This window comes from Mytilus trossulus, chromosome 5 (assembly GCF_036588685.1).
Source record: "Mytilus trossulus isolate FHL-02 chromosome 5, PNRI_Mtr1.1.1.hap1, whole genome shotgun sequence".
Classification (NCBI taxonomy): Eukaryota; Metazoa; Mollusca; class Bivalvia; order Mytilida; family Mytilidae; genus Mytilus; species Mytilus trossulus.
In genome coordinates, this window is record NC_086377.1 from 53,592,181 (window position 1) to 53,664,269 (window position 72,089).

At 33.5% G+C, this 72,089-nt stretch overlaps 2 protein-coding genes and 1 long non-coding RNA gene across 3 annotated transcripts; all 3 read left to right on the forward strand.

Annotated features, from left to right (window-relative positions):
* Window positions 1-14,611: 14,611 nt before the first annotated feature.
* LOC134718074 (uncharacterized) lies at window positions 14,612-15,517 on the forward strand. Its single transcript, XM_063580566.1, has one exon. It carries the CDS (start codon window positions 14,612-14,614, stop codon window positions 15,515-15,517), a length of 906 nt encoding a protein of 301 aa, XP_063436636.1.
* An 11,434-nt stretch (window positions 15,518-26,951) lies between these two features.
* Window positions 26,952-28,606, forward strand: LOC134719722 (uncharacterized). Its single transcript, XR_010107680.1, has 3 exons — window positions 26,952-27,017; window positions 27,690-27,765; window positions 28,545-28,606. It is a non-coding gene; the product is annotated as an uncharacterized LOC134719722 (long non-coding RNA).
* Window positions 28,607-28,618: 12 nt separating this feature from the next.
* LOC134718075 (uncharacterized) lies at window positions 28,619-34,010 on the forward strand (the record flags this gene model as incomplete). The annotated part of the gene is made up of 5 exons (XM_063580567.1): window positions 28,619-28,890; window positions 29,457-29,651; window positions 30,675-30,809; window positions 31,496-31,580; window positions 32,961-34,010. Coding segments are annotated over 5 exons (1,737 nt in total), but the record flags the coding sequence as incomplete, so codon positions are not given.
* Between the last annotated feature and the right edge of the window lie 38,079 nt (window positions 34,011-72,089).

Genomic DNA, 72,089 nt, shown 5'->3' on the forward strand with positions numbered 1-72,089 from the left:
AATTTGCTTTATTCAAGAATATTATTATATTGAAGGATTTTTTGTCTTTATATTTTAAACATATATTTTAAATGGTAAATATATTCGAATTAGCTCTCGGCGCGATATAGCCTTTTTGTGCTAATGCGGCGTAAAGCAATCAATCAATCAATCTGGGCCATTTATTCACACAGTTCAACTTAATTTGACATTTTATTTAATTCTAGGTAGTTATCTTTTAAAGGTATGTTTTTTGTTATACCAGATAAATGCAAGTACATATAAGTTCTAAACATTCTTTCGTTTTTATATAAATACATATATATCATCTTTACAAAAGTTCATAGAAGCTGGGAACCTTTTTTTTCTAACCCAAAACTTGGATTTTGATGTTAAGTTTATATTTGAAATTAAAAAAAAGTACAGATTATTTTATTTTTTTGTTATTCAAGTGTTGATAGCCAAGAAAACACGTTTTTGCTGAATGAGATCTAGAAGTAGAATTATAAATTGAAAAATCTTAACATTGATGTAGGCAAGTCTTGATATTTAACTTAGTTTTATATTTTCTATAAATGCAAATTGACGTATTCAGATCAAGAATTTTTAATATTTTAAAGTAAATAATGTCTTTATTCAAGTTGTTAATCAATTGAAATAGAGAATTTCTTTCCCCACCCTGGCAATATGTTTGTTGTTTGTCACAAATTTCAGACATCCTGGTATTGTAGTTCCTAAAAAAATGAAACAAACATATTCATGGGACGGATGGACAGACAGAGGTAAAAGAGTATATCCCCTCACTTTTTCAAAGCAAGGGTATAAATAAATCACGACTTTAAACATTGTAATAATGTTCAACTACATATAAATACGTATTTTTACATAATAAATAAAGTTGTTCTACCTGATTTCTCTACAATTGAAATTACAAATGCTTTCAACATCCTTCTTGTCAAAGGAACACCCCTTTCTGCCATATAAAAGAGGGACGAAAGATACCAAAGGGACAGTCACATAATTTATTGAATATGTCTCTTCCTCATTTGTTAGTATCTTTGATGGTCCATTCAAATGATTGTCCTTGGAACCCCATATGCCACGCTCTTCAGGACTCCCAAAACCTCACGATGGGCTCAGGTGTGAATTCTATCCAGTCTGTCACCCCGAATGTGCAGGACCGCAGGCTGGTCAAAACGACAAGACTGGAGTGCCCATCGCAAGGTAGAGATTTGACGGGCGTACAATTTATCATCAGCGTTGCTCATTTACGGGTTAACGCCGTACAGACGGCTACCATTGAGGTGGGCCACTCGTACAATTTCCTTGGTGAAATTGCCCTCACTGTTCCCACAATCTTTGCCACCTCATACAGGTTGGCCATGCCGTGCATTTGGCGGGGGAAAGTAAGGGGCATCACTCTCCAAGAGGATCCTTAAGGGAGGCACCGACCTTAAGTCATCCTTCTGCTCGGAGTTGAAGGACCTGACACACATCCCAAACCCGAAGTACGCATTGCAGTACGAGTCCTGCCACTCCCGCATCTGTGCCATCCCCCCTGGAAGCAATGGAGATGGATCAACTGTAGGGGATTCACTGCCACGCTCTTCAGGACTCCCAAAACCTCACGATAGGCTCGGGTGTGAACCATATCCAGGTGAGGCCGATGCCATGGCCTTCTTTTTGGCAGCTCTACTCCTTTTATTTGGCTTGGACTTCTCTCTCTTCTTCTTGCTCTTCAGCTCACCCTCAGTTGCGCCCTCAGACCCCCCATTCTGACCCCCACCTACCTCTAACGAAGCCCCCGGGCTCCCCTTTACCTCAAGGTTTAGCTGCCTCAACTCCTCCTCTGGCACACAAACCACCACTTCCTCCACCACTTCCGTGACGGAGGACTGCATTGGAGAGGTTGGCTGGCTTTCAACTCCTGGGGTCTTGTCCTGCTTGTTCTGTTTATTGTTCATCTGAAATAAATTAACCTTTGAGTGCAGGGAGATCCTAGACACGTGCACTCCTGTTGAGACCGAACATCCCGGACACTGATAGGCGTCCATTCTGTCAGCCTCCCCAGGAGTGATGTTCACCCATCGTCCATGGAACCATTTCCTGCACTCGTCATACCTGATCATGAGACCCCCTATCATCTGGTCCCCGGCATGAACAATAAATGTTCTTACCCTTTTTTCCCTTTTGGTTCCAACTCCTCTATTTCCTTCCAATTACTACTTATTACTTGGGCTTGCAACAAGCCACATACGGACCCCTCAAAGAGTTGTTGCACGGGTTATTAACGTGCAAAGAGCGTGGCACTCTCTTCACACGAGGCATCGGATTTAACATCCCCTTTCTGACCGGACGTGACTGCGAACTTTATACATCCCGCACAGCCAACGGACGCCCCACTTCGGCAAGCGTTTTACTGCCGGTCGGGACAACTCTTTGAGGGGTCCGTAGGTGGCCTGTTGCAAGACAACATTTCCGTCCCTATCCAATACACCCTCCTTTTCCGGTGGCAGTCCATATTTCCCCGACTATCATCCCAGATGGTCTCTATTGAAACAACCTACCTATTGCGGCAGAGAAAGATAATCTCAAATAAATAGATTTTCAACATTATTTAAACGGGTTATTCCTCCTATTCCCACTTTTTTTATAAATCTGGTAAGAAAAGTTAAAATTTCATGTGGGAATAGGAGGAAAACTTATGCAAACAAAGGGCCTTCTTAAGGACTATACTTAATCAACTTTCAATTGGCCAAGGTTTTTTGGGATAGGAAATAGGTTATTTTTGTATATGTCTGAATTTTGTGTTTTTAATTCAAATAAAAATGAAAGAAATGGAATAAAATTAAGAATGGAAATTCTGAATAAGTAAAAGAGACAAAAACGTGACCATATAGCATTAAACAATCGAAATAAAGAAATGCAGCAAATTATCTAATATTTCTTTTATAACACAAATTCAAAAGTAAAGCCACGTAAGCATTATAATATTAAACAAACAATACAAGTAAACAGCACTACAGCAAATCACACATTGTAGAACACACAGAGAAATCCACAGTTTATTAGCCTATTAAAGTTTATAAATCTATCTCTGAATAAGGTGGGTGGCTGCATCGTCAAACTGTACTGTTGTTACTTCTTGGTGGGGCATTGATGCTGCATAGTGAATCATGGTTGAGACCTAGATTCCTCAGGTTTCAGAAGTTTTATTTGTTTAAATGTTTGGTCGCGGGTGCTGGAATGTTTCGTCGATTTACTTTGCCATTCCTGATGTGTAGTCTCAGTCCTAGTATTGTGTAATGATCCCATCAGTATTTTTTTTTAATAGTCAGCAAAGCGCATGCAGTCTAATTAGTTGTGTAATTTTTTTATTTGTTGTTTTGGCTTTAAATTAGCTTTCAGTAACTGCAAGTACTCCAGATATGTGCTTAGTGTCTTTTGTTTTTGGTATGTACAAGTAGCCGACCATGTCCACTTTGTGTTTATGTTTTACAGGGAGGATTGGAATCCCACTTACACGTTTCACCTTGACACATTCTGTATGTGTGTGCATTTCCCAAGTCAGGAGCATGTAATACAGTGGTTGTCATTTGTTGTTGTGTTACATTAAAACAATATATTTGTCACATTGATTTTGTTGTTCATTTGTGATTTCGGGGCCCTTTGTAGCTGACTATGCAGTATGTTATTTGCTCATCAGTGAAGGCGGTACAGTGACATATAGTAGAATCTAAATTTCTGTTCCTTTTGCTTTTCTCCAGATACTGTGTGTGTACTAGAAACAACAGTGGTTTATGTGATAAATTATTATATGCTGCATTTCTAATTTTAGATAAACAAATTCAATGATTGTTTAATCATATATTACGTATACCTCTGTCTATCTGACTTATTCTTTATTTTAAGGTACGCTTAGAAGAAAAAAACCAGGTTGCAAATAAACAGTGTATCAATTTTTTATTAAAATAATATTCTTCAACATTGGTTGTTCCAGCCATTTTAAAAGGGGGGGTCCAACTATATGCTCTTATTCAAATGCATTAATCGTCCAAAAGAAGGGGGTTTTCAAACCCCGGACCCCCCCTCCAAGCACCCCTTTTCTTCCTGGATCCGCCATTGAACAGTGTATCAACTATATTTTCTTTTAAAAAATACAAGTATATCTTAGGTGAATTTTTAATTAACCTTGATTGTTATAAAACCAATTTATAATTAATAAAACCTATTGAAGGAATAGTGAATTTTAAAACTTAGAATAGGAGGAATACACCATTTAGACAAGTGCCCGTTTTTCTTTGATATGCCGAAAAAATCAATGAACCTATTGACACATGCCAAATAATATAACATTGACTGATTAAACAATCATGATCTTTTTATTTTAAGTATTTTTTTCAACTTGTTTACAAAGCCTTATGGTACTATGTGGTAGGTGGTTTACTTACTGTTGAAGGCCGTAGGTGACTTATGTTTATTTATTTCTGTTTCAATTCGTTTCTTGTGAAGATTTGTCTCATATAATGAGTTTCACCAATGTCTGTCAGTAATTTAGTCGTCACTAAGTTGGTTTCCATTTTCTAATTTTAGTTAGCCTCAACCAAATGTTATGAAACAAATACATAATACTTATTACTACAAGACAGAGATCAATTTGAATTTAATTGGCGTCACTTTAACTGTTCCCAAGTTATGACCGTTTTGCATTACTTTTCTTTGTTTGATACTTTAGTACTTTAGTCGTCACGAAGTTGGTTTCCATTTTCTAATTTTAGTTTGTCTCAACCAAATGTCATGAAACATATACACAATGCGTATTACCGCAAAACAGAGATTATGCGTTTACTTTTCTACATTGGCTAGAGGTATAGGGGAGGGTTGAGATCTAACAAACATGTTTAACCCCGCCGCATTTTTGTGCCTGTCCCTTTGTTAGTCTTGTATTATTTAATTTTAGTTTCTTGTGTATAATTTGGAAATTAGTACTGCGATCATTATCACTGAACTAGTATATATTTGTTAAGGGGCCAGCTGAAGGACGCCTCCGGGTGCGGGAATTTCTCGCTACATTGAAGACATGTTGTTGACCTTCTAATGTTGTTTCTTTCTATGATCGGGTTGGTGTCTCTGTGACGCATTCCCCATTTCCATTCTCAATTTTATCAAGTTTGAATTCAGTTGGCGTCACTTCAACTGTTCCCGAGTCATGCTCGTTTTACTTTTCTTTGTTTAATACTGTTAAAACCGATAACCAGATCAGTTTCATAGGCGGAGCCTGGGTTGACACCCCGCAACAATTTGTTGATCATTTAGGGAATCACTGAAGTGTGACTGGAGACCCCCCCCCCTTTTACAAAAAGTTCTTGATCTGCCACTGAGTTTAAAACTGTATAGTTTACCTTAAATGACCTGGTTAAGTGAAGAAATATCTAAGTGACCATTTGATATTTAAGGAAAACCTTTCTGAAACTGTCATACATACCATATAATATTATTTTTGACTTTCATGTATTTGTTTTTTTTATCATTTCGATTGAAATAAAAAAAAAAGATGTGGTTTAATCGCCAAATTGAAACAATTCTTCACAAGAGACCAAAATGACACAGAAATTAACAACTATAAATTATCGTACGGCCTTCAACATTGGGCAAAGCCCATGCCGCATAGCCAGCTATGAAAGGTCCCGAAATGACAATGTAAATTAATTCAAACATGAAAAAAAGGTGTATGCAAAATCATAACTAAATATAGATGTATTGCTTTTCTTCCCCTAGGTAATATGCTTAAAGAAAGGTGAACCAATGAGAAATGTACCTCAATTTATAAAGTTAAAAAAACTGAAAAAATCTTAAACTCTCTTATTGCTTATATTTATTGACGGGAGTTCACTTTTAATTTGTATACGTTTTAGGTCACAGATAAATGTGATTTTAATCATTAAAAGGGGGAATATTCCAGTTTTTAAACAATGCTTTGAGCAGTTATGAAACTTTGGTAACGCCAATTTTATATCTATTAACATAACCTCACACAAGATTTTCATGAATTTGTGATATGACATTGAGAAGTTATTTTATTTTATTATTCTTTGAAAAAGCGACGGTTGTAACATGCGCTCATGGTGCAGCTGTTTATTTTTATTTTATGGAATTACACCCTTTCAAAGTCAAGGATCAGTTAAGAGTACATTTGAACTTTGCAGTATATCTGAGGCATTTAATGCACACCTTAGCTGTGCATAATCCTGATATATGAAAGATTCAAACAAAAACTACCCAACATCCACTCCTCCCCCAAAATACAACAGTGTATATACTAAAATTTTAATGAGCAAAGACAGTCATGACAGTACTGAGAGTGAAACAAAGCAAAGCATGCAGTTATATTCCCATTAGAAAAAAAACAATATTCACATAATTTTCTGTAATTTTTTTTACATAAACTATATTATACATCATTTAAATGACTGCTATGTGTGATATTTGTCACCATGGCAACTGTTGTAATAATACCTAACGATTGCAGTTTAGAGCTTATATATGCTTCAATGCATGTCTTTTCATACAGTAAATACAGTAACAGGTGAGCGACACAGGCTCTTAAGAGCCTCTAGTTTTCTTACTTGAGAACTCACGCATGTAAAATATGCAAAGGTATATACTAGTATGCACAATGCGGTTGTTTTGAAGACCTTCATAGTTATCATCAATGAAAAAGGAAGCTCATCAAAGATAACTAAGCTGCATGTATTAGTACACATTTGTACTATTTACAAATTTGTCCTGGTTCAGGAACAAACTTTTCCGTCTTTCATGTACCCTACAAGTTTTCACACGTGTCCAATACGTTTTGGTATACAAGTCGGATGAACCTACAAGTTTACGCTTGTCCAATACGGTTCATGTTGTGAACTCCAAATTGACGGTTGTCCAAGGCAGTATTTCTTTATTACACTTAAGTAATAGTAACTATGATATAAGATACACCAATCTCGAATATCAACGTACCGTATCTTATGTCTCCGTAGATTTTTGATAATCGACCCTGCGGAGACTAATTATATCGGTCATTTAAGATTTGAATAATATTCTTATGAGAGGAATGAATTTTTAGCCTGGTGGGATGAAAAGCAAACAAAAATACATGGACAGCAGCATACATTTATTTATTTTAAAACACGATCCTTCTTTCTATTTTTCCTGTCAAATCACATTTATATTATGACTATAATTGCGTAAACAAACGACATTGCTTGATTAAGCTCACCTGGCCCGAAAGGCCAAATTAGCTTCCTAAAAGTGTCCTATCGACACAGGTTCAGTAGAGCCTGTAGATCATAGTGTGCTAACATTTATATACTGATAATACTTCATACAAAATACCTAATCCCAAAGTTGTTAAGAAATTAAAATTGATGTTGTTCACCATATCAGTACTGGGGTCATTCAAGCAAGTTAAATATGCCTGAAGATGTGTCATCCTTCTTTTATCTAGTTCAGGTTGCAGGTCTTCTTCTCTATTTGTTTGTGAATGCCCGACATCATACAAAAACGATCTGCTCAATTCCTGTCCGAGTCTTCTGGCATTCTGGGGTTGAGAAGTGAGAGTGTCCAATGTTCTATTCAGCTCATTTGAAACTGTGTTCAAATGTCCTAGAAAATCTAAAATATACCAGTAATAAGACAGTCATATACTTTTACTACTTCCGTTCATATAAATAGTTATTACAAATATTTTCAGGCAATTGCCATTTGCAAAGAAATGTACATTTTATCTTTTTCATTTTATCAGAACGGCAATAAAACAACCGTTGTGTTGCCTAATTTTTCTCTGATACGTCAACAGTATTGTGCAAAGAATATTACCAAAAAAATATATTGCAGAATTCGTGAAAATTCACCAAACGAAATTGTCCTGACGATGTGCTACTGATTAGAAAACGGTCCTGGTTTTGTGCTTATATAGTTTATAGTGGCAAATATCCAAGATCATTGATGCTTAATTGTTATTGAATGGTTATCTGATGTCTGTTTTCTTGAAATTGACACTGTTGTGAATCTGTTACTGTAACTGTCTTCTGTTTTTTTTCATTTAAGATGAATTACACGCTGAACATTATCGATTATCAATATTTTAAATTATCTGTATAATCTGGTTAATTGACCTGTTAATAGAGCCCATCTTGTTCCCTTTTAAGATAAAATAATATGTTTACGATTTTCGGGATTATGATCCTTTTGCATGATCACCAAATAACGGTGTAAAATATACAAAAACACAGATATTGTGATATGTTTGTCAATCATTCTGTACAAATTTCCGATAACAAACAAAGATAATAAGAAAGTATGTTTTAACAACCATACGTCTACGACATTCAACAATGAACCAAAAAATCAAATTGTAAAAGATTGGCATCAAAATGGAAAGCATAAATTGAGAATGGAAATGGGGATGTGTCGGAGACAACAACTTGACCAAAGAGCAGACAACAGTCGAAGGCAACCAATGGGTTTTCAACAAACCGAGAAAAAAATACCGCATCCAGAGGCGGACTTCAGCCGGTTCTTTAACAAAATATAATCTATTTCAATGAAAATGGACGACATATTGAACTTCATAACATATAAATGATCAAAAATAATAATAAAAAAAAACACACACAAGACTTACAAAGGCAAGAGACTCCTGACTTTAGCCAGGCGCTAAAATGCGTCGGGGTTAAACATGTTTAGTAAAAATCAGGCACAAACAAAGTTGATCAAGGCAACAAATCTCGATAGTTCAATAATAAATTTTAAAGTCCTCGCCGAGGCTGCTCGGACTTTAAAATTGATAATTCAACTATCTCGATTGGATAAATCCGATAATCCACTGGTATCAATGTGAGAATTTATATGTCTCTGACACATTTGTACGAAACTGTAGACACTTTTCTTTTTATTCAATCAAATATAACTCAAACTGGTTTATGCACGTAAGAATCATGTGTGTGTGTTCCGCAGCTAAAACCAGATTTTATTATGAACAACTTGGCGCTTACTTAAAGTAGCACTACAGTCAGAATTTTCTGACTCTAATCAACAGTATTTAAAGATCAATTTCTCCAAAACTACTCAATGGATTTTTAAAATCTTTAACTCATATTAAAGGTGAAGTATAACTCATTCTTAATTTATATATAAATGTAGCTCATTAATTGCCAAAAAAGTGGTCTTCCTACTTGGATGCAAATGGTAGTTTCATCCTTGTAATCAACCATATACAATCTCCAAAACCGTGTCTCAGATTTTTGATAAATGCCTCCAGTAAGAAGATATATTGATTTAACTGCTGGGTGCCAAACCTCATTCCACCTTTCATCTTTGGAAACCCATAAATTCTTTTAGAAACAAATTATCCAAAAACTGGGACACGGTATTGTAAAAAAATACACCTTTCAATTATATATATCAAAGTCAAGCCAAAGGGGGTACCCATAAAGTTTCTATTGTCATTTTTTCTTGACAATTTTCATGAAAAGTAGTTTGACGTCACAGATCTGACTAACATTTGTGATAAAGTAATTAAATATAGACAAAGCTCCGCCTCTTTCCAGACAGTCTCAGATAAGAGAAAAACATGATTGACCAGTTGTATTAATCAATGTTTAACATCATTATTCTCTATATATAAAGAATAGTTTTCATTTGAATTTTGAAAATGAAATAAAGTAAAACTGTCTGAAATTAGCTAATACATTAAAAGTGTGCATCAAAAAACATGTTGATAAAAAGATCAACCCACCTTTTTCTTGAAAATACATTTAATTTAATAGGACTGAAAATGTACACATAAACTGAAAATTAGATAAAATTCATAAAACTGTATTTAATAAATGAAGAAGACCAAAGAAAAGAAATTTATACAGGCAGTCAGAGGCTCTCAAAACTACTTCCCCACTCTTTTCCAAAGTACTTTTTTTCCTTTTTGATAGATTTGTTCCCTTTAGTTTTTTTTTCTTTTTCTTTGTTCACTTCCATGTTATATAAATAACTTTTGTTTCAAAACAATGAGATAAGACTACATTATTTATCTTGTGGTCAGTGATTAACAGCTGGACACTGGAATCAAGAGATGATTGACATATTAGCCCCTCCCAAATGCCTATATATTTAGATAATTACCATGTGCTTATATATTTAGATAATTACCATGTGCTTTTATTTACTTATATTCATTATCAATTTACTCCCTGTTGTGATATGATAATGACTTGTGGATTTTTACAAACTGTGCATAATAATACTTACTTCAGAATTATGTGATAAAAAAAATATGACCAAAAAATCATTGTTAGACTGTAGTGCTACCTTAAAGGATGACAGTAATATTGAATTTGTTTAGGGGGAGGAGGGCAAGGAAGAGAAAGACTTGCAGTGAAAGTTTTGAACTGGCTTGTTGGAATAGTTTTGAAATACTTAAATTGTTGATAAATAACCCTTAGGGCCAGGTGAGCTAAAAACGAATTGGCTAAATTTGCATCAGATCTAGATGATTGTCTATGACTAGCATGTCTTGAAAGTCTACTACATGAACTGCACCTTGAGTTGGTGACAGTCCTGGTGACAGTGCTGGTGTTGGTGACACTGCTAGAGTTAGTGAAGGTGGTCCAGTCTGTATAAATATGCAAATGAAATATAAGTTGTTATCTTAAATCTTCTTGTATTAGTAATCAATTAATATATCTAATAGAATCTTACAAAAAAATACTGAACTCCGAGGAAAATTCAAAATACATTGTAATTGAAACACCCCCAAGGGTGACTGGGGTATAGAAATATGGTCACTTGGACTTCTCCCGACCGGGATACCTTTTATGTAATTCTATACATAATATCACTTACAAAAAATCATCCTACAACAGTTCACAAGCTATATATGCCCGCGATTTCGCGGGTGTGTTCTAGTAGTTGTTAGAAAGTAGGAAGTATATGTACAATGTTTACATCTGTACCGTCTTCTACCTAAACAGTTAGTATCAACAACAAATGACTATCCAGCCAAAAATATTTACGTTGAAACGATATTTTCGATACAAAATATACCTGTGGAACGGACCATGGTACATATACTTTTTAAGACAGATTTTTTTATAATTTGCCACAATGAAGATTTTACTATGCTTTTGTCAAAAAATTAATAAAAAGTATGGGTCACCGTGCTTTTTTCAAGCTATGAGTCGTTAAAAATTGCAAAATTTGGTTAGTTTGTTCATGAAAAAACACATTAGTGTGCATAAAAAGAAATCTTTAAGATAGAATTTTGAAATAAATTGTGAGAAGATATGTTTCATAATACGTTTTAAGAAAATAAAAAGAAAATATTGTGTCACCGAACTTGTTTTCTTGCTACAAGTAAAAATAAAAAAAAATCCCCTATTAATCCAGTATAAATTTTGTACTAAAAGAGTTATCTCCCCTTAAATGGCTCATTTAATAAAATGATTTTAGAACCCAAAAAATTGATATTTGTTAAAATATTTTGTTTAATATAATTAATTAACAAGTTTTCTTTAGAAAGAAAAACAGTCTAACCATTGAATTGCAAATCTTCCTCCAAATTTGCAGATTAAGGAAAATAACTAGACCGATTTTGTTCTGTGATTCTCTCTTTCCGGTACTGAATCAACTAGACATACAGAAAATCACCTAGAGACAATCTTCCTAACAGAACCATAACAGGACCATAAACCCAATCAGCTTCTTGAGCGAGTGTCAGTATTTACTCGGGATCACAACAATATCGTACATAGCATCCAAAGTGTTTTGGTAGTAATTCAAAAGGCAACACGCCACAGTAACACAACTAACAAATACTTTTGCAGCACGTCACACAGGAAAATGGAAATAAATTTGTCGTTTACAGTATGTAGAGACTAATAATCACCTTGTAAACTTGTATAAATAGAAGTAATATTTGCGATGAAAAGATGATTCTGACGAACTGATGACTAGCCTGGGATCTTGGCTAATCGTGTCAGTATACCTTACGACGCGCAGTTAGATTGGTCTGGATCCCAGGCTAACTGATGACATCTGCTTACGCATCATGTAAATGTAACGGAATTTGATGAGACTGTTATTAAAGTGAGAGGGTTAGCGCTATAGAACCAGGTTTAATCCACCATTTTCTACATTTGAAAATGCCTGTACCAAGTCAGGAATATGACAGTTCTTGTCCATTCGTTTTTGATGCGTTTTGTTTTTTGATTTTGCCATGTGATTATGGACTTTCCAAATTGATTTTCCTCTGAGTTCAGTATTTTTGTGATTTTACTTTTTACGTGAGCATGCCTTCTGGTTGAAGATGTATTTCCCCAACGGTATCATCATCCGAATAGTCAGCACTTCTGTATTTACTTAAGAGCATTAATATATTCACAATTAGGCAGCAACCATTTGATTTTCTGGGGGGCTATGGTTTCTTTTTGCAAAAAAAAGTTTGTTTCCATTTTTTGGAGAAAAAATAATTTGGTTTTGATTCTGATAACAAAAAAAATGTTTGTTTCACCCTCAGCTGCCACGATATGTAATGCTAAATTTGAAAGAAAAGAATTGCGAAAAAAATTTGTCCAGAAAACAAAAGCATATCCCCAGAAAATTAAATGGTTGCTGCCTTATGTATGAGGAGGGGGCAAGGGGTTTACTGTTATGGGGCATTTTATTTCTTTGTTATCTGTTATTTTTGAAAATATATTTGCTGTTAAGCTGTTATTGCCCTATTTTTTGTTAGCTTTTATTGGGCTTTTAGTTTTTTTTGTTATTGTGATAATGTATTTGATGTTACCTGTTATTAAAAATTGACAGAAATTGAAGATCATCGAATATTCGGATCTACCACTACTTATATATTGGTCCCGTTTTCGGAGAAGGATTCCATTAACATATACCCATCACAGAAGTGAGATCCAGCACAATAGCAAACATCGATCGATACGTCATAGCTAGGTAATGATTATTCATATTTTAGTCACGTGACCCAGCCTCATACGAACAATCTATGGCGTCTACACAATTCTATCAAAAAAATTACTTTGAATTCTGACGATGTACCGGGAGCTAAAATTGATTTCGATGATCTTGACAACTATGTGAATGTTCAGCTCAAACGCTGGCTTGAATGCAGAGTGTTAAAAACCGGTGGAAACAAATCTGACCTCGTTCAAAGGTGAGTAAACATCGAACAACGCCCATTTCCTTTGTGTCGTCCAACTAAACGTGACATTATTGTACAGGTAAATTGTCACTTGTAATTCTATTGGGGTCTAATCGTAAAAGGCGTAACGGGATATTTAAATCGTATGACCTGACATTATTATATTTAAATCATTATTTATATAATATATGCGCCACTTTTAAGGACGATAAACCTGTGATTTTTATCAACCTCGTTTTCTTTTTACTTTCTGTTTGTTTTTCTGCTCTTCACTTGCCGTAAATATATAAATATATTAGAATTTATTTTAAAATATACACGTATGTGCATTTAAAACTAATCAATAATAATGTTGATATAGGTTTCTGTGTTAAAATACTGTTAGTAAATACGTTAGTAAATACGGCGGCGTCCTGTTTAAGCATGGCATGGTTTAAGTAGAGAGTCTGTGATCAAGGTCTGTCATTAACATCTTAATTATGTTAACTTGTATTTTTTTTATTGTCGGCATCTGCTTTTGTAGGATCAATGAACGTAGTATTTTAATGTTAAGAGTATTGACGACTAGTTCATTTTGATAGGTCACGAGTAAAGTTTCACATGTTAAGATAGTCGGTGGAATGAATAAGTTATATAGTGTGTTAGATAAAGAAAGGGAACAGTAGTATACCGCTGTTCAAAACTCGTTTTACTATGGACAAAAAACACAATTGGGGTAACAAACGAAAACTGAGAGAATCGCATTAAATATAAGTGAACAACGACACAACATTAAAATGTAACACACACATAAACGGACTAAGCATTAGACAACTTACAAAATAAGCACAAGATATTGAGTACAAGTGTCATACAGTATTTTTTCGTATGCTGTCACTCAAAATAAAGATAATGCTTCAGGGTTAAAGGATACACTGCAAGCAATAGTTGAACATGCATTTGGAAATCACGTCAAGTGTGGTAACTGGTACAAAGCAGGAAATGTAGATTATACATATAAATCACTTCCATATGGCAAACCTTTCGAAAATGAAACTTATCTGTTATATTTAAATCTGTTGCTAGCCATTCCGAGAAACTTGCCCCTAGAGGCTCCACAAGAGATTTAGAATCTACCAAAAATATATATGCAAGTAAAGCCCACAAGCGCACATGGTACAGTACAAGTGAATCCCTTGAAAATAGGATTGCTGCTGCAGCTGCACAAAAAAATCTAGGGTATAACTATATGGAAGATGTTTTTGTAAAGGCGCATTTATCACCAAGAAAATTTTAGAAGTTAACTGTCAAAAATTATCAAAAGAAAGAAAACGCCAGTTGAAATTTGAAGGAGACCCTGAAATAAAAAAGAGGAAACTTTTGGTGAAAAAAGAGAAAAGATCTAATACGGAATCGTTGGAGAAAAAAGAAGGAGTAACTTATTCATCTAATATGTCATTTGCCTCTGTCACTTGTGATGCAAGTATACCTGTGATTAACTATAGACCAGATTTATCAGAAGGTGCTAGTTGTGAAAATATCATTGTTTTCGACTTGCAGATTTCATTAGGCTTAGATTGTGATATTTTACAAATTGCAGCATCACATTTACATAAAACGTCGCAGTACAGTACTTACATTCAGCCAAGTAAATCAATTTCAACACAGATTTCAGCTGTTACTGGTTTAATAGCAAAGGAGGCGTGCTTTTTTTATAATGGAGATCCTGTTCAAATACTGTCACAAGAAGCTGCATTTCAAAACTTTACCTCTTGGTTAGAACAGCATAAACCATGTGTCTTAGCAGCTTATAATTGTAAAACATTTGATGCTCGCCGATTACTGTACAGTCTGTCAAACTTTACCTGCTTCGAAGAATTTAGACAAAATGTTAGTGGTTTTGTGGATACTTTGCCATTGTTTAAAACGACCTACCCAGATTTTCCTAATCATAAACAAAATACAATTTTAAAAGTTTGCAAAAGTGATTACATTGCGCATAATGCAATTGAGGATGTTGAGGCTCTTAGAGTTTTGTTAGGCAATATTTCTATTGACTGCAAGAAATTTTCATTTACCATTGAGAGTATGAATTTAAAAATTAAGTTTGACAATGTTAATAAAGTAGATCAAGAGACTTTTACAACCTTAATTACTCAAAAAATCATATCACAGAGAACAGCTGATGTTATGGCCAAATCAGGCTTAAAATTAAACCACTTATATTATGCATCTGAAAAGGAAGGAGAAGACGGAATTCGGGAACTACTATTAGAAAAGAGACGAGATGGATCGCCCAGAGTAACAAAGAACAAATCGATAATTACGAAATTAATTGATAATTTCAAAAGACAATAAAACATACATATTTGCATATGTCTTAATTATAGTGTTCTTATATATAATGGTGCTCTACTTGTGCAATGATTAATTCAAGTTGGAATTATTTTTTTTCAAAAAAAAAACCCAATTATCTGAAAAAACGTATAATGCAAAGATAAAACTAGAAACTAACCCTTTTACTAATGTAAGTCTCTTGACATAATAAAGTCTCTTTCTTGATGACATGATAATGCAACAATTTTGTATAAACACCTGCTGTTTTAATGCCCGCCCACGACAGTAATGTTTTTTTTTTATTTCCGTGTTTCCGTTTGTCTGTCCCTACGTGTGTTTGTGTCTGTATAACCACAAGTTTGTCCATCCGTCAGTCCCGAATCAGGTTAATGTTTTTTTTGGGGGTGAAAGTGGTCAGAGGACGTCATTGTCACATCGACAAGAAACTAAGTACATATATTCCTATAAATGAGTGATGAGTGACAGTCCTTTATAGTGTGCATGCCAAGTCAGAGTTTCAAACTTGTGGACAAGCTTGCTATGTTATTCTTGTAAAGAAATTATGTAACTGTATGCATTAGCAACTAGACCCTAATTTTTGCAGATTTAAGATTTCGACATTTTATTGTACAGTGTTCCCCTGAAATATATTTCATTCATTAATTCAGGAATGTCGTTTTCTTTTACATTTTAACGTCACTTATCATTATTCCACTTGATGAATATATCCAGTACATACATGTAAAAAAAACCATCATGTATACGGTAGAAAATAAAGGGATATGGAGAAAATGTTCATGGACTACATAGCACAAAATACATAGAAAACGTACAGATTATTAATGTGCAGGTCTTTTTATTGTTCTTTATCTTCAATGATTACTGTCTTCAACAATGAGCAATCCATTCATACTCTACAATGCATCAAAACAGCCTCTATTGTTGACTTAGGTGGTGCTATTGGTCAAATGTAAACCACAGTTCGCCATCTTGTTCCCCATCCGCCTCGGAGTGCCAAATTGTGTTATGCGTATGTACCACGGTTCTCCTGTCTAGAGCACCATTTTTGTACTCAAGACTCCAGAATTAACCAATCAAAAAACTGAATTTCATGTTTCGGGCATGATTTTTTGTGCTCCAAGCACTGAGCAAAGTTTTATGAGACAGAAGTCAAGTCATAAAACTTTACTCCGTGCTCGAAGCACCGAAATCAAGCTCGAAACATGAAGTCCAGCATCATGATTGGTTGATTTTGGAGTGTGAGTACGAAAAACTGACTCGAAAGTTTTACGACTCAAGGCCAGGTATACACTTATAGGTTAAAAAGATGAAAATAAAGATTATTGGCGCAACTTAGATTTTACATCCATGATAATAACTGCATTCATGGTCATCTCAAGATGTCGGATGAAAAATTAGGTCAGTTTTTGTATTGTCTGTTAAGGTGTCTCTACATCATTTTCTTTACAAAGCATACATTGGTACGATGTAAATTAATAAAAGATTAACACGGAAGTCACAAATCTCTACCGAGGAACGTGTATAGAACGGGAAAATGGATTTGAAAAATTTGCTAAGATGATCGTAAATCATCTTTCAAATATTTTCAAGATGACCGTAACATATAATAAGGATGACCGTGATTGGTAAAATGATGACCGTAATTTCGAAAGGATGACCGTAATTTATAAAGAATGACCGTAACTTTCATAGTATAACCGTCATTTCTAAGAAATATCCGTATTTGTATTACCTTTTGTGTATCAAATAGTTAATCGTGTTGGGGTAAGACGTATTTATAAGACAACATTATCATAAAGGTAGACAAAAATAAGACGTGCTTCAAATACATGGTTCGTCATATGTATCTTCCAACTACAAGCCAAAAGATTTTTTTTATTTCTGAGATTCCTATTAATTTTATATAATAAATACAGCTTTTAAGAAATACCAAAAAGGCAATGGACGTACAGCCATTTATATTATATCGTTTCAACTACCATTGCAAATGTTGTTTTATTTTAATTTCAGATACGTACATGTGTTATCAATTTTCCACTTGCAAGTTCACCTCATATAATGTAAACAGCATTTTAATACACACTATAGACAATTATGTTGGTCCACAAACATTTAGTTTTAGGAAGAAAGTTTTGGATGAAAACACTGGTCATACTGCATATCGGTCCGTACATTTCGGAGTTGAAGTCACAAAACTTAAAATGATGTTAGGAAAAGGTTATAAGCCAAATATAAATTTAGAAAAACATGTTTTTAAAATACTCCGACCAAACTAGTGACACATATCTATTCAGAGAACAGACAAACTGATGCATCTAGGAAAGTATTAAGGATTATGCACCGTTCGTGTTACTTCAATGCTAAACATATGGAAATTTTATAGAAAATCCACAGCCTTTATCCTTGTTCTATCATATTTGACAATTTGATGACCGATAGATATAGGATTATCACTGCATGAAAAATCATCTTTTGATAACTTTTGGGTATAATGAAATACAATCAAAAGATTACCTTCTTCTACAGATAATATTTTGTCGCCTTTTTATTGACAAAATACCACCTTTGACATTTTGGTATGTTGAAATGTATATAAAAGACCATCTTTGACATTTTGTGAACCTTGAAATGTAATCGACAGACAACCTTTGACATTTTGTGCATATCAAAAGGTATAGAACACAGACAACCTTTGACATTTTATGCATATCAAAAGGTATAGAACAGACAACCTTTGACATTTTGTGCATATCAAAAGGTATAGAACACAGACAACCTTTGACATTTTTTTGCATATCAATAGTTATAGAACAGACAACATTTGACATTTTGTGCATATCAAAAGGTATAGAACACAGACAACCTTTGACATTTTATGCATATCAAAAGGTATAGAACAGACAACCTTTGACATTTTGTGCATATCAAAAGGTATAGAACACAGACAACCTTTGACATTTTTTTGCATATCAAAAGTTATAGAACAGACAACCTTTGACATTTTATGCATTATAAAAGGTATAGAACAGACAACCTTTGACATTTTGTGGTATGTCAAAATGTATAGGAAAGACTTTCTGTGACATTTATGCATGTCAAAAGGGATAGGACAGACAACCTTTGACATATTTTGTATGTAAAATGTTTATGACAGACCTGTTGGTGACCTTCTGCTGTTGTTTTTTATTTGGTCGGGTTGTTGTCTCTTTGACACATTCCCCATTTCCATTCTAAATTGTATCTGTGACATTTAATGCACGTCAAAAGGTATAGGTAAACTATATATGACTCCCCCCCCCCCCCCCAAATTAATGACTGAATGTAAAACCTTATGTAAATAGTCGTGTCTATAAACCATTCTCAGCAAACTAACTACTACTATTGTCTACAGGATGTTTCGCTGAAAGAGTACATATCTACTTCACTGACTTGAGGTGGTAGACCTGGGGTAATGCTTTTGTAGGATCAATGAACGTAGTATTTTTTGTTAAGAGTATTGACGACTAGTTCAATTTGATAGGTCATGAGTAAAGTTTCACATGTTAAGATAGTCGGTGGAATGAATAAGTTATATAGTGTGTTAGATAAAGAAAGGGAACAGTAGTAAACCGCAGTTCAAAACTCGTTTTACTATGGACAAAAAACACAATTGGGGTAACAAATGAAAACTGAGAGAATCGCATTAAATATAAGTGAACAACGACACAACATTAAAATGTAACACACACATAAACGGACTAAGCATTAGACAACTTACAAAATAAGCACAAGATATTGAGTACACGTGTCATACAGTATTTTTTCGTATGCTGTCACTCAAAATAAAGATAATGCTTCAGGGTTAAAGGATACACTGCAAGCAATAGTTGAACATGCATTTGGAAATCACGTCAAGTGTGGTAACTGGTGCAAAGCAGGAAATGTAGATTATACATATAAATCACTTCCATATGGCAAACCTTTCGAAAATGAAACTTATCTGTTATATTTAAATCTGTTGCTAGCCATTCCGAGAAACTTGCCCCTAGAGGCTCCACAAGAGATTTAGAATCTACCAATAATATATATGCAAGTAAAGCCCACAAGCGCACATGTTACAGTACAAGTGAATCCCTTGAAAATAGGATTGCTGCTGCAGCTGCACAAAAAAATCTAGGGTATAACTATATGGAAGATGTTTTTGTAAGGGCGCATTTATCACCAAGAAAATTTTAGAAGTTAACTGTCAAAAATTATCAAAAGAAAGAAAACGCCAGTTGAAATTTGAAGGAGACCCTGAAATAAAAAAGAGGAAACTTTTGGTGAAAAAAGAGAAAAGATCTAATACGGAATCGTTGGAGAAAAAAGAAGGAGTAACTTATTCATCTAATATGTCATTTGCCTCTGTCACTTGTGATGCAAGTATACCTGTGATTAACTATAGACCAGATTTATCAGAAGGTGCTAGTTGTGAAAATATCATTGTTTTCGACTTGCAGATTTCATTAGGCTTAGATTGTGATATTTTACAAATTGCAGCATCACATTTACATAAAACGTCGCAGTACAGTACTTACATTCAGCCAAGTAAATCAATTTCAACACAGGTTTCAGCTGTTACTGGTTTAATAGCAAAGGAGGCGTGCTTTTTTATAATGGAGGCCCTGTTCAAATACTGTCACAAGAAGCTGCATTTCAAAACTTTACCTCTTGGTTAGAACAGCATAAACCATGTGTCTTAGCAGCTTATAATTGTAAAACATTTGATGCTCGCCGATTACTGTACAGTCTGTCAAACTTTACCTGCTTCGAAGAATTTAGATAAAATGTTAGTGGTTTTGTGGATACTTTGCCATTGTTTAAAACGACCTACCCAGATTTTCCTAATCATAAACAAAATACAATTTTAAAGAAGTTTGCAAAAGTGATTACATTGCGCATAATGCAATTGAGGATGTTGAGGCTCTTAGAGTTTTGTTAGGCAATATTTCTATTGACTGCAAGAAATTTTCATTTACCATTGAGAGTATGAATTTAAAAATTAAGTTTGACAATGTTAGTAAAGTAGATCAAGAGACTTTTACAACCTTAATTACTCAAACAATCATATCACAGAGAACAGCTGATGTTATGGCCAAATCAGGCTTAAAATTAAACCACTTATATTATGCATCTGAAAAGGAAGGAGAAGACGGAATTCGGGAACTACTATTAGAAAAGAGACGAGATGGATCGCCCAGAGTAACAAAGAACAAATCGATAATTACGAAATTAATTGATAATTTCAAAAGACAATAAAACATACATATTTGCATATGTCTTAATTATAGTGTTCTTATATATAATGGTGCTCTACTTGTGCAATGATTAATTCAAGTTGGAATTATTTTTTTTCAAAAAAAAAACCCAATTATCTGAAAAAAACGTATAATGCAAAGATAAAACTAGAAACTAACCCTTTTACTAATGTAAGTCTCTTGACATAATAAAGTCTCTTTCTTGATGACATGATAATGCAACAATTTTGTATAAACACCTGCTGTTTTAATGCCCGCCCACGACAGTAATGTTTTTTTTTATTTCCGTGTTTCCGTTTGTCTGTCCCTACGTGTGTTTGTGTCTGTATAACCACAAGTTTGTCCATCCGTCAGTCCCGAATCAGGTTAATGTTGGTTTTTTTTTGGGGTGAAAGTGGTCAGAGGACGTCATTGTCACATCGACAAGAAACTAAGTACATATATTCCTATAAATGAGTGATGAGTGACAGTTCTTTATAGTGTGCATGCCAAGTCAGAGTTTCAAACTTGTAGACAAGCTTGCTATGTTATTCTTGTAAAGAAATTATGTAACTGTATGCATTAGCAACTAGACCCTAATTTTTGCAGATTTAAGATTTCGACATTTTATTGTACAGTGTTCCCCTGAAATATATTTCATTCATTAATTCAGGAATGTCGTTTTCTTTTACATTTTAACGTCACTTATCATTATTCCACTTGATGAATATATCCAGTACATACATGTAAAAAAAACCATCATGTATACGGTAGAAAATAAAGGGATATGGAGAAAATGTTCATGGACTACATAGCACAAAATACATAGAAAACGTACAGATTATTAATGTGCAGGTCTTTTTATTGTTCTTTATCTTCAATGATTACTGTCTTCAACAATGAGCAATCCATTCATACTCTACAATGCATCAAAACAGCCTCTATTGTTGACTTAGGTGGTGCTATTGGTCAAATGTAAACCACAGTTCGCCATCTTGTTCCCCATCCGCCTCGGAGTGCCAAATTGTGTTATGCTTATGTACCACGGTTCTCCTGTCTAGAGCACCATTTTTGTACTCAAGACTCCAGAATTAACCAATCAAAAAACTGAATTTCATGTTTCGGGCATGATTTTTTGTGCTCCAAGCACTGAGCAAAGTTTTATGAGACAGAAGTCAAGTCATAAAACTTTACTCCGTGCTCGAAGCACCGAAATCAAGCTCGAAACATGAAGTCCAGCATCATGATTGGTTGATTTTGGAGTGTGAGTACGAAAAACTGACTCGAAATTTTTACGACTCAAGGCCAGGTATACACTTATAGGTTAAAAAGATGAAAATAAAGATTATTGGCGCAACTTAGATTTTACATCCATGATAATAACTGCATTCACGGTCATCTCAAGATGTCGGATGAAAAATTAGGTCAGTTTTTGTATTGTCTGTTAAGGTGTCTCTACATCATTTTCTTTACAAAGCATACATTGGTACGATGTAAATTAATAAAAGATTCACACGGAAGTCACAAATCTCTACCGAGGAACGTGTATAGAACGGGAAAATGGATTTGAAAAATTTGCTAAGATGATCGTAAATCATCTTTAAAATATTTTCAAGATGACCGTAACATATAATAAGGATGACCGTGATTGGAAAAATGATGACCGTAATTTCGAAAGGATGACCGTAATTTATAATGAATGACCGTAACTTTCATAGTATAACCGTCATTTCTAAGAAATATCCGTATTTGTATTACCTTTTGTGTATCAAATAGTTAATCGTGTTGGGGTAAGACGTATTTATAAGACAACATTATCATAAAGGTAGACAAAAATAAGACGTGCTTCAAATACATGGTTCGTCATATGTATCTTCCAACTACAAGCCAAAAGATTTTTTTTTATTTCTGAGATTCCTATTAATTTTATATAATAATTACAGCTTTTAAGAAATACCAAAAAGGCAATGGACGTACAGCCATTTATATTATATCGTTTCAACTACCATTGCAAATGTTGTTTTATTTTAATTTCAGATACGTACATGTGTTATCAATTTTCCACTTGCAAGTTCACCTCATATAATGTAAACAGCATTTTAATACACACTATAGACAATTATGTTGGTCCACAAACATTTAGTTTTAGGAAGAAAGTTTTGGATGAAAACACTGGTCATACTGCATATCGGTCCGTACATTTCGGAGTTGAAGTCACAAAACTTAAAATGATGTTAGGAAAAGGTTATAAGCCAAATATAAATTTAGAAAAACATGTTTTTAAAATACTCCGACCAAACTAGTGACACATATCTATTCAGAGAACAGACAAACTGATGCATCTAGGAAAGTATTAAGGATTATGCACCGTTCGTGTTACTTCAATGCTAAACATATGGAAATTTTATAGAAAATCCACAGCCTTTATCCTTGTTCTATCATATTTGACAATTTGATGACCGATAGATATAGGATTATCACTGCATGAAAAATCATCTTTTGATAACTTTTGAGTATAATGAAATACAATCAAAATATTACCTTCTTCTACAGATAATATTTTGTCGCCTTTTTATTGACAAAATACCACCTTTGACATTTTGGTATGTTGAAATGTATATAAAAGACCATCTTTGACATTTTGTGAACCTTGCAATGTAATCGACAGACAACCTTTGACATTTTGTGCATATCAAAAGGTATAGAACAGACAACCTTTGACATTTTATGCATATCAAAAGGTATAGAACAGACAACCTTTGACATATTTTTGCATATCAAAAGTTATAGAACAGACAATCTTTGACATTTTGTGCATATCAAAAGGTGTAGAACAGACAACCTTTGACATATTTTTGCATATCAAAAGTTATAGAACAGACAACCTTTGACATTTTATGCATTATAAAAGGTATAGAACAGACAACCTTTGACATTTTGTGGTATGTCAAAATGTATAGGAAAGACTTTCTGTGACATTTATGCATGTCAAAAGGGATAGGACAGACAACCTTTGACATTTTTTGTATGTAAAATGTTTATGACAGACCTGTTGGTGACCTTCTGCTGTTGTTTTTTATTTGGTCGGGTTGTTGTCTCTTTGACACATTCCCCATTTCCATTCTTAATTGTATCTGTGACATTTAATGCACGTCAAAAGGTATAGGTAAACTATTTATGACTCCCCCCCCCCCAAATTAATGACTGAATGTAAAACCTTATGTAAATAGTCGTGTCTATAAACCATTCTCAGCAAACTAACTACTACTATTGTCTACAGGATGTTTCGCTGAAAGAGTACATATCTACTTCACTGACTTGAGGTGGTAGACCTGGGGTAAGGGGAATAACTCGTACATATACACTTGGTGTCATTGATGCGTTTTATTACGGCCCTTAATTTCAAGCATCTGTGTAAACAGATCTTTTACCTTGGATACTGTGACAGACGCTGATTAACAACAATGAGAGGTTTGTTCCAATCGAAAATAAAATCTAAACGCTCGAATTTTTTTTAAAATTTAAACAGGTCTATAAACTTACAAAACACTAATGACCACACTTATGTAAAATATAATTACATCGATATCGGGGCTGAAGAGGAAGTGGAGGATGAAATCGAAGGAATGGTGATAGACAATGATTGGCAAGTTGGCAGACGCATCGTAGAATTGGGTGTCCTGGCGGAAAAGTTGTACTGTTGTAGGTGCAATGTTCCTTTGCACCTGCATGATACCATCCACGAAAGAACAACAGGATTTGGCAGTTATCTCCACATTATGTGCACCAACCAAGAATGCCGAACAGTGACAGATGTGCCAACTGGAAAAGTCGGACCAACTGGATCATTCAATATCACTGCCAAGATAGTTATAGGTAGATAATTAAATATATCAATACTTTTTTAATCAAAACTTATTTCTATTTCTGTACAAATAAAGGACATATCCCCAATGCATGTAAACAGCGTACTACGATAAGCACACCTTTTTTCCCGTTTTATCGCTATCTGTTTATTACATTTAATACAACTCTTGTACATTATCGTGTACATTTCCTATTTCACCCCACAAAAGTAGAAAAATGTTGCATACATATCTATTTATGTTAGATTGTATCTGTAGATAATATTTTAGAGAAGATGAGATTGACTTCTATAAATTTTAAATACATAATTGTGTGTATAGTTACTTCCCCTGTTTTTTTCCCATTTGAAATTGTCCTCCAAATTATGTTTCGTTTCAAAAAAGTATTTTACAATAAATTATCTGTAAGAAAAGATATTTTCAAGTATCAAAAAGATAAAATGATTGTTCAAAGTTTATATTTAAATTAATAATTGCAATGAATGTTATTAATGTGCAGTATATTGTTTACATAAATGAAAAAGTTATTAATTTCCTTTGTCAAGTCGGGAAATTTAATGACCGTGTAAGTTGTTAAAAACTTCCATTTGTCATTCTTATTTATGTCTAGCCATTCTAAAATTTAATCCCTAATCTACTGTTTAAATTGTGTAATAGCATAACATAACACTAGTTATATGTAAAATGAAAAAAGATGAAACTACAAGGAATTTTATTTTTTAAGTTGAAAAAGTTAGGTACTACAAGGAATTTTATTTTCAAAGTTTCAAAGCTTACCAAAATTTATGTGCCAGTTCTCATACTACTATTTATAGTAGTCTCAGGCCAGTTTCAATATTTTTTGAAATTGTTACTGCCAGTTTTCTTTTAATACTCTTTAAAACTGTTCCTTTTATTTTGTTCAAGTTTCTAAGTTTTTATTAAATCAGGAAAATCAATACAAGTATAATGATGTCTTCCCCCGCATTACCATGATATTACATCACATAAATAAATATATATTATGTATGACAAAATATCAAATCAAGGTTTAATGTTGCAAACAGTTAGTACATGTAAGGGACCACATCAAAAGTTAAATGTAGGATAAAAAACTTAATTTACATTTTTTTTTCATCCCTAAGTAATTAGTAAGTAATTTTTATTTGTTTGAAATTCAAAATTACCGGATTGACACCAAGCAATACAAAACATACAAACATATATATATATATATATATATCATATCAAATTCATAAACATTGTATACATATAAAATAGAATATGTGGTATTATTGCCCATGAGACAACTATCCACAAAAGACCAAAATGACGACAAACATTAAAAACTATAGGTAACCGTACAGCCTTCAACAATGAGCAGCTTCTGAAATAAAACTATGTCATTTTCTGATAGTTTTGACACCAAAAACTTAATCATGTAAAATTTGGAAACACATTTATATTATACAAATATTTGTATTTATTCTTGCCTTTGATATATATGTTCTCATTTAATTTGTATCAAATTAATTGGTATTATCAATGAAATGCCAAATGAGGATTCAGAAGGGGGGGGAGGCCTTACATGGGAAAAAAATTGGTTGATAATATAGAGAAGCACTAGTACTGAAGTGTGACTGGAGTGGTCCCCTTATGTAATTCAGCCCCCCCCCCCCCCCCCTCCTCTCTTGCATAAAGTTCTGGATCTGCCACTAAATGCTATTGTACTTATTGCTAGTCTTATGAGAATAATTATAAAAAATAGAAAATGTGGTATGATGGCTTAAAGATAACTTTCAATCAAAGACCAAAGGATGTAAAAGTTAGCCACTGTGGGTCACTGAACAGCCTTCAACAATGAACAAAACCCATAACACATAGTCATCTATAATCTAAAATGTCAAGAAATTACTATAATTGTAAAATATATGAATTCAAACTTATGTATGAAGTCCATTGTTACTGAACTAGTATACATGTACATATTTGCTTAGGGGCCATCTGAAGGACGCCTCCAGGTACATTCACAACTTCATTTCTCAATTTTACATTTTGTACAAAACAAAGAGTTATATGTAATCAGGTACATTTTGTACCATTAATTCAAAATGAATCAATTTCCTTCTATTTATGTTATGAAATTACTCATGTCAATAAGCTAAAACCAATTTAAATGTAATTTTTGTTTCACAAAATGTTTTCTTTCATGTAGGAATGATACATGCTGGCCTAGGATATGCACAAATAAGAAACTTTCTGACAGAGTGTAACTTGCCAGTGATGAGTAAATCTTGCTTCCAAAAACATGAGAAGAAAATTGAAAAAATCGTTGTGTCTGCTGCTGAAGAATCATGTAAGAATGCCCAACAACTGGAAAAGGAAATTTCTGCAGATAAGGTAATACTACATATCATATTATAATAAATTTGACTTTACATTTTAATCTACTGCTGGATCTCTTTCAAAGTTGACTTATACATAATATCAAAATAAGAAAAAGTTGTAGCCAATGAGACATCTCTCCACAGAATACCAAATTACACAGGAATTATCAACCATAGGTCACCCTACGGCCTTAAACAATGAGCAAAGCCTACACTGCAAAGTCTGCTATTAAAGACACTGAAATTACAAATGTAATACTATTCAAGATTTATTTATTCAATTATATATATATATACAATACTGAAGAATATTTTTCTAGACATTCAATGCGTTGTTTCTTCAGGGGGAGGGACCTGACAAACTTACATCTTGTACACAAAAAATATAAACTTAAATTTTTTTTCCTTATCTGCATAATATCGTCTATTCTAGAGGATCTGGTACAATTCAGAAAATTTACTGGTTGGTCTTTTTTTTTAGACTTCTATATATAATAAATATATATGTTAAATATAATTTATTTCAAAGGGATTAATAAAATTTGTAAATTTTTGACTGTTTTTTTTTTTTTTTTATAATTCTTTTCTATGAAGCTAAAATGAACAATATAAATTTAAGAAATTTAAACAATTTGTTAACTACCTTATTGCAATGACTAATTTTAAAAAAAATCATGAATTTTAGGAGTTGGAGCTTGAGGTCAGTTTTGATGCAGGTTGGCAGAAACGGGGATCCGGATTTAATTACAATAGCTTAACAGGTAAACTTGACTTTGTCAAAGAGGGATGAAATATACCGGAGAAGGACATTAAAAGCCATAGATCAAAGATAAACTGACTACGCCATGGCAATGATGGCTAAATAAGAAAAACGTTTTCACTTTATTTAACTTTGCATTATTTATATTTGTTGGTAAAATTGTCTAAAAAGATCAAAACCTGTTATCACAATCCGATACAAATACTATAGTATATATATAAATTTCAATTATTAATGGACATTGGGGTATCCAAGGGTTGGAACCAATCCCCCCCTTTTTTTTAAATGGCTGTATCCGCCCCTGATGAGTATACAACAAACTATATGTTCATTCAATATTTCACATTATATGACATACAATATATATATATATATGTTTTATGTATGAGATTCTCACTTATATATCAGTATACTAGTAGTACTACCAGCTGGTCAACCTAAAAATAATGTAATGAATGAACATTTGTAGACCTGCTAGCTTAGATGCATTTAGATTCAAGTTCAAAATATTTAATACAGAATCAGATGTTATATACAAATTTAGACTATTGATTCATGTTGACAAATATTTCTACTGTTATAGAGAATTTCTATACTTCATAGAAGTACTAAGTATATATACATGTATACAGTCTCTATTTTAGATTTATTGAGTTTTATTCTTTCTGGCTGACTGATCCAATCCTACATGATTTTCTATTCATATTTTAAATAAATATTTAGTCTATTTCTAACAAATAAAATTTCTACCAAACTATGTAATTTCAAATTGAATTACAGGACATGCTTCAATGATAGGAAAGCAAACAGGGAAAGTGACCTGTTATGATATCAGAAGTAAAAGTTGTTAATTTTGTGAGCATCATGAGGGAAAGAAAGACACAGTTCCAAGTCATGACTGCTGTAGAAATTGGTACGGGTCTAGCAAGTCTATGGAACCAGATATGGCTGTTTACATGGCACATAAGATGAATGACAATGAATGCCCGATTGATGTAATTCATGCTGACAATGATTCTACTACCATGTTAAAACTGAAACTGGACTTTGAAAACTTGAAGAAAAAGGACGACCAAAATCACACTACAAAGGGAATAACAAAATCACTGATTGAATTGTCTAAAAGGTAATGAAACTTATGTTTTCAGTCATATTGGTTTTTTCGGCTCTTGTCTTAGCTATGAGGATCTAAAAGGGGATCCTTCAATTCTGTATTCTTTTTTTTTATGCAATTTTCTCTATTATCTGATCTTTATTTTTCAGCACCTCATTATTCCCTAATATTTATTATTTTGTCCATTCCCCTCTATTCTTTTATTTTTTGACCCATAATTTTCTATTATATGACCCTCATTAACACCCTCACCTATGTTGAGCAAATCATATTATAACATTTATTGTTGAGCACTTCATGTATAAATGTTAATGTTCACTGGATTGGCAGCGGTGGATCCAGAAATTTTCATAGGTAGGGGACCACTGGTCATGCAACAGTGATTTCCTATATAATCAACTAAATTCTTCCTCTCAGAAAAAAGGGGTTCTATTTAGGTTCAATCAATCAATATAAGATAAAAAAGAGATTTTTCATCCCTGTGCAGTTTTAGTCAAACTAACTTAAATTTAATTATTCATTTAACACCCTGATTTTAAGTTACAACTGATGTAATGATAAATTACATGATTTTGTAGGCACAAGGAGCTGAAGCCAGGAGAGGTTATTCCCTATTTGAACCGATGTTTCATGTATGCTATAACACAGAACAGCAGTAGTGAACTTCAAATTGATGAGGGTCTTTCCAGAATTGTTCCCCATGTCTTTGGAGATCATGAATTGTGTGGTGCAGTAGACTGGTGTACATTTAAAGATGATTCTATATCTTTCAAGTATGCATGACTCATGATGATTTTTTATGGGTTTTTTTATATTGTAACATTGCTGTCTCATTCACAATAACCACATCACTTTTTTACCTGAAAAAATTAATATTTTCAGGCGTGGATCCAGCCATTTAAAAAATGAGAGGGTTCCCAACCCAGAGTAAAGGGGGCTTCCAAGTATATGCCCCCATTCAAATGCTTTGATCTGCCAAAAAAAGGGGGTCCAACCCCCGGAACACCCCCTTGTACTTGAGGTTTTCTGCTAGCAGTTAGGTCATTTAATTTTTGCAAATTTTTAATTGTAATGAAAATTTAAAAAAAAAAAAAATAGTTCATATAAAAATAACTTTAAAAAAAATAATTAAGAGATAACTGTATTGTATTTGAAGCTTTAAGGACGTCCATCGGTAGTTTTACTGTCGCAAATTTAGTTTACCTGGCGACGCGTAGCGGGGACAGGTAAACGGGTATTTGCGACAGTAAAACTACCGATGGACGTCCTTAAAGCTTCAAATACAATACAGTTATCTCTATTCTAATGCAAAACAAGTTCATATTTAAATTTCAATCATTATTTCAGTGTAAAATCTTCATTAAAGAAAATTCCGCGAAAAGATGTTATCTTCTTTGGTCTCTACACTAGGTGACGTCATAGGTATGCTTTCGGCGTCAAACATAAACACCGGTCGTTTTCTGGCTTCTTTGCCGCTTCAAAATGTAATAATATTTGATAAAAAGAAGATTTTTAGGTGCAACATGTGAGTTTTTGGCTTATTATTGTAGAAATTACATGTCAATACATTCAGCAATTCAAAATGTCGGCTTCCTTAGTTACAGACAAGGAGATAGAGAATTGTACGCTAACTGTCATCCAATCAGAACCATTGATACAAAATAATTGCATTAGAATTATAGTTCAACTGTACAAACAAATGCTAACATTATTAAATATGTAAACATTTATTGTATATAAGATATAAGAAGATGTGGTATGAGTGTCAATGAGACAACTCTCCATCCAATGATTAGTGAAGATTTGAGGAGAGATTTAGAGAATCTTATAGAGAAATATAAGAGCAAAGCATCTTCACTCAGAAATTTAGGATCCACACAGGCTAATGAGAGCTTCAACCATTCTGTAGCAACGAAAGCTCCAAAATCCAAGTGGGTAAAGTTTCTATAATATTGTTAAGTTAAAAATAGATATAACACATGTTTTTATTATGGCCAGAACTATCATTAGGGTTGCTCCTGAATAAGAAATTTTAAGGATTTTTTTCTGTTATTATTTTGAATATTATTATAGATAGTGATAAATTGTAAACAGCAATATTTGTTAGCAATTCAGGGGCGGATGCAGGAATTTTCGAAAGGGGGGTGCTAACCCAGGGCAAAGGGGGAGGGTGCAAAACATATGTCCCGATACAAATGCATTGATCGGCAAAAATAAAGGGGGGGTGCGCACCCCCGGAACCCCCCTCTGGATCCGCCACTGCAAAGTGAGATTTAAAAATAAGTCGCCGTTACAAAAATGCACATGGTCAAAGTTAACCATTTCTTGTAAAAAAAACAAAAAACTTTTACAAATGTCTTCTCCTGAAACAACTGAGAGAAATTTGACGAAAACTTGGCCACAAATAATCATAAGAGTATTTAGATTTTTAAAATATATCCATTGACCCTGCCTGCAAACCAAAATGGCAGACATGGCTAAAAATAAAACATTGGGAAAAATGCTATTTATACTTTTAATTTCTAAAACTATAGCAAAAGTATAACGGCTGTATTATTGGATGCATCAATTGTAAATGAAAAATATCATGTGAGTGACACATGTTTTTATATTTCAGACACTATGGTGGTTCACAATCCCTGGCAAGTAGAGTGTCATCAGCTGTGCTTCAAAAGAATGAAGGTTGCAATTACTTAGAACAGGTAAATGTGATTTTTTGTAGGTTTTCATAATTCTTGATAAACCTAAGAAAAGCCATTGCTACCTTTTGTAGCCGCCTATACAGTTTTGGTATCCTCATTGTTGACAACTGTAAAAATGCCTATAATGACTTGAATCCACTTTGTTTAAAATTTAGCAATATATTGTCTTATTGACAATTATACCACATTTTGTTTTTACAATTTGTTTTTTATACATAATCATTTACAATTTATTTAAGGAATGACTGTAATATTTTTTCTGTCTATGAAGAAATATAACATAAAAAAATTGATGCACACTGAATAACGCGCATAGCAGGTTATTTAACAGTGTGCACCAAATTTTTTATGTTATTTTGAATAGACAGAAAAAATATTACAGTCATTTCTTATAATTTAATTCTAAATTCCATTTTAAACCGTAGAAAACCATGAAAAAACATTGATGATGTCATGGTCACATGACTAAATTATGTCTATGGGCTCATAAAAAAATAACGTCAACTGATCAGGAGACATGTTACATTCAAAATTAAATTATTTTCATAAAGTTTTACATCAGCATTACTACAATTGAAGTGGTTACTTCCTTTATTTTTAGTGGTATGAGTGTGCCCCAAAATAGGGTCCCTTTTTCATGCCCGGCTGGTTAGAACAGGGTCTTCTTTTTCATGTCCATCTGGTTAGAACAGGGTATCTTTTTAATGCCCTCCTGGTGAAAACAGGATCTTTTTTAAACAAAGTATTTGTCTAGAACATGACCACTTATTTAACTTTTTATGGAGCACAAGGAGTTGATAAGTTTTTTTTTTTTGCTTTATTCTTAATCCTTGTTGAATTGTATGATTGTAGTAAAAAAACGTGTCTAGAACAGGGTATACATTTTTTGAGCGGATCTAGAACAGGGTATACATTTGTTGAGCCTGTCTAGAACAGGGTATACATTTTTTGAGCCTGTCTATAACAGGGTATACATTTTTTGAGCGGGTCTAGAACAGGGTATACATTTTTTAAGCCTGTCTAGAACAGGGTATACATTTTTTGAGCCGGTCTAGAACAGGGTATACATTTTTTGAGCGGGTCTAGAACAGGGTATGTTTTTCAATGCTTACTAGTTAGAACAGGGTTTCATTTGGCATAGTTATACTTAAAGGTTAGTCAGTAGCCCCCAGGGATACCATGCAGCAAACTTTTTGCTTTTGTATAAGCATATGATTCTTACTAACTGCGACTTTTTGAGGTTAACCTTTAAAATATTTACTACATAATATGTTTTGCTTTGTTTGCATCAGTTTTAATTTAATCATTACATTTGCCTCACATACAAATGTGTCAGTTATAAAAATTTTAATCTGTAATTCTTACATCATAATATTTCAGATGAATGAAGCTGCACTTCTTTCACCTGGAGAATATACAAAAAGTATTGCAAAGAAACTTGATTCAGAAAAACTGAATAGAAAGATTAAGAGGCAAAGTCGTGAGTTCAAGAAAAAAAGGACTGAACTAAAGAAAAAAAGGAATAAGAAAGAAAGGCGACTAAATATTCATGAACCGGTTTCATATCAATCTGAAGTTGCAACAATAGGTTTATCAGATACTGAGGCTATTACTATACCATCGCCATTGAAATTGGACGGCACAGAATCCTTCACATTTTCTGATCTTGAAACCACAGGTTTAAGTAGAGTAAGTGATATTACTCAGATAGCAGCTGTACATGATACGAAATTATATCAATCTTATGTTTTACCTAGATGCGATATTTCATTTGAAGCCTCAAAAGTAACCGGAATAACCTGCTGTCTGGCTAAAAATAAAATGTATGTGCACGGAAAAGAAGTGGATACTAAATCCCAATATGAATCATTATTAGATTTTATTGAATTTTTAAAAACAATTCCAAATCCAATCCTTGTTGGACATAACATATGTAATTTTGACATGGCAATTTTGTCAAACAAATTGAAGGAATTCAATTTATTTTCTTCATTTTGTAATGTTACTTCAGGATTTCTTGACACACTTAAATTAGCAAAAAGGATTTTCCCCCGAAATGAAGTAGACAATTACAAACAATCAACTCTTATTTTAAAGTATGTTGGTATGGAATACAGTGCACAAAATGCCACAGAAGACGTACAGTCCCTTCAACATTTATTTCACCAAAAAATGAAGAATAACTGTAAACATATCGATCTACATAGCATTTACTATTGCAGATGCAAATCTACGTATGACAGTTTAGTGCAAAACAAAACTGTGAGCAGAGATACTTGTATGAGACTTGCAAAGAATGGAATATCTTTATCCCACTTACAGATAGCTAACAGTAGAGATGCAAACGGAATTAAATTATTGTTTCAAGAGTTCAACATTCCTACCAAAACTGCCTCTATATTTGTTTCTGCTTTTGCAACTGAACAGTAAATTTCAATAGTCATGACGAAAGAAGTTTTTGTTACAGGAATGCTGTTATCAGATTAATATGCACAGAATGTTTGAACTTGTCATAATGTACACCATCAGGTTTATAATGTATCAATTTATATTGTGTTTTGTCTTGAAAAGATATATTGGTTATTCTTTGCTATGAGCTAAATATCTTACTTGATTAATCTTTTTTATAAACTACATTTGTAGTAACTGCACTTAAATTCGTAGCATACATATTTCAAAACAAAAAGATCTTTCTGAGAAATATTCACAATAAATTTTCTATACAGCTAATTTGGAAACCTCAGAACTAGAATTCATTGTGATAGGACACCATTAATACAGTAATATTTGTATGCCCCACCTACAATAGTAGAGGGGCATTATGTTTTCTGGTCTGTAAGTCTGTTCGTCCCTCGGTTCATTCGTTTGTTAGTCTGTCTGTCCCGCTTCAGGTTAAAGATTTTGGTGAAGGTAGTTTTTGTATGAAGTTGAAGTCCAATCCACTTGAAATTTAGTATACATGTGCCATATGGTATGATCTTTCTATTTGTAATGTCTTATTAGAGTTTTGACCCCAATTTTACGGCTCACTGAACATGGAAAATGATAGTCAGATTTCAGGTTAAAGTTTTTTGGTCAAGGTAGTTTTTGATGAAGTTGAAGTCCAATCAACTTGAAACGTAGTATACATGTTCCCTATGATAAGATCATTTTAATTTTAATGCCAAATTAGAGACTTTATTCCAATTTCATGGTCCACTAAACATAGAAAATGAAAGTGCGAGTGGGGCATCCGTGTACTGTGGACACATTCTTGTTTCATCCTTTTTGGAAAGTCTATGCATGTATGTACATGTATATATATCTTTACTGCAAAGTGATAACTTTTTAAAAACTACTTCTAGAGGTGTGTGGCAAAATATTTATAAAGTCCTTTTAACAAACCAATTCTAGGCAAGCAAGCATGAACTTTCACATTGGAATCATTTCAAGAAGTTTGAGTGTTTCATGTTTTGTAATAAATATGAAATTACTATATTGTATGCCAATGTGATTTGATGATAGATATGAACTCAATTTAATGTCAGTTAGTTTTGTAATAATGTTCATTCAATCATATTTTTTTTATGATAAATAATAAAATTATACCTTCTCAAATGGCATACATACTAACTTAGGAATTCTATTTTTTTAAATTTCATTTTGGCTTTCTCAAATACATGCATTTAATTTTAGCAGAACATGATTTGCAGAACAGGATGCAACCCTCTGGCGCACCTTGAAAAGTCGTTAGGTTGTAAGTCCCTGGCGTAGATGGAATAAGCTCGTAAACTTGACCTGCTGCAAATCATAGTATGGGGGGAATTGGAAATTTTATTTTAAAAACTGGTGTTTGATGAGTATGTATGTTGTTTGGGTGTTTGGTGAATTATATCATTAGTATATTCAGTTATGTTTTCTTGACTTTTTCTCTTTAAACACAAACACTGTGTAAAGGATTAAATATACAATGTGCTTCATATTTTTTCATGTTTCAGTTACTCAAAGAATTCCATGAAAACAAAAATTTGATTGATCAATGTTGATATCTTACATTTGTACTGCAGTTTAAAAAAAAAATCCCCAAAACTAAATATATCGGATGGCAACTACTAGACAGCATTTATTTACCCTTTGTATGCTGTTGTTGCACCCTGCTGGAACTAAAGAGTATATTGTTATTATAACAAACTGTTATATTTGAAACATATATACTAGTTCTACTGAGATAATGAGAACTTTCAACATGTTCAAACTGCATATAAAAAAATAGTGAAATATTTTTATTTTTCTCTTGGTAAGTGACACATTTAGATCAGATCTCGTGCAGACAGGCTTGGGATCACTTTCTATATACAATGGGTAAAGAAAGATGTGGTGTGAGGGCCAATGAGACAACTCACCATCGAAATAACAATTTAAAAAAGTAAACCATATAGTAATGTATGGCCTTCAACACGGAGCCTTGGTTCACACTGAACATCAAGCTATAAAGGACCCCAAAATTACTAGTGAAAAACCATTCAATCGGGAAAGTGATAGGACGTGCCCCTGGAATAGGTCACCTTTTCAAGTCTGAAAATATGTGATAAGTTGAGAAAACTATCAGAAATATTTGGTAAGGTAAATAAGTTTTCATAACTTTGTCTTTATTGGTGTTCATGTTGTTATCAACCAATTTTTGACATTTTTGGTTTTCCTCTTCTACATGTTCTACATTCATGACATTACACATCACAGGATACTCAAACAATATGGGAAAAGGTAACATTTTACCTAGGCAATACATGAAAAGGTTTATATTTTTGTTAACCTAAATTTTATGAAAAGGATGGGGTAAAAGAAACACAGCGACACTTATCAATTGAGTATTGAAGCCTCCCTACCCCCCCCCCCCCCTTTTTGCCCCATCTTGAGCAGACAGGTAGCAGATTTGAATAATGCAGAAAGGGACATGCAGACTTGAAAAATATGATATAATGGATTACAAATTCAGCAGTCTTACCAAAATCTTATGATCATCATATGGATGCAACTCTGAAAAGTCGGATCAAAATCTGAAGTCTTCAGATTCAAAACTGTTCAAGTCCTAGCAATTATCGGCCTATTGCAGGTTGTGCTCTTGTGGGTAATATCTCAAGTACTATCAAAATACTAGCTAAAGCTAACAATTTACTCACATAAGCACACAGAAAGTATTTTGAAAGTGAAAGATTGCAGGGTCCTTGTTGGTGTACACAAGTAAAAAAATATGACGGAGCGGTTGTTTTCCAGGGGAATGAAACCAATGTCATTGTGATGAAACGAAATTTTACACTATTTATGTTTGGGCCTATGTAACTTAGTTAATACATAAGTGGAAGAAGGATGTGTCACAAACAAACTCACTTATGGAGTAACTTATACGGTAAATGCATAGATTTTATCAAACTTCCACTCAAGACGCTTCTTTCTTGGCACCCTCCCCCTTTTTTTCTACGTCCGGGGTCCGCATCTTGAAGATAAATACTATTTGAAATGAACAACGGAATTATCATATATATATATTCATTGTGTTAAGCAACATCTATAACTGTTATACCATAAATTATGGCTATGAGGGTTTATAGATGTCAATTTTGGTTATTTTCTTCAAAAAACCCTATTTTAGGGGGTCCATTTGGTCACTTCGATCAAATTTTTCGTAAAATTTAAACGGTGAAAATTTATAAAAAGTTGTCATATGAAAAATATATGACTGATAAGTGTTCCAGTAGTTTTATCTGCAAATTAAACGACAATATTTTTCCACATGTATTTATATATAAAAAGTGTCAAATGAGACTTACCAAAGTTTTGCATGTATCTGTTAGTTCCTACCTTACATTTTATTAAAAAAATATCACATATGCCAATTATAGGTTAAATTTACTTTAGAATATGATACCATAATACAATCAAATAGTAACAGTCATAATTTAGGCCGTGCATTTTGTCGAATATATGAATATATTTACCTATTGGTATTTTGGACTGGCTTAAATGATGGCCGAAATTGACCATATTCAATCAATTCTAAAAATAGAACTAAACGGTCAATTTTGTTTAAACTTGTCCAGAACATGTATTGAGGCATACCTATTGATTGGTATAAATTTAAAAAATATTAAACGACGGGAAAATTTTGGGGTTACTGAGGCCTACCCCCTTAAACTGTTAAGAAAACATTTGACCTTTCTCCAATACTTTGTTATATGATAAAAATTACACATCTTTATACATTTGAAAGATTTTCCCTAAGTATTAAATGATATGTATTGATGAAATAGTTTATTAGAATTTTATATGATTCAATGATACATGTATAACACCTGGGTATTAGAACCATGCCTGAACTCAACCTTTTTTGCTATTTGTTAAGCAAACATAAATAAAAGTGGTATATAAATAACTACAATAATTGTAACGAAATTGTTTATTTAATAATAAACTTTATGTTTAATTTATTTACATATAACTGTTTCAAAGCAAGTACTGGCATGTAAGATTAGTATAACAAACACTACATCAAAACACATCTAAATACCATATACAAAAGGAATACTCATAACATCATAAATATCTACAATAATCAAATACACTCCATAGAAAAAATATATAAAAAGTTATGACACATTCATAAAATTAAATAATGGAATCATGACAAGAAAATATTGTAATTTTGACATTGTCAAATAATCAATTTCTTAAATAGTTGTATTTTTTTGTACAAAGTAAAACAATATGATTACAAATGTATCATTATAAGTGGATCCATATTCATAAAATATGACGCTCTCTTGGTGCAACAAAAATTCCATTTCTGCTGTTAAATTTTGCTTTCGCATGAACAAACCTACATTTAATTCTGTGGACTGGTATAAATAATGCAGGTCCTTCTTGAACAAATAATTCTGAAGACCATATTTCAATCGGTTTGCGATAATAGTGCTGTACAGAAGCAGGTAAATTCTTGTACCAATTGACTTTTGCTAAAAAATGTGTCTTTGTTTCTCCATTTACAATAATACTATGCTTATACATTTGTACAATTTGTCCTGGATGAGGAGATAAATCGAAATTGTCAGTGTCAATTGTCCCTTCGTTATTACACCAATAAGCTGTAGTATAGGATGATCTTACACTTCTGCTCATTTTGCAACCAAGCAATGTTCCATTTAAATACAAGGTTTTGCACACTTTGACAGAGGGACAAACAATAAAATCATACTGATACAGTGTTGAATACATTTGGCTTAACAGTCTTATTTCACAATCACTCAGACCAGCATCCTTCATTTTTGGAACAAAAATGTTATCTGATAAATACCAACATACTTCTTTTATAGGTACATATTGTGATGACATATCGAGAATGCTAGGTCTCCCTTGTAGTGTTTGACATATCATTGAATAAAGACATAAATCTTTCATCCATTTGGGATTCTTTTTCCCTTGCAAAAGACTCTTTTAAAAATCTCCTCATTAACTGAGCCTCTATGGTTTTTTATATTAGTTTTGTAAGAGCCTAATATACCATTTTCTCTTTCAAAACTAAAAAGCCAGAAAGAATAAACTGGTCCAAAATCTATTATACAATCATATAAATGCCCATGAAGGTGCATATTCGGTGTGACAAAATCTTGCCCATACAATTGTTCAAATTTTTTACAAAAGTCAACTAGCAATCTATCTGCAACTTTTGCATTACCAACACTAATAAACATTGAACACAATCTTCTACATGCTAACACAAACTTTCTCCAGCAATCAAGGTGTTCCTTTGGCAATAAATCAGTTAAAGCATATATAGAAAACAATAGGGTCCAATTTTTGTACTGATCTGCATTAAATGACCCATAGGATGAAGCAAATTTCTTGGGTAGTCTCCCTACAACTGAGGGACATTCAAACGGATCCAGTTTTGTCTGAATTTTTTTAAAGTCATCATCACATCATAATTTCTTTGTCTTCCATACAGAAAGCATGTGTTTTGCTGTTCCTAAAAATAAGTTATGCATTGGATCAATTGCTGTCATTCTTACTGGATCAAAGTAGTCAAGGTCAAGCAATGCCGAATATCTTGTACCAAACTGACGTTCAAGGTTCTCTTTGTCTCCCTTGCTAGTAGAATTGTGTATCAAACCACATTCTTGGCGATGACTTTCGTTGTCTCTGGACAGCCATTCTAATCTATCAAAACCACCATAATTTTTGTCACCTACTGTTCCTGGGAATTTCTTTTTACACTTGTTGCAACCTGAGGTTGCTGCATGTCCAAGGAAACCACACAGCTTTCTACTAGCAGGAATGTCACATCCAACACATATGAGTGCAAGTTTAAAGCATTTCAATATCAAAGGTGACTTATTTGAAAACAATTGAAAACCTTCTGACCAAGACTTCTTTAGTTCTTGAACAAGAGGAGTAACAAAAGTCTTTGTCTTAGGCTCTGTTTTCATATCCGGAATAACACCAACTAGTAAAACATTTTCTCTTCTAAATCTTTGATCTCGTGGAAGGTTAAAAAATGCTATGTACATGACACCTATAGAACAATGAGTATGTTTGTATGGTTGAAACCAATCAACATTTAAAATGCAACCATAATTATCCTCTTTTGTAAAAAAAATATATTTTTCCCCATTAAAATCATCCCATAATTTTCCATCATAAATGTCATACATAATATCTTCCCTTGTTTCTCTCAATCGCCATTGTTCACATAAGTCTTCAAAATGTTGTCTTTTAACAAAATAACTTAAGCTTGACTCAATAGATTTGTAACAGTATATTTTGTAAGGGGCTAATATTTTTTAAGGTTCACTTTTAATTTCCATTAAAAGAGGCTGATTACATCTTTTTCTTAAATAAGGAAGTCTATGATTAGGAAACTCTATAAAAGAGCACTTTTTAGAGACTTTTGAACCTTCAACAATATGCTAACAATCTTCGAATTCATACAATGAATAGCAGTTGGTACAACCAACATATTGTTTAAAATCTAACATAAAACTTTTCAAAAGTTTAGACAACTGGTACATGTTTTTGGGAAAAACATTTTGTACTTTAGAACAAACATCTGAATTTCCTGACAACAATTTAAAAAATGTAGCTAAAATGTTCAAAAGAAAACAAATAGCTGCATCTAATATATAATAAATACATTGCCATAATAATAAAAGTTTACAAAACCAGTAAGTAATTTGAGATATATCTGACTCTGAATTATGTTCTTGATCTACACCAATACTTTCATGACATTCAATATCAAACTCTACATCTGAGTAATTATCAGAACTATATGAATTAGTCAGATTATCTTCACATCTATCAAAGTAGCTTTCAATATCCTCATCTTCTAAATTATTACGGGATATATTTGATAAATTTCTGAATTTATTCATACAATCATAATTTATTTCATTTTCATCATCACTGATATTATTTTGATAATTTGATGTGTAATTTCCCACACTTGACAGGGGTATATTTTCATTATCAGATTGAGATACTTCACTTTCACTGAACATTACATTCAAGTAGATGTCTACGAGCATGTCTGTCTGAAAAAACTGTATAACATTTAGGGCAAGATTTTCTTGGACGCTTTGCTTTTTCTGCCATGAAAAATGTAATAAAGCTCTGATTCAAAATTATGAATTAAGTATTCTAGTAGCTGCTTCACTGTATAATAAACCAATGTGCAAGCTTTCTTGAATACAAGTACCTGCTTCACTAGTAGTCAAAATGCATGCTCTCTAAAATCTTATTCATATCTTTTGAACCAAAAATAAGGACAGAAATGTTATCTCAAAATTTACATAAAATTTGTTGTTTAAACATGAAATTGAATAATTCCTATTCATAATCCACTTGACTATTAAATGCAGATTTTGATTATGAGCTAATATACATAAAATGAACAAATTTTAAACATTTGCAATATAAAACTATATATGAATCCAAATCTATTCTAAAATATCATTATTTTTCTGTCCGTTTTCTTTCAAAGCTAAGGATAATCTCTTAGCCTTTTGGTATGTGACCATTTTCGAAAATAGTGGATCTTTAAACATGTCCACATAAAAGCTATCTACACTATTTTTTCCTTTTGTTTCTCTTATTTGTCTTTTCTCATTTTCAACTACTTCATCTATATTGTCATGTTCCCATTCTTTTTCTGTTCGTTTCCAATATCTGAAATAAAAGTGAATGGTTAACATTCGCCTTTACAACTCTACAGTAAAAAGAATAAAACCGGCATCTTTATAATACATGTAGTAACAATAACTGAATTTTTGGGCATGTCAGAATCAGTTTGGGTTGTTTGTTTAATACATGTAATAAGCTGACCAATTAGGCAGAAACATTTTTTTCTTGAAATCCTTGAGACAACAAGTCTCCTACAGCAGTTTCTTGATCCCTTTCTTATTGGTAGTTTCATTCAAATAAGATAGATCATATCATGGTGAATATAAATACTGAGTTTCAAGTTGAAGTCACAAAGTTCAAGTTGATTGAAATTCATGATCATCTTAACCTGAAACTAACGGCCTTACTAAATTGGTTTATTTAATTGTATCATGTAATTCAGTGGTTGTCGTTTTTTTTTTAAGTGATACAGATTTGCTATTCATGAGACTGTACGGTTACCCATAGTTGTTATTTATTTCTGTGTCATTTTGGTCTCTTGTTGAGAGTTGTCTCAGGGGCAATCATACCACATTTTTTTTTATATCATAGATCAAATTTCTTCGTTCAGTGTATGTTCTCTTGTGTTAATATGTCTTTTGATTTAGTTAAGCCATTTCAATTGATATTTTATAAGGTGTCTTTCTATGTTGTGATGTTACACTATAGTTTCAGATAAAGGTAAAGATTTAAACCCCCTGTTATTGTTAGCACCTGTCCTAAGGCATAAATCTGATGTTTAGTAGTTGTAGTTTGTTGATGTGGTTCATTAGTTTTTCTCGTTTTTATATAGATAAGACCCTTGGTTTCTCCCATTTGAATGGGATTTACACTAGAAAATTTTGGGGACCTTTTTAGCTAACTGATCAGTGTTAGTCAAAGCTTAGTGGTGAATCTTGACTGTTCTTTGGCCTAATGGTTAATTTTTATAAATTGTGACTTGGATGGAGAGTTGTCTCATTGGCACTCATGCCACATCTTCTTCAATATAAAGCTTGATGCTAATAGTAACTGAGTTGCAAATTCCCTATGTCTTGCATTTCCAATGATTTTTTTCCAGACAGTGATAGATGATCATGAACAACTATATTGTATTCAGGATAGTGTGAAAGTTTATTTTTGTTTTTATTCATAAGTATTAGGAATCAGATTCAATATTAATTCAATAAAGTAATATTTCATAAGCCACACTATAACAATTATTTTTGAGGAAGCAAGTATAAACATGTTAAATTATGATTCTTACTTTTGTTTCTTCAGCATACGACGTCTTTTGCTTCTAGACTTCACTTCTTCGTTTGACTTTTACTTTTCAAAGACTAAAAGGAAGTATAAGTAGCATTAATGTGTTTGTACGTATAAATATTACCAATCAATATTTTCAAGCATAATGAAAGAAATTTGAAAAAACTAACAAGACAAAAGATACGATGTAATACAATATATATATATCTATTTTTAGATTATAATCAAATATAATTAATAATTCCAAATATTTTATCTTTTATGTGTCACAAACTAATTTAGATTTGTTGAATATCTATCTATAAACTGTCAACAACTTTTATCTACACAATGTAATGTATTAAGATATATTTAATGAATGGCAATCATTTATTTTGGATTTATTGAACCATAAAACTAATTTTGACTCTTCACATTGAATAATCCGCGAAGCGGATTATGTAAAATGTGAAGAGTCAAAAATTAGTTTTATGGTTCAATAAAATCAAAATAAATTATTGCCATTCATTATAAATAAATTTCTATCAAAAAAAGGCTCAAAGAACTTTTTATATTATTTATCTTGATAATAAAAATGTACACACATGTTGGCGTATGAATACACGTCAGAGTGGGCGTGTCGCCATCAAAATTAACAACATTGAAAATAAAACTAATAATTTTAACCAATCAGAAGACAGTAAAAACACAAAATTTATTTATAACAAGATGAAAAAAGATTATCATCTAATCAAAGGATTTTGCATCATAAAGAAAAATTATATATATAGCATTCAGAAAATTAGTTTGAAAAAGTAAAGAAATTTCAAACAATTTACCAAGGAATGTCTATTAAAAATGAGTTACATTTATCTCCCTTTGTACAGAAATATGGTTTAACATATATAGAACTCTAATATTAGATATGGACCATAACAAAATAATAAGACTGGAACAAATTTCTTTCATGATTTATATGAACTTGTCATGATAAAACTATATACCAAATATCAAATCAATATCTTCAAGAACAAAGAAAACTAGAGGCTCCAAAAAGCCTGTATCGCTCACCTGATTCTACTTGGGTTTTTGAAATCATATAGAATTTGGCTATAAGTAACAACACAACCTCATAAGGAAAGGAACATTCAGGCTAGGTTTGATTTCATTCAAAAGTCCCCCACTGACGGCCATCTTGGATGATGGATCCGCTACAGAGTAACAACACATGGTCAGCACCTCATAAGGAAAATTCATGCCATGTTTGGTTTCATTCCATTCAGTGGTTTTCTAAAAGAAGACATTTGTATATATTTTCCTTAGGGTCCTATGTTAAACTAAGTCCCGCGCTGGAGGCCATCTTGGATAATGGATCAGCTACAAAGTAACAACATTTGGTCAGCACCTCATAAGGAACATTCATGCCATATTTGGTTTCATTCCATTCAGTGGTTCTTTAAAAGAAGTCATTTGTATGCATTTCCCATAGAGTCCTATTTTAAACTAAGTCCCCCGCTGGTGGCCATCTTGGATGATGGATTGGCTACAAAGTAACAACACTTGGTTAGCACCTCATAAGGAACATTTATGCCATGTTTGGTGTCATTCCATACAGTGGTTCTCTAGAAGAAGTTAAAAATGTAAAAAGTTAACGACCACGACGACTGACGCCAAGTGTTGAGAAAAGCTCACTTGGCCCTTCATGCCAGGTGAGCTAAAAATGGAAAACTGATTTGCCGCCCTGAAGAATGGATTGACAGACAGAGTGCAAACCTAAAGTTCCCTTCAATTTCATCAGTAGTGGACTAAAAAGTATGGAACACTGATTATTTAAGTAAATTTTCCAAGGACCATAACTCTGCACAAAATCGTAAGACTGACACAAATCTTGAACTTGATCTGTAACTTGCCATGATAAAATCAAATCAATATCTTCAAGCAAGAAGAAAAAGTGAAGAAAAATGATTTGCCAGACATGCAAATGAACAAACGGACAGAGTGCAAACCTAGAGTCTACTTCAACTTTGTCAGTATGGAACTAAAAATACAAATTACCTTTGATGCATCATCTATCTTGATTAATGGTCTGTTCAAATTCAAATCTATATCTGGATTTCTTAACTTGCTCTGCATTGATTCCTCTGTTTCATCAAAGCGAAAAGATCGGTCTATGATGGTGAATACATCTCCATGATTCAATTTTACTGGTTTGTCAAAATATGAAGAGTTGACCACGATGGGATTATCTATACTCAAGTTTGTCAAAAAAACCTACAAAAGAAATGAACAGTACATATTTCATGTCTTTCATACAGTTGGGTTTTTTTTCAAAATAAAACATTTTTGGACAAAAGAATTATTTATAATTAGACATATTGTTTAGTGTCTTATAGAAATTTGTTTAGATTCTTTTATCTGAAGATTTTTGTGTTACTTCAAACTTATCTAATTTATTGCACTCTCTTTTTGAAGAACAAAAGAAAAGTATAGACAATATTGTTGTTTGAAAAAAAAAATAAAAGAAAAATGTAGATATATATAACGAATAAAATTGATCAGGAGTTGTCTCCCATTGACCTAGAACTATAAAGAATTATGTAATTCTCCAGATCACAGTGGCACCCATAACAACTTTGTGTTGTCAATAACTTGGTTTATATCAGGTTAATTAGTGTAAATGTGTATTTATGTGTGTTTTTTTTTGTCTAAATGTACTTTAATCATTTTCTGTGCTTTATTTTGTAATTCATTCATTTGATTGTATAGCTCAAATTTTGGGCACCTTGATTGGTTAATAAAATTATCTTATCTTATAGTTGTTAATTTTACCAATCAAATTAAACTTTGTTGTATATACAATTGAATAAACTTTGGCATGAAAAAGAAAATGTTTCCTCAGTACAAAGATGTCCTACTCCTCCTATTATTTCCCATTTTTTATTTATCATCCATAATTTAACAGGTTTGGCATAAAAAAAAATAAGGACATAATAGGAAGATAATCTACACTTTAATTTAATGATAGTGTTTGATACAATAACTATGGTCATAAACATCAGGGTAAGAAAACATAAACAACTTTTTTTTACCAAATATACAGGAGCGAATCCTGACATTTAATAAAAGGGGAATTCCAACAATTTGCCCCAATTAAAAATGAAATGCATTGATCAGCAAAAAAAAGGGGGAGTCCAACCCCCAAACCACTCCCTCCCCTGGATCCACCACTGGATATATCAGCATGATCATCAGTACTGGTTTTTTTTTATGGTTTGGTACTAGTTTAAGTGAACAAAGATCTTTAAAATACAACTCACCTGTTTATAAATACAATTTACCTGTTTATTGTCTGATACATGAATTCTACAATGTTCTGCAGAAACATTTGGAAGCTTAATTATAATATCACAATCTTTGCCCCTGAAAAAAAAACCAGCACAAATCTACATATGGTTTATACTATAATCATGATAATGGTTTGACTTTTGGGTCAAACTTAAGCTACATTCTTAATGATAATCCTTAACAGCGAGCGGGGAAACTAACTAGTTCTTATGATTTCAGAACAATCTACAACTACATTGTAGCCCTTTATTTACATTAAAAACAAGTGTGGACACAGATCAGCTTGGATACTATCCAGAATGCATTATTGTCCAGTCAATCTATTAATCTAGCATACATTTGACCCTAACCTTATCGTTATTGCAACAGAAGATTTTTAAGATTTAATTTTTAGTATATATTAAATATCCATAACCCAGAATATAATTTTGTACGTTTCATGAGAAGAAAATTATATAATATAATCATATACAAACTTATAACCCCATCAAAGTACAGATGGGTGCGGTCCTAACCTTGACAAAAGTTAACTTAGAGTTAACTTGTTGACTGCTTTCTAAGTTAACTTGAGAATTTTTAAGCAGTCAAGCAAGTTAACTTCGTCGTTGGTGGACCAGACCTACGGTCTGCTTTTTTAGGACTGCTGCAGACCTATCGACAAGTCTGCTCCAGACCAGACCTGTGGACAAGTCTGCTTTTGACCAGTCCTGAGGACAGGTCTGCCCAGACCAGACCTGTGGACAAGTCTGCTTTTGACCAGTCCTGAGGACAGGTCTGCTCCTGACCAGACCTGAGGACAGGTCTGCTTTTGACCAGACCTGTGGACAAGTCTGCTATTGACCAGACCTGAGGACAGGTCTGCTTATGACAGATTATCGTTATAAGAGTTTTCATATCAGACTTGAGCTTTCAATAAAATATGTAAACAATTAAACATTCGCATTGTTTTTCCACAGATATCATTTATTATTTACTCGCTAGACTCTACTATATATTATACAAATGCTCTCTTTTATTTGATATACATGTATTCTTATATAAATAAAAAATGGCTATACGATCACACAGAGGTTTTTTCATTAGAAGGCGGATAGAAAGGTTATCCAACGCATCGGAACACTATTCTTATATCACGGGATATCGGCAACATTGTCTACGTTACTTCGTTCCCCGTTGTTTACCTGGCCCTTCCTAAATTTTACTTTATGCATAAATTTATACTTGCATGGATATTTCATTGATATTCAACTTGTTTGCATTGGATTTACTATTCTATTTCCCGCAGAATATTCTAACAGAAATTGTACAGTGTCCGTAAGCATACGGTGTGGTAAAACTATCAACAATCTCGTCAAATTCGTCAGATTTATCGAGAGATTTGTCATTGCCGATATTTATATGGGACGTCCTAAAATTATACTCAATGCGCACTTTAATGAAATAGTTGCCACTTGACGTTTAACTATAAACAAAATCAATCAACCGACATTATAGATTCCAAGAAGAGAACCTCCTATACTTTTTTTTATTAAATCATTGTAAATAGTACAAATGCATTCAGACATGTCAGTGTTGGTACTTTGATGATGTGGCATAATAGTTTTGTTTTACACGTACACCGTCATGAACTCCTATATATATGATGTAACTGTTATTATGAATAAAGAGATGAAATTCTGACATTCTCAATTTATTCTCAATTTTTTGCATTAATAGTTTTCTAAAATTATTGATTACGTGTACATTTACGGTATTACTAAAATGTGAACAGGAGCGCCAGGAAAAGACATAAAGGCGCTCGGTACAATGGTATGCGGGTATATAGATTTGCAAATAAAAGTGCACATATGATCAGTTTTGGTCAAATAGTTTTGTTTTCCAAGTCAGCATGAGGTATTAAAACTACTGAAATTTTGTTACGTATCAATATTTTGAATAAAAGGAGGACACACTGGTATCCTAAATTTACGCGAACAAAAATTTGTTGTTTTTAAATTGAAATATTGCTGTCCATTGTCATGATTATATTATACATTGATTCCTGACATAAAAAATATGGCTGATTAATACTAATGCGGGTATGTCATGGTGTATATAGATTTACAAATTAAAGTGCACATATGGTCAGTTTTGGTAATGCGGTCAAATAATTTTGTTGTACAAGTCAGCTGGAGATATCAAAACTACTGAAATTTTGTTACGTATCAATATTTTGAATAAAATTAGGACATGCTGGTATCCTAAATTTATGCAAACAAAAATTTGTTGTTATTCTATTGCAATATTGCTGTCCATTGTCATGATTGTATTATACATTAAATCATTACATAAAAAAAAAGACTGATTTACTGTCCTGGTATAAAGATTTTCAAATTAAAGTGCACGTATGGTCTGAGTTTTAGTGGATGCGGTCAAATAATTTTGTTGTACAAGTCAACTGGAGGCATCAAAACTACTGAAATTTTGTTACGTATCAGTATTTTAAGTAAAAAGAGGACATGCTGGCACCCTTAATTAAGGCGAACAAAAATTTGTTGTTATTATATTGCAATATTGCTGTCCATTGTCATGATAGTATTATACATTGAATCCTGACATTAAAAATAAGGCTGATTTACTATGCTGGTATATAGATTTACAATTTAAAGTTCACATATGGTCAGTTTTGGTAATGTGGTCAAATAATTTTGTTGTACAAGTCAGCTGGAGGTATCAAAACTACTGAAATTTTGTTACGTATCAATATTTTGAATAAAATGAGGACATGCTGGTATCCTAAATTTATGCGAACCAAAATTTGTTGTTATTGTATTGCAATTTTGCTGTCCATTGTCATGATTGTATTATACATTGAATCCTGACATAAAAAAATATGGCTGATTTACTATGCAGGTATATAGATTTACAAATTAAAGTGCACATATGGTCAGTTTTGGTGGACACGGTCAAATAATTCTGTTGTACAAGTCAACTGGAGGCATAAAAACTACTGAAATTTTGTTACGTATCAGTATTTTAAGTAAAAAGAGGACATGCTGGCACCCTTAATTTAGACGAACAAAAATTTGTTGTTATTATATTGCAATTTTGCTGTCCATTGTCATGATTGGATTATACATTGAATCCTGACATAAAAAATATGGCTGATTTACTATGCAGGTATATAGATTTACAAATTAAAGTGCATATATGGTCAGTTTTGGTGGACACGGTCAAATAATTCTGTTGTACAAGTCAACTGGAGGCATCAAAACTACTGAAATTTTGTTACGTATCAGTATTTTAAGTAAAAAGAGGACATGCTGGCACCCTTAATTTAGACGAACAAAAATTTGTTGTTATTATATTGCAATATTGCTGTCCATTGTCATGATTGTTTTATACATTGAATCCTGACATTAAAAATAAGGCTGATTTACTATGCTGGTATATAGATTTACAAATTAAAGTGCACATATGGTCAGTTTTGGTGGATGCGGTCAAACAATTTTGTTGTACAGGTCAGCTGGAGGTATCAAAACTACTGAAATTTTGTTACGTATCAATATTTTGAATAAAATGAGGACATGCTGGTATCCTAACTTTATGCGAACAAAAATTTGTTGTTATTGTATTGCAATTTTGCTGTCCATTGTCATGATTGTATTATACATTGAATCCTGACATAAAAAAATATGACTGATTTACTATGCAGGTATATAGATTTACAAATTAAAGTGCATATATGGTCAGTTTTGGTGGACACGGTCAAATAATTCTGTTGTACAAGTCAACTGGAGGCATAAAAACTACTGAAATTTTGTTACGTATCAGTATTTTAAGTAAAAAGAGGACATGCTGGCACCCTTAATTTAGACGAACAAAAATTTGTTGTTATTATATTGCAATTTTGCTGTCCATTGTCATGATTGGATTATACATTGAATCCTGACATAAAAAATATGGTTGATTTACTATGCGGGTATATAGATTTACAAATTAAAGTGCACATATGGTCAGTTTTGGTGGATGCGTTCAAATAATTTTGTTGTACAAGTCAACTGGAGGTATCAAAACTACTGAAATTTTGTTACGTATCAATATTTTGAATAAAATGAGGACATGCTGGTATCCTAAATTTATGCGAACCAACATTTTTTGTTATTATATTGCAATTTTGCTGTCCATTGTCATGATTGTATTATACATTGAATCCTGACATAAAAAATATGGCTGATTAACTATGCTGGTATATATATTTACAAATTAAAGTGCACATATGGTCAGTTTTGGTGGATGCGGTCAAATAATTTTGTCGTACAAGTCAACTGGAGGTATAAAAACTACTGAAATTTTGTTACGTATCAATATTTTGAATAAAATGAGGACATGCTGGTATCCTAAATTTATGTGAAAAAAAATTTGTTGTTATTATATTGCAATTTTGCTGTCCATTGTCATGATTGTATTATACATTGAATCCTGACATAAAAAATATGGCTGATTTACTATGCTGGCATATAGATTTACAAATAAAAGTGCATATATGGTCAGTTTTAGGGGATGCGTTCAAATAATTTTGTCGTACAAGTCAACTGGAGGTATAAAAACTACTGAAATTTTGTTACGTATCAATATTTTGAATAAAATGAGGACATGCTGGTATCCTAAATTTATGTGAAAAAAAATTTGTTGTTATTATATTGCAATTTTGCTGTCCATTGTCATGATTGTATTATACATTGAATCCTGACATAAAAAATATGGCTGATTAACTAAGCGGGTATATAGATTTACAAATTGAAGTGCACATATGGTCAGTTTTGGTGGATGCGGTCAAATAATTTTGTAGTACAAGTCAACTGGAGGTATAAAAACTACTGAAATTTTGATACGTATCAATATTTTGAATAAAATGAGGACATGCTGGTATCCTAAATTTATGTGAAAAAAAATTTGTTGTTATTATATTGCAATTTTGCTATCCATTGTCATGATTGTATTATACATTGAATCCTGACATAAAAAATATGGCTGATTAACTATGCGGGTATATAGATTTACAAATTGAAGTGCACATATGGTCAGTTTTGGTGGATGCGGTCAAATAATTTTGTTGTACAAGTCAACTGGAGGTATAAAAACTACTGAAATTTTGTTACGTATCAGTATTTTGAGTAAAAAAGAGGACATGCTGGCACCCTTAATTTAGGTGAACAAAAAATTGTAGTCATTATTTAAATGAATTAAACTATTGCTGATTGTGGGTGCATAGTTCAAGGATGTATAACTAACAAGGACGTATACACCTAACATCAAATATACTTCTTTTCAAAAATATACATAATATGATTGAATTTGATCTCGGAATATATATATATATATCCAGTGCCTGTTATCATTGTAACCGAGATCGTTATTCTTTCAGTACATTTGATACTTTTCTTTTCTGTCAGTTCTTCTAAGATCTTCTAATACTTTGATTTTCTTAAGTTGTCTACCTTAAGAATGTCCGCCATATTGTGTTCAACAAGGATTTTGCATACCAGACATAGAAATCGAATTTTTGACCTAAAATTGCATTTTTATTGAATAAAAACGAGTATTATCTCTTATTAGTATTCTTTATTATTGTAAAAAGTAGTAAAAACACAATAAAAACACCTATAACACAATTAAAAATCTTGTTCTCGGGCTACATAATCTTGTTTTCGGGATATTATGTTGTTCTCGTAGTTCTCGGGAAATCGTGGTACCGTAGATTGTCAGATCACAGATAAATTTGTGTTACGGTCTGTGCGTACTTATTTTTAAATATTTGTATTTAATCCTGTCCATAAAACGGAAGTATTAATTTCAGATTACCCTTATTTTCGATGTTTATACTACGAAACAAAGATATTAATTTTTTTTTTAAATCAACGAAGAGCGGTCCTGGTTACAAGTTAACTTAGTGTTGAGCAGACCAGTCAAAAGTTAACTTGGGAACAGGTCTGGTTTTGATCGGATTTGTCCAAGCAGAAGTTAACTTTGAGGCAGGACCGGTTTCCAAGTTAACTTATGTTAACTTTATGACAGGACTGGTTCCGAAGTTAACTTATGTTAACTTTATGACAGGACTGGTTCGAAGTTAACTTATATCAATAGCGGACTTGTTTCCAAGTTAACTTTTTGGCAGACATAAAAACAGTCCTAGGACCAAGTCCGCTTTTCAAGTTAACTAGATTTTGGTCCTAGGACTGGTCAGAGCAGTCCTATATTCGGTCACAGGTTAACTTTGACCAGTCCAAATGACTGGTTATCAAGTTAACTTGCTGTACAGGTTAGGAGTGCACCCATCTGTATCATACACAAATTTAAAGAAAATCAACCAAAAACTGACAAAAAAAGAGTCATTTTTGCAGAGTTAACTCCCCTTTTAATGTTAATTTCCACAGATAATTATTTTCTTTTACATTGTATATAAGTATTTTAATTATAATTACCTTCCTAACAAACAGTCTTTAACAGTTAAAGGAAAATGTGCTCCATCTACACCACTTCTCTTTATCACTATAATCTCTCCATGAAGCATTCTGAAATAAAGATATTTAATTTTCATATAAAAAAAGGTCACCAAACTAGACTCTGAAAGAGTTTGTGGATCACCTGTCAATTTGGTGACCTTTTGAAATCTGGAAATATACATTTCTTTAATAGTGATAATTTTTTCTTCAATTATCTCAAATTAATTGCTCATTGCTGAAGGTGGTATGGTGACCTATAGTTGTTAATTACTGTATCTTGTGGATAGACTTGTCTCTATTGCAATCATACCACATCCTCTTTTTTTTTATATTGGTACAAAATGTACAAGTTAGCATTGGAACTGGGCCACACTTAAAAAACTAAATTGGTTTGTCCAAATCCTAGCAGAAAGGTTGAATCAGTTCAGTGCTTAGCTTTTGCACCAATAGGCATTTCATTTGCGCTGAAAAATCTTTCATTTGCGCCACAAACTATATATTTCATTTGAGTCAACAATAAAACCTTTCATTTAAGTCAATATTCCAGGTAACTACGCATGATACAGGTTAATACAGGTATAAATAACTAAAGGCTCTAAAGATCCTGTGTCGCTCACCTTGGTCTATGTGAAAATTAAACGCAGACGGATTCATGACAAAATTGTGTTTTGGTGATGGTGATGTGTTTGTACTGAACATTCTTACTACTTACAATTATCTCTATCTATAATGAACTTTGCCCAGTAGTTTAATGGAAAATGTTAGTAAAAATTTACAAATTTTATGAAAACTGTTAAAAATTGACTATAAAGGACAATAACTCCTTAGGGGGTCAATTGACCATTTTGGTCATGTTGACTTTTTTTTAGGTCTACTTAACTGTACATTATTGCTGTTTAAAGTTTATCTCTATCTATATTGTAACACTGCCTCTCGGGTGCTAGAGTCGGACACCAGAGAACACAATGAACATAAAGTAAAGGGATCTTTTTATTGTGTGTATGTATATTAGGATAAAATATTAGGGTCGACGTCTAGTTGGTTTACCGTCGACCAAAACACTCTACCGATATTGATTTTATATTTGTTTTGTTATTACTGTATATTTACTAAATATTCGTGAAATAAAATACATGAAATAGAACAGTTTAGATGCTTTATTATTATTTATAAAAATGCTGGACTGGTAGTGGTACAGCTCTGTTCCTGGCCTAGTCCGGTTCCTAGTATGGTTGGTCTTATCTATAACTAACCTAAACAGAGACTTTACTCTGTCACTATCTAAATATTATTAAACTACCAATGTGTAGCGCTAAACTCGATCACATTAAAGTAAATCAACCAGATTCACTAACCCACAGTTTATAATAAGTCTCAATTCCTTAAGACATAATAAATACAATCAACAATCAACAATTCTTTATATGTAATCACAAAATCGTTCCTACCATAAAGCTTCCGTAATAAATATTAAATACTTGACTTTCTTAAAGTTTGTCACCTAGGAATTTCACCTAACAAAACAAGTTGCACAAAACTATATATTTATTTGCACCAAGCAATATTTTCACCAATGATTTTCACCTAAAACATTATTTGCTCCAAGCCATATATTTACACCCAGGAATTACACCTAAACCATCAATTGCACCAATAAATATTTGCACCAAGGATTTGCTCCCATTTGGCACCTAAAGTTTGCACCAATAAATATTTGCACCAAGGATTTGCTCCCGATTTGGCACCTAAAGTTTGCACCAATAAATATTTGCACCAAGGATTTGCTCCCGATTTGGCACCTAAAGTTTGCACCAATAAATATTTGCACCAAGGATTTGCTCCCGATTTGGCACCTAAAGTTTGCAACAATAAATATTTGCACCAAGGATTTGCCCCCGATTTGGCACCTAAAGTTTGCACCAATAAATATTTGCACCAATAAGGGTACTAAATATTTATATATATATAATAAATGACAATAAGTCTATAATGGGTGCAATTTAGTATTTACTAACTTTTCCTAAATCTACTGTGTTTTCGGACATTCTTTTTTTACTTTTGAATTTACCGCTCTACTTAACAATCTATCTAGTGACTGCCTCCCTTTGTTATTGATTTTAGTTTTATACCAATATCAGCCAATCACTAACGTTCTTACTAACGAACGACCAATCAGCAGCCATGTTTCTGATTAGAGCAATTCCCTTCAGAACAACTGAGAATGTAAACACACGATGTTTTCACAGAATAAAGATGTTTTCCAGCGGAATAATAACTAGAACCAACATGTTTTATACTCTTGGTGATATCTACACCTATTGGATAACATAATACTTGAACCACAAAGGTTATTATTCTAAATTAACAACCAAAATATCGATATCAACACTACGGTGACCAATTGGCAAGTTGTCACCGCAAGTAAATCCTTATCCTTACAAAATAAAGGACTTAATATTATTATACTTATCAATGCTATAATTGTCCAACAAACTGTTTATCCCCCCAGAATTATATAAAAGACCGATTTCAAGCTCTTGTGGGAAGTACAGATAAACTTCCGTTCTGCCCCGGCTACCAAAACAACGTTGTACGAACTAGACACAATATTTTTACCACCCAAAACAATCAATTATTGTACAATCCTCAAGTCATATGAACTAAAATACATGTTATTAAATCTCACTAGCAATGATTCCACCTTATTAGGTTTAAGAACAATACACACAAAATATGTGGGTAAAAAGGGGGAGGCCAGCATTACATTGCCCCCATCTTTCAGGATTTGGTCCCCAAATAGGACTGACTGATGAGATTCACATTGATACTGATCATTCTATTATTTAGGAATAATTTAACAACTGTTATTCCATCCTTATCATTTTGTTTTTCTTTTAGACCAAAACCTGTGTTAACAGTACTCCATTACTTTGATTTTTTAATTAGCAAAGAACAAATATTTTTCTCTACTAACATTTTACTTTAAACAATCCAAATTAGTTAAATTTAACAATTTCCATACTAAGGAACTCTCTCCTTCTATATAATCACTATTGTAGTCACCAACACATTTAGCTTCTGCAATCTGTACTCATAACATTCTTAACAGGTAGTAAACCGACAAGCACAAAGGTCATTTAACCTTTCCTCTACAATAGCTTTTAGTCCAAACAGTTTATAAAACTTAGCTTCTTGTGCAAGCTCATTGAGATAGTGGTGTTCTCTTGGGAGGTATCTTTTCTCTACGGTACAATTGTTCCTTAGATAGTTGAGGATGATCTTGAAATGGGCTGGATCCCTGTCAAAACTATAGACATTTTTGCAAGGGCGAAAAGCACTATTGGGATTAAGCATAAGAGCGAATACTGATGATGGATCAGCTCTCATAGTTGGCTTGCTGGTTTCAAATTTAATGCCTCCTACATTTAAAATGAGCATGTTCTCTTGGCATTCTTGTAATTCTTGGAGGTAGGCGTCGATTGCCTCAGTGTTTGGTGTCAAAACGACGCTCCTCACTGAACTATCTTCTGTCGTTTCAACTGCTGGTTCCCTTTCTGTTTTTGATTTTACTAGTGACGATGAGGATGAGGATGAGGAACTAGATGAGGATGATGATGAACTAGAACTAGAGTTCTTCACTGATGCCTTCCCTTCTGATTTTTCTAATGTCTTCACCTCCTTCTCTGTGACGGTCAACTCAATCTCTGGAGTGTTTGCATCTCCAGTCTCCACACTAACACTAAGGTCTTCTCCGATCTCACTGGAGAGATCCTTAAGGACAGATTTTATCTTTTCCAACTTTTCCTCCCTGGTCTCAATTTTCTTTACTTTCTTTGTTTTAGGTTGCATGTTCTCTTTGTCTTCACCTTTCCTCTTTTTGTCTAACACATCTCGGGAATCCTCTTTCTTTGACACGTTTGTCCTCACTGAACATTTTTCTGATGGAGCATAGCTCCTCTCTGAAGGGGCAAAGCTTCTTTCAGAAGCAGCGTAGTTCCTTCTTTTTGGAATCTGCAGCTCTTTTCCCTCCTCATTAACTAATTTCATTTTAGTGGCTAACTCTTCTCTCTTAAACTTTTCCAACGCTACTTCTGCTTCTCTCCCCCGTTGACCTGTTTTGTTGTCGAAACATCATTTCTCTCTCCGACACCTGGCAACCATGAGTGATAGTCCTCCTGGGAAACAGCTTTTTACACTCCGGGCACTTCCACCCGAAGTCACCTTGCCTTTCCAGTATATGGCGCTCTGCACTCCATCTTTTATCAAATGTCAGGTCATCACAGATGATGCACATCCATTTATTCTACAAGAGAAATATATAATTCGTTATTCTCTTAATATTTTTAGTGTTTGTTATGTTATATTACCTATCAATATAACGTACAATAATTTTAAAACAAATTGGATAACACTGGCTAATAATCAACTCTGATTATCAGTCATACTTGACAAGAAAACTAAAATGTCTTGTCACATCATAACTAATACATTTTTATATATTTACTTTATTACAAACTATAACTATTTTTAACTACACAATATGTACATATATATATACAAATATCAACTAAGCAGTCATCTTTAATCAGAAGACTGTTGAAACCATGTGGGACTGTTCTCTCCAACATATCGTTTGAGCTTGTCATGGTTAACAACCTTAGGTTTACTTTTTGGGGTCATCTTTATTCGGTATAGTACGTCGTTTAGACGACTGATGACCACATAGGGCCCATGCCAGGGTCGCTGAAATTTAGGATTTCTTCCGACTTTCCTCTGGTATTGGTAGTACCAGACGTGATCACCAACGTTATACTTAGTATGGTGAATCTTATGGTCATATGTTTTTTTCATTGAATTCGAAGATAGATTCATCTTTCTACGGGCCAATTCATGAACCCTGCCTATAGCTTGTTCTAGCTTGTCCAGATAGTCATCTGGTTGAGGGTTAGAGCCATCTGACTCTTTGAAAGGTCTACCCATGACAAGATCTACAGGGAGATTAATTTCCCTTCCGAACATCATTTGACAAGAAGTAACTCCTGTCGTCTCATGCTCGGACGAACGATAGGCCATCATAACGAGTGGAATATACTGGTCCCAGTCTCTCTGATGTTCGGAGACAAAAGACGCCAACATATTAACCACTGTTCTCATATAGCGCTCTGCCATACCATCGGACTGAGGTCTCATGACTGTTGTTCGAGTCTTATCGATGTCAAGCACTTTACATAATTCTTGAAACACTCGAGCTTCAAAATTTGTTCCCTGGTCAGTATGTAATTGCATAGGGACACCAAAGATGGTGACAAAGTTTTCAATGAAAGCTCTGGCAACTGTTTGTGCCTCTTGATTCACGATCGGAATCGCATGGACAAACTTAGTGATATAATCACCGATCACCAGTACATGTTTGTTTCCATATTCGGAAGTTGGAAGTGGACCCATTATGTCCATGGCCACTCTTTCGAGGGGGGCACCGACATTGTACTGGCGCATCGGAGCTTTCGCCTTACAAACCGGCGATTTCCTACTGGCACATACATCACATTTGTGACACCAGCGTTCAACAAATTTTCTTACCCCAAACCAGAAATACCTCTGTCTTACTTTGCTCAGGGTTTTCTTTACCCCTAGATGTCCACCACCCATTGCACTGTCATGCAAATGTTTGAGAACAAGATCTTTAAAAATCTCTGGTAATACTATTAGCCAAGAAATAGTGCTGCCATCGTCACTCTCCCATTTTCTATATAACACCCCGTCTTTTATATCAAAAGATTCAAGTCGAGTCCAATAGAACTTTACCCCTGGACCATATTTGGAGATTTCGGACCACTCTGGCTTAGTGGAATTAACCAACCACTGCCGAACTATTCCTAATATGTTATCTTGCTCTTGCTCTTTTTGAAGGTCAAGACTTTTGTCAAAATCGTCAGACTCCTTGGAAGAAATAAGCCCATTGGGGAGAATTTCTGGTGTTGCTTTTTTCATACTTCTTGTTTGAACCGCTCTCACATCAAAGTCCATTTGACCTTTAGTACTCGAGTCAGACCAACAAACATCGGTTAATGTTTCTCCGGTTGGCATAAGCATCTGGTACGTCATTGGACCTTGACATGAGGGGTTTATTTGATTACTGTCCAGTTTTTCACCCATGCATTCCTTATTTGAAATTGCTTCCATAGGTGTACCTGGTTTTGGACAAACTAAGGTTTTACCATACACGCATTTCTCATTTGTAAATGCCTCGTTGTGTATAGTATTAACGTCTTCCAAACCCGGGTTTACCTGTGCCTTGACTTGATCATTCTTCAATTGCTCGGTAGCAACTCCTGCTTCTGCGTCATGAGCTAAAACTCCGACAACAGATGCACTCGCTTGAGTTTCTTTCTTTGAGCAATGCGAACAATTTTCCGGGCAAGGTCGTCGACTCAGAGCATCGGCATTACAATGAATGCGCCCTGGACGATGTATTATTGTGAACTGATAACCACCAAGAACTTCTAACCAACGGGCAAGTTGACCCTCTGGGTTTTTAAAATTCATAAGCCACCTGAGGGACCCATGGTCACTTCTTTCAATAAACTTGCGCCCATAAAGATAATGGTGGAAATTCTTTACAGCTAGGACAATAGCAAGAAGTTCTTTCCGGGTTACACAATAATTTTTCTCACATTTTGAAAATGTTTTGCTATAATATGCAATCGGTTTTTCAATACCATCTTGCATTTGAGACAACACAGCTCCCATCCCATAGAAACTTGCGTCACAGTCAAGGGTGAATTCTCCCTTATCTAATGGATAACCAAGCACTGGGGCAGTTATCAATAATTCTTTCAACTTAGTGAAGGTCTCTTGGCAATCAACGGACCAATTAAATTTGCTACCTTTCTCAGTTAATTTATGAAGAGGTTTTGCAACTATGGCAAAATCTTTGACAAAACGTCTATAATAGGAACAAAATCCGATAAAACTTCTGGTGTCTTTAACGTTTTTCGGGACAGGCCAATCACGCACAGCGCTGATTTTTGCCTCGTCCGTACGTATACCATCTTGAGTTACCCTATGACCTAAAAACGTAACTTCGCTACGTGTAAGTACACATTTGCCTGGATGTAATTTTAAATTTGATTGCCTCAAGCGATCACAAACTTCTCTTAGATTTCTAAGATGTTCCTCAAAATCTTTAGAATAGACAATTATGTCGTCAAGATAGACTAAACAAATTTTCCATGTCAGGCCTGAAAATATTCTTTCTACTAATCGTTCAAAGGTGGCAGGTGCTCCACTTAATCCAAAGCATAACACCTTGAACTGCCACAGACCACTCCCTGGAATAGCAAAAGCAGTCTTTTCGCGATCGCTTTCCTCCAGGTCACATTGCCAATAACCTGACCTCATATCAAGAGTCGAAAACCATTTATTTCCACTCAAAGCATCAAGAGTATCATCTATTCTCGGTAAGGGCTGACAATCATTTAGGGTAATAGAGTTAAGTTTTCTAAAATCACAACAAAATCGTATACTCTCATCAGTTTTCTTTACCATTACTACTGGGGAACACCAAGCACTGCTTGATGGTTCAATTATACCCCGGGAAGGCATAGTTTCTATCCCTTTTTCGGCCGCTTCCCGCTTTGCTAAGGCCTTTGCTTTATAGGGGGTGCGTTCCCAGTATTTATCTTATGCTTAATCAGTTATGTATGCCCTATATCAGAGGATGATGTAGAAAATACATCAGCATAAGAACATAAAAAATCCTTCAACTGATTTTTATTCTCCTTGCAGAGTCCATCTGATCCCTTTTCAAACACTTCAATCAAATACTCTGGCATTTCTTTTTCAGTTGCAACTTTAATGCAGTTCACTGACTCTTTAGGGTTATCAACAGAAACTACTTGTTGCACATCAACTGGTTCAAACAAACCAGCAACAGTGTTCTTGTGAACTTTTATAGGGTCTTCACTAAAATTTATAACTCTTAACGGGATTGTGTTCGAGTTTTGTTGGATTACAGACCTAGCTAACAAAAGCCCTGTTTTCTCAATAAACTCTTTATTTGTCTCCACAATTCCAATTGAATTGTATTTTATCCGCCCGAAGGCATGTCCTTTTATTATCATTTCGCTGAGAGGTGGAACCTCAACTGTCTCGGCTATAGAAACTTTACAACATGAAACTTCGCCTTGATTTGTAAAATAAGGAATGAAATCATTTCCTATTCGTAAACTGCCTTTAGTAAATAGTATATCAATGTGAAATCTACTCATGAAATCTGTGCCTATAATAGCAGCGTCTTTAATTTCTGCTAATAGAAACTCATGTTTACACACATGGTTTCCTAATTTTATTTCTAAATCTACTTTCCCACTGAATTCAGAAGCAGCACCTGTCGCTGTAAGAAGATTCATGCGAACAGGTATAACTTGGGGTCTTAATTCTAAAGGAATACTATCAAAAATATCTTTTCTTAAAATAGATACACTTGCTCCAGAATCTATGAGAAAAGGTATAGATAATGAATTAATTGTACCCAAAACAAAACAACCATTTTGTTGCCCCCAAGTTACATTTGAAATTATGGTATTAGGCCTTCTTACTGCTGTCGGGGGTTGGCCTGCGCTCCCGACACTTGCTCGTTTTCCGATCTCTGATTACCCCTTCTATTGAGATCAAAATTTCCATTCTGATTTCCAGACCTTTGAAAATTTCTATTGTTTTGATTTCTACCGAAACCATTATTATTTTGATTTCTTTGAAAATTTCCACCCCTATTCTGCTGACTATTGTTATTTCTGTTAATAGAGTTAACTTCATTTTGCAAAGTTTTCATGCCATCTTTTAACTCTCTGAGATCCGATTTTAAAGTGTCATCACTAGATTCGACCACAGCCGTTCTTATGGATCTCCCCTTTTGTTTATCTGCCAGTCTAAGAGCTTCTAGACGGACAGAAATATTTTCTGCCTCACCTATTGTCTTTGGCCCTACTTCTCTCAGTCGGAGGCGTATATCAGCCTCGGGAATGGCATCTATAAAATAGTCAAGGGCCAACGTGTCCCTGACCAAAGATGAAGTACCCGGATAAGCCTTACGGGTAAGTTTCTTAATAGCTTGGGCAAGCTCTGGTAGTGATTCCTGTCTGAATCTTACTCTTGTTTGTAACTCTGCCCTAAATACCTCTGATCTATTAATTGAGCCAAATCTACTTTTCAGTGCGGTGACTAAACAATCAAAATCATGTCTTTCCCCATTTGTAATTTCATTAAGTATTGCCCTGGCGTTCCCTGATAAACTGCTTGCCAAAAGCAGTGCTTTTGTTTTTGAGTCCCAAACATTAAGTTCGGCCAACAAATCAAATTGAGTCAAATACTCTTCCAAATCATCAGAGCCGTCATAGATTTGTGGCTTAATCTTACAAGAAATTTCAGATTTTGACCGTCGGACCTCAGAAAAATGACTATTATTCTGATCATCCTTATCATGTCTAACATCGGGTCCCATATTATTATCTATGGAACTGTCATTGCCCCGTCCTAAAATTGGGGTAGACCTAGTGTCAACAGTGTGCTTTTCAAACTTTTCAAACATCTTACTCATATCACTTGAAAAGTCGGAAAAACATCTGTCCATCCGAAGCCTAATTTCTGCCCTAGCTTCGGCCATCATTCTCTCTGTCCTTCTAAAAATTTCAGTACCTTGAGCGTCTATTTCATTTTCATGAATAGTTGCTTCAGCATCACCATGTGTCTCATTCAAGTGTGGGCCAAACGTAACTACGTTTGAATCGTCCATTATTTTCTATCTATGATCTTATATATTCAACTTAATCTGACTCTATAAATTTATCCCACCGCTGCCACCAATTGTAACACTGCCTCTCGGGTGCTAGAGTCGGACACCAGAGAACACAATGAACATAAAGTAAAGGGATCTTTTTATTGTGTGTATGTATATTAGGATAAAATATTAGGGTCGACGTCTAGTTGGTTTACCGTCGACCAAAACACTCTACCGATATTGATTTTATATTTGTTTTGTTATTACTGTATATTTACTAAATATTCGTGAAATAAAATACATGAAATAGAACAGTTTAGATGCTTTATTATTATTTATAAAAATGCTGGACTGGTAGTGGTACAGCTCTGTTCCTGGCCTAGTCATGTTCCTAGTATGGTTGGTCTTATCTATAACTAACCTAAACAGAGACTTTACTCTGTCACTATCTAAATATTATTAAACTACCAATGTGTAGCGCTAAACTCGATCACATTAAAGTAAATCAACCAGATTCACTAACCCACAGTTTATAATAAGTCTCAATTCCTTAAGACATAATAAATACAATCAACAATCAACAATTCTTTATAGGTACTCACAAAATCGTTCCTACCATAAAGCTTCCGTAATACATATTAAATACTTGACTTTCTTAAAGTTTGTCACCTAGGAATTTCACCTAACAAAACAAGTTGCACAAAACTATATATCTATTTGCACCAAGCAATATTTTCACCAAGGATTTTCACCTAAAACATTATTTGCTCCAAGCCATATATTTACACCCAGGAATTACACCTAAACCATCAATTGCACCAATAAATATTTGCACCAAGGATTTGCTCCCGATTTGGCACCTAAAGTTTGCACCAATAAATATTTGCACCAAGGATTTGCTCCCGATTTGGCACCTAAAGTTTGCACCAATAAATATTTGCACCAAGGATTTGCTCCCGATTTGGCACCTAAAGTTTGCACCAATAAATATTTGCACCAAGGATTTGCTCCCGATTTGGCACCTAAAGTTTGCACCAATAAATATTTGCACCAAGGATTTGCCCCCGATTTGGCACCTAAAGTTTGCACCAATAAGGGTACTAAATATTTATATATATATAATAAATGACAATAAGTCTATAATGGGTGCAATTTAGTATTTACTAACTTTTCCTAAATCTACTGTGTTTTCGGACATTCTTTTTATACTTTTGAATTTACCGCTCTACTTAACAATCTATCTAGTGACTGCCTCCCTTTGTTATTGATTTTAGTTTTATACCAATATCAGCCAATCACTAACGTTCTTACTAACGAACGACCAATGAGCAGCCATGTTTCTGATTAGGGAAATTCCCTTCAGAACAACTGAGAATGTAAACACACGATGTTTTCACAGAATAAAGATGTTTTCCAGCGGAATAATAACTAGAACCAACATGTTTTATACTCTTGGTGATATCTACACCTATTGGATAACACAATACTTGAACCACAAAGGTTATTATTCTAAATTAACAACCAAAATATCGATATCAACACTACGGTGACCAATTGGCAAGTTGTCACCGCAAGTAAATCCTTATCCTTACAAAATAAAGGACTTAATATTATTATACTTATCAATGCTATAATTGTCCAACAAACTGTTAATCCCCCCAGAATTATATAAAAGACCGATTTCAAGCTGTTGTGGGAAGTACAGATAAACTTCCGTTCTGCCCCGGCTACCAAAACAACGTTGTACGAACTAGACACAATATTTTTACCACCCAAAACAATCAATTATTGTACAATCCTCAAGTCATATGAACTAAAATACATGTTATTAAATCTCACTAGCAATGATTCCACCTTATTAGGTTTAAGAACAATACACACAAAATATGTGGGTAAAAAGGGGGAGGCCAGCATTACAATATATTATAATAGATTTCTATTTACCTATACTAATGTTATGGTGTGAAAACCAAGAGAAATGCTTATTTGGACCCTTTTTGGCCCCAAATTCCTAAACTGTAGGGACTTCAACTCCCAAAATCAATCCCAACCTTCCTTTTGTGGTCATAGACCTTATGTTCAAAGTTCATTGATTTCTATTTACTTACATGTATACTAAAGTTATTGTGCGAAAACCAAGAACAATGCTTATTTGGGCCCTTTTTTGGCCCCTAATTCCTTAACTGTTGAAACCAAAACCCCTAAAAATCAATCCCAACCTTCCTTTTGTGGTCATAAATCTTGCGTTTAAATTTCATAGATTTCTATTGATTTATACTAAAGTAACAGTGTGAAAACCAAAAGTATTCGGACGAAGAAGACTACAACGTGATACCAATGTATGACTAAAAAATTTTCAATTTTTGCGGTCGTATAAAAACACCTGATTCTGGAGTCCAAATAAAGGTCATACATGTATCCCCCTCTATATATAAAAAACATTTATTGCTGATGATGACTTTCTGGTGCATATGCCTGGTTTAAAACAATATATTGTTTAGGATTAAAGTTATATTTTTTTAATTTCATATTACTTTCTTTTTTTTTACACAAATGGCTGTCAGAAATGCATATATATGTAAATGTACATGTACAACATTAAAGTTATATTTTTCAATTTCTATTTTTAATTTTTTGGTATAAGATAAGAGGGGGAGGACAGGGGTAAGGGAGACAGGGAGAAAGGGGTAAGAGGAAGGAGAGGAAGGCTGGGAGAAAGGAGAAAAAGTTGGAGAAAAAAATAAAATATGAAAAAATAAAATATCTCTCTTTTTTCCGGTAAATTAAAAAAAGAAAAATAAGGAGAAGAGGGGTAGGAGAAAGGAGAACAGGGGGTGGGAGAAGGGTACCCCCTGTCCTCCCCTCAGATAAAAAACAAGATACATACATGTACAATGTATCATGTATTGTAAAACCATGCAGGTTTTTGTAAGTGTCAATGAGAATTTCTCTAACTGAGTTTCTTCATGAAACACCCAGTGGTGCTGGTGGCCGTGCTGCAGCAGCAGGCTATTGAACCTTTTGGAGAAGGGCACATATATACCACAATATCCATGTTTTTTTCTTCTGTTTTTTAAATGATATGCATTTTGTACTTACACCATTTATCAAAACAAATCTAAGCTGAAAAAACTCTCAGGTTCAATAATGGCGCTGAAGTTTCATTCCCATGCGGTTGAAGTTTTGGTTATTTTCCAATCTGTATATGGAAATGTCTTTAACACTTAGCCAATCAGCATCTTGGCATGCCATCCTTATCTCTTTTACACAGCCGCAGACACGGTTCTTGCGATTTCGGCGTCTATTCAAACACGAATATTGTCATCACTGTAAATCTAGTAGCAAACATGTCTTATAACGATATTTCTGATGATGAAACTTTAGACGAAACACCTCTTGCTGTTATTCAAAGGACTTGGTCGCATTTTCGCAATAATAAAAACCTCCCATTAATTTCTGAATTTACAGTAATTCAATTTAAATTCAGAAACAAAATACACAATTTTGTATACCTTGTTTTATGATTAAAAGCTTGTCCTGCACCTTAAAAGCAGCCATACCCTATATTTTTACACCCTCATATCTAATTATATTTAATCTCTAAGTTTTTTAAATGGATCATAATAAAAAGTCTATTAAGATTTGCCAGGATATCATTTCTATGCTTAATAAGTGGTTTTGAACTGGTCTATGAGTGTGAATAATTTTTATGCAACAGCCACCTGTTCTATGACATGGACCTGTTGTTCAGTGGTTTTTGTTTGTTGGTTTTATTCAAATTAGTTAATCGTTTATTATTTACGGTAGTGTTTTTTATATAGATTAGACCAATGGTTTTTCTGTTTGAATTGTGAAAACTACTCATTTTGAGGCTCTTTAAAGCATGCTGTTTGTTGTGATCCAAGGCTCTGTGTTACAAGTCATACTTTTGTCAACTTTTTATTCATTCTGACTAGCATGACTAGGATATATGAAGGTTGTCTCATTAGCACTCATACTACATCTTCTTATTTATATAATATTATACATGCATGACCTTCATTATATTTGTGAACAGAAAGCAAAAAACCTATTTCTAATGAAAAATCAGTAGATTGTTTCAAAGAAAAAATCTTTTAACTTACACATTAATAACAAATAGACCAAATTTGATAAAAAAAAATCAGAATTTCATGCACTTTTGTTAATCTTGTGATAAAGAACCCCCTACATTGTACTATATGACACATCTTCAAATAAACAATCCAGTGGCGGATCCAAGGGGGGTTCTGGGTGTTGGAACCCCCCTTTCTTTTAGACAATCAATACATTTGAATGGGAGCATATACTTAAAAAAAAAACTTTTTACTCTGGGTTGGGACCTCCCTCCCCCCCATTTTTAAAAAGGCTGGATAGTCCATATGTAAATTAAATGTAAGATCCGCCTGATCAGTTGAAATGATAAAAATAAATATGTGTAGTATGTATAAATCTTACCAAGACTGTGAATATCATTGGAACTGGTAGGCATGGGTCTTGCATTTGGTGTGCTGGACTCTCTACAAAGACCACTGCTGCCAGCGCTGCCAACACCACTTGTCCTTGGTGTATTAATACCACTTGTCCGGCTTGGTGTATTAATACTACTAGTGCTTGGTGTATTAATACTACAAGTGCTTGGTGTATTTATTCTACTAGTGCTTGGTGTATTAATACTACTAGTGCTTGGTGTATTAATACTACAAGTGCTTGGTGTATTTATTCTACTAGTGCTTGGTGTATTAATACTACTAGTGCTTGGTGTATTAATACTACAAGTGCTTGGTGTATTTATTCTACTAGTGCTTGGTGTATTTATTCTACTAGTGCTTGGTGTATTAATACTACAAGTGCTTGGTGTATTTATTCTACTAGTGCTTGGTGTATTAATACTACAAGTGCTTGGTGTATTTATTCTACTAGTGCTTGGTGTATTAATACTACAAGTGCTTGGTGTATTCATCCTGTTCCGGACTGGTGTTTGATTTATCTGTAAAGATATTTTCATTTCTTAGGTGTTAAGCAATTTTCGTACACATAGCGTGTATTTGAGTACTTGCATGTCTTATGTGGAGACATGGAACACAGTACTTAGTTATAGGGAGCTACCATTTGATTTTTATGGGGAGAGGGGGGGGGGGGGGGGGGGGCTAGGATGAAAAGTTGTGTCCTGCATTTTTTTTTAGTTGTAATCTCTGTCCTGCCTTTTTATTTTTCACAGATAAATCAAACACCAGTCCGGAACAGGATGAATGCACCAAGCACTAGTAGTATTAATACACCAAGCACTAGTAGTATTAATACACCAAGCACTAGTAGAATAAATACACCAAGCACTTGTAGTATTAATACACCAAGCACTAGTAGTATTAATACACCAAGCACTAGTAGTATTAATACACCAAGCCGGACAAGTTGTATTAATACACCAAGGACAAGTGGTGTTGGCAGCGCTGGCAGCAGTGGTCCTTGTAGAGAGTCCAGTACAGCAAATGCAAGACCCATGCATACCAGTTCCAATGATATTCACAGTCTTGGTAAGATTTATACATATTACACATATTTATTATTATCATTTCAACTGATCAGGCGGATCTTACATTTAATTTGCATATGGACTATCCAGCCTTTTTAAAAATGGGGGGGGGGGGGGGGAGGAAGGTCCCAACCCAGAGTAAAAAGGTTTTTTTTTAAGTATATGCTCCCATTCAAATGTATTGATTGTCTAAAAGAAAGGGGGGTTCCAACACCCAGAACCCCCCTTGGATCCGCCACTGGATTGTTTATTTGAAGATGTGTCATATAGTACAATGTAGGGGGTTCTTTATCACAAGATTAACAAAAGTGCATGAAATTCTGATTTTTTTTTATCAAATTTGGTCTATTTGTTATTAATGTGTAAGTTAAAAGATTTTTTCTTTGAAACAATCTACTGATTTTTCATTAGAAATAGGTTTTTTGCTTTCTGTTCACAAATATAATGAAGGTCATGCATGTATAATATTATATAAATAAGAAGATGTAGTATGAGTGCTAATGAGACAACCTTCATATATCCTAGTCATGCTAGTCAGAATGAATAAAAAGTTGACAAAAGTATGACTTGTAACACAGAGCCTTGGATCACAACAAACAGCATGCTTTAAAGAGCCTCAAAATGAGTAGTTTTCACAATTCAAACAGAAAAACCATTGGTCTAATCTATATACACTACCGTAAATAATAAACGATTAACTAATTTGAATAAAACCAACAAACAAAAACCACTGACCAACAGGTCCATGTCATAGAACAGGTGGCTGTTGCATAAAAATTATTCACACTCATAGACCAGTTCAAAACCACTTATTAAGCATAGAAATGATATCCTGGCAAATCTTAATAGACTTTTTATTATGATCCATTTAAAAAACTTAGAGATTAAATATAATTAGATATGAGGGTGTAAAAATATAGGGTATGGCTGCTTTTAAGGTGCAGGACAAGCTTTTAATCATAAAACAAGGTATACAAAATTGTGTATTTTGTTTCTGAATTTAAATTGAATTACTGTAAATTCAGAAATTAATGGGAGGTTTTTATTATTGCGAAAATGCGACCAAGTTGTAAACGCATTAATTGAAACTTGCATTTTGAAATATTTTATATGAATTACACAGGATTTTTCACAAAATCGCATATAAGTCTAAGATGACAAAATCGCAATAATAAATGCACACAACAATTTCTGAATTTACAGTAGTCCAATTGTCCATTTATAATCTTTTCTTCATCTGCACAGGTCAAAGAGAATTATTGATAAGAATATTTGAGAGGCAGGGGGAAATATTACAGCGACTGAGAGCACAGACAGGACATGAAAGCAGCTCTGCTAAATCTAAAAAAAAATAGTAGGTCCAATAGGTGTTAAGGTAAAACCAATATCAGTGAGGATCACTTAATGGCTTTTTTTTTGCCCCATGTCAATCCATTTCCACATGCACAGCTTCCAAGAGTTTGACTCTGTTTTAAAATTTGTTTATATATCTTTATATATTTTTTTTGACTTGATGACTTTTTATGACAAAAAATCAATGGAAAGCTTACATTTTCAACTCAGAAACTACTTGTTAACTTGCACATTCTGAATTTTGTTAACTTAAAATACAACTTAACAGCACAAAAATGGCAACAAACAAAAGGAATAACAGTAATCAATGTCACCATTTTTCCTTAATAATAGGAAAAGGGAGACTTGAAATGAAAGTGAATGCTTGTATTGTACCCTTGCCTGCGGTAAAATATTTATTAAAAGACCAACCAGTATTTATATACAAGAGAGTAGCAATGCCCTTTACTGTCAGGTGTAAAAAGGCCATTTAAGGCTACTGTTAGCCTCAAATTGATAAAGATTTTAGCGTGATTCATCAAAATATATGTATGGTGATATGTCAGAGGTCTCAAATAATTATTAAATTTTCTGGTCTTAGCTTTTCAAACAAGTCTACTTTCAAATTTTGTACAAGTTAAAACCATTTTACGCAATATTTTGTACAGGTACGAGGTACTTTTACCTACACAATAATAAAGCTTTCTGTGACCTGGTGTTACCCTTCCTCGTCAGTTTAATCTAGCGTCATACATTACATGATATAAAGGGCATGGAGATATTATTGATACAGATCAGCTAAATTATCTGTAGTATAGTATCCTACAAATTAATGCAAGATACAGAAAATAATTGTATTTAAATGTTAGTATGAGCCAGTGACAACTCTACACCAGATTTATCCATCGGATCACCAGCAATGATGGTGATACACGGCTGTGTATATATCGTCTAAACATCAACCTAACAAAACAATGTTAGATCTGTTAAATTTGCACGGACCAAAACATAAGAACATTTATCAAAGTTTTCTGCGATGTTATTCAAAGCTGGTAAAGCACTTGTTCTATCACTTATATTTGTATCAGTCTTATTTGAAAACATGTGCTTGATGTTTTTCTTAATTTGATTTACCAAAAAATTTATCTGTAAATCACACGGCATACGGCGGTCTAATCCACCCTTGGTGTTCACAAACAATTCATCAAACTCATTATGGGTCTCTTTCTTCGACAAAATGGATTTCTCGTGAACCAAGAATCCATGATCGCATACGCGTACTTAAACAACCAGTTGTTGGCCTTAAAATGGACCATTGCCAACTTCAAAAGCATAAGGCCGCTTTCCCTACTAGGAGTCTTGCATGAATCCTTTAATTATAAGTCTAAGTTCAAGGACTAGATGTCCATAGTTCTTAACACCATCTTCGTTGACGACTTTTTTCACCTTTCTTCGTGTTATTGTTTTTGCGGCCCTATTTTCTAAGGGCTAGGTAAGGAAGAAACCTATAGGTAAATGAACATTAATGTTTCAAAGAGTACCAGGTTTACAGTGTCATTGACTCTTCTAAAATAAAAATAAAAGAAACAGGAATGTACTTGCTTGCAGTTGAAATCTCTCACTTAATCAGATTTACACTCGCACTTATGAGTAATACAACTGAGTTGTAAATTTCAGAACTTATATTATGGTGAAACAATATGTCATCATGTGATGAAGGAATACTATAGTACATCTACATGTATAGTGCTTCTTAACTTCAATATGAATGAAATTATAAGAAATTTACAGAAGGCCCAATATCAGGTTTTTAAATTATGAATGATGTATGTCTGAAGAATAATAATCCAAATATGGAAGTATGTACCCTATACATATATATATAAGATTAAATCTCAAGACAAGGGAAAAAAAACATAAATAAAAACGTTTCATATGGAATTGTCGTTTTTTTAAAGGGGGAGGCTCATGACCTTTACTGGATTGGTGCTTTCGGGATGTCGGGATTTCATGTGTTAAGCACGGAATAAGGACCATTCCACCCATCTAATATCTATTGATGACATAAAGTACATTTAAATGTAAGCAAAAAAAAAACATATTGTACCTGTTGTGAGACTAGAATCTTCCATTGGTGACTCCACCCCCTGCAATCCTGTAAAACTGGGCATTTTTTGTATATATCAGCAATCTGTTCCTGTGCCTGTGTCAAAGGTTTTGATGATGGACCACTGACAGTTCTCCGGTGGTCATGGACCTTCTCCGAGTAGACAGTGGTATAACAGTACAACAGAAGAATGAACTGTAAAAATCAGTTGAAAAAGGCTTAACTCATCGGATAGACAAACAATACAAGTGGACGTGGTCGGGTACTTATACATCCCGACAGAAAAAAGATACAATGAACATATTTGAGAGTACTCGCAATTATCTGACAGCTAGTTGAAAGCCACTAACAACTTATTAAAAAAGCATGCCTCTAAGACTAAACCGTAGTAAACACCCGGAGGCGTCCTTCAACTAGCCAGTAAACAAATATATATAGTTATCCAAGGTACCAGGATTATAATTTGATACGCCAGACGCGCGTTTCGTCTACA

Excerpts from the sequence above, each read along its gene's own strand:
- LOC134718074 (XM_063580566.1), top strand. The coding sequence starts at position 14,612 with ATGTCATTTGCCTCTGTCACTTGTGATGCAAGTATACCTGTGATTAAC.